We start from the raw sequence: 72,089 nt of genomic DNA, 5'->3' as shown, positions 1-72,089 counted from the left end.
AGTGTGTTCATATGGCGGCACATGGCACTGAGTGTGGATCTCAGGATGTGGCAAGAACAGCAGTCCGAGGAATGTTTTAAGTCCTGAAGATACCTGTAATACTGGGAGGATTCGAAACATGAGGGATGGAGCTTTAGTTGGAATCCATGTGGGGTAAGTCGGAGACGGAGACAGTCACTGAGGAAGGAAACAATGAAGGTGAACAGGACGAAAGAGACAAATGGAAATCCTGTCGGACAGAAGAGTAGTCCTTCTTCAAGGTGGGCATTCCTGGAAGAGAAGTGGCAGTGAATTAAACACTAAGATAAAAGCAAAATACTGCTGATGCTGGAAATCTGAAATAAAAACAGAAAATGCTGGAAAAACTCAACAGGCCTGACTGCATCTGTGGAGAGAGAAACAGAGTTAACATTTCTAGTCTGTATGACCCTTCTTCAGAGTCTTATTGTCCATGACATCTTTGTCAATCTCTCGTTAGCCCCCACCTATCACTGACCTTCTTTCCAGCTTCACCTGCTCCGCCCCCTTAAACAGTATAAATTTCATCACATTTCTACCTCTCTTTATCTCTGAAGAAGGGTCATACAGACTCAAAACGTTAACTCTGTTTCTTTCTCCACAGACAATGGTTTTGTGATTATCAACAGACTTTTGATTCCAAGTTTCACCATTGCCATGGTGGGATTCGAAGCCAGGTCCCTCTGGAATACTAGTCCAGTGACAATAACACTGTGCCCCCACCTCCCCATCTAGCAGAGTGGCTCAGCGGAAGCGTGCTGGGCCCATAACCCAGAGCTCGATGGATTGAAACCATCTTCTGCTATTTGCATTTTCATTAATGACTGTGGGATTCATTCTGTCTCTATCAGACTTTGATTCTGAACGTGTGCTCATGATTCCTCTGTGTCTGTAAGTCTGCGCTACTGTGTGAAAGTCTGATTCATTCTCTATTTCTACATCTCAGTCTGTTTGAAATTCATTCTGTATCTACTGGTCAGTTATACTGTGTGAGATGTGGGATTCATTCTGCATTTGTCTGTCTCTGGTGCTGTCTGTGTATTGGGCAGTTTGTCCATGCCTGGTAACGTATAGGGTTTGTCCAGTAGTTCACCATGTCCAGTTTTGTGTGTGAATGTGGGGTTTATTTTATTGTTCTCAATCTTTGATGTTGCTTATGACTCTGGGATTAATTCTGGATCTGTACTCAATAGTTATCTCAGGCATGGTGTTGTAAATGATTCACATCTTAATACCTGTCAGGAAGGAAACCTCTCATCCCAATCCTCACCCAATTTGGCTTATGTGTGATCTTAGAACCAATCACAATAATTAGGTTAACCCTGAACTGCAGTCTACAATGTGAAATAAATGGTTTTGCCGACCACTCTTGAGATACCTATTAAATACAGATATGGAAGTAAAGTACCCTCACATACAGCTCCCGAGTCACATGGATAGAGTATGAATCCCACTTACACACGCAGTTCCAGTAACCGAGTGATATACAATTAATCGCACAGTAATTCTCTGCCCCAGATGTAGACATATATTAAAATACATTATTCCAAATTCCCATTCAGTACCAGATTTTGACAAATACAGAATGAACCCTGCACGCACATACAGACACACACAAAGATAGTGACTGATACAGGATGTGACACAAATTCACATGCAGTACCAGGGAATAACAGTTAAATATTAAATCCCGCCATCAATTCCAGTACCGGAAAATAATGCACACAAAATGAATGTTACTGACATTCATTAACAGAGATTGTAAGATACAGAATGAATCCCATAGCCCTGTTCAGTTCCAGATACTGACAGATGCAGAATGAATTGCAACTACTCACACTGAAAAACACAATTAGTTCCACATTGACATGGAATATAAAACACTGGCAGATGTTGAATGAATCTCAAGCTGACAGTCAGTAACAGATACTGATGGAAAAAAAAAATCACTCACTCTTATTCAGAGTGGGAGACTAAAAGATAAATAAAAGGATATTCACACTCAGATAGAGTACCAGAGACTGACTTTCAGAACCCGAACCACTCACACATCATACCAAAGACTGAAATACACCAAATAAATCACTCACTAAGGGGCAATATCATAGCAAACAAAATAAGGTCAGAGGCCTGACCTTCTGCCTAACTAGATTTTCCTGCCTACACCCCATATCCATTGATTCACTGAATAACCTGTCTGCATCATCCTTAAATATATTCATGGATGAAGCATCCATATTTCACTAGGAGAAGTATTAATATTCACACGCTGAGAGTGCAGAATTTCTCCAAATTTCAGTCCAAAATGATCAACCCCTTATGCTGACATGGTGCCCACATGTTCTAGATTCAGGTGAATCGATAATGGAAAGTAGGGAAATGCTGGATGAAGTAAACAGGTATTTTGCTTCGTTCTTCACTGTAGAGGACACAAGTAACATCCCAGAAATAGCTGTAAATCAGGAAATGGAAGGGAGGGAGGAACGTGGGGAAAATTCCAATCACCAGGGAAGTGGTATTGAGCAAATAGTTGGGGCTGCAGGCTGACAAATCCCCAGGTCCAGATGTGCTTCACCCTAAGGTCTAGAAAGAAGTGGTTAGTGAGATTGTTGATGCACTGGTTTTAATTTCCCAAAGTTCCTTAGATTCAGGGAAGGTTCCATTAGATTTGAAAATAGCAAACATAACTCCTTCATTCAAAAAGGGAGGGACACAGAAAGCTGAAAACTATAGGCCAGGTAGCCTAACATCTGTCACAGGGAACATTTTAGAAGCTATTAAGGAAGTTATAGCAGGGCAATTAGAAAAATTCAAAGGTCAACATGGCTTTGTGAAAGGGAAATCATGTCCAACCAATTTATTGGAGATCTTTGAAGGAGTCACATGTGCTGTGGATGAAGGGGAACCAGTCCATGTACTGTACTTAGATTTCAAGAAGGTATTTGATGAAGTGCCACATCAAAGGTTATTGCATTAAATAAAAGCTCATGGTGAAGTGGGTAACATATTGGTATGGATAGAAGATTGGTTAGCTAACAGGGTGCAGAGAGTTGGCATAAATGGGTCTTTTTATGGTTGGCAGGATATGATGAGTGGTGTGTCACAGGGATCAGTGCTGGGACCCCAGCTTTTTACAGTTTAAAAAATGACCTGGATGAAGGGACCGGAGGAATGTTTGCTAAATTTGCTGATGAGACAAAGTTGGTAGAAAAGTAAATTGTGAAGAGGACATAAGGAGGCTACAAAGTGACATAGATAGATTTCGTGAGTGGGCAAAGATCTGGCAAATGGAGTATAAGGTCGGCAAATGTGAAATCGTTCCTTTTGGCCAGGAAGAATAAAAAATAAGCTTATTATCTAAATGGTGAGAGATTGCAGAGCTCTGAGATTCAGAGGGATCTGGGTGTCCTGGTGCATGAATCACAAAAGGTGAGTGTGCAGGTAGAGCAGGGAATTAGGAAAGCTAATACAATGTTATCATTTATTGTGAGGGAAATTGACTCCAAAAGTAGGGAGGCTGTGCTTGAGTTGTACACGGCATTGCTGAGACCTCTTCAGAAGTATTGTATACAGTACTGGTCTCCTTATTTAAAGAGAAATGTACATATGTTAGAAGCAGTTCAGAGAGGGTTTACTAGACTAATACCAGGAAAGGGGGCGGGGGGTGGTTGTCTTATGAGGAAAGGCAGGACAGGTTAGGCTTGTATCCACTGGAATTTAGAATAGTAATTGAAACCTTTCAGGTCCTGAGGGGTATTGACAGGGTGGATGTGGAGAGGATGTTTCCTCTTGTGGGAAAATCTAGAACTGCGGGTCACTGTTTAAAAATAAGGGGTCACTCATTTAAGACAGATATGAGGAGAATGTTTTCTCTCAGAGGGTTGAGAATCTTTGGAACTGTCTTCCTCAAACGGCAGTGAAAGCAGGGTCTTTGAATATTTTTAAGACGGAGCTGGATAGTTTCTTGATTAACAAGGGGGTGAATGGTTATTGGGGAAGGCAGGAATGTGGGGTTGAGGTTACATTCAGATCAGCCATGAGCTTACTGAATGGCGGAGCAGGCTCGAGGGGCCGGGTGGCCGACTCCTGCTCCGAATTCATATGTATGTCCGTATTCCATAGTCAGGACAAACAACCTCTCAGTGTCTAACCTGTCAAGCTCCATTGTAATCCTGCACGCGTGGATGAGATCACTTCCACTTCCAATAACCAGAGAATATGAAAACAATTTACACTGCTTTTCATCATTGGACAAACGTCTCATCACAGCGACCAATTATTTTATGACCTCCAATGTAAATATATCCTTCCTTAGATATGGAGACAAAAAACAGTGCCAAATGCTGCATGTGTGGTCTCAGCAAAACCGTATGGAAGTGTAGTAAGTCTTCCTTACTGTTGTACTCCAAACCCCTTCTCATAAAGTCTAACATGCTAGCTGCCTTCCACATTGATTTCTGGATGCTATCTTCCCATGATCCATATACAAGTTCACTCAAATCTCTCTGAACATCAGGATTTACAATTTCACCTGGAGAACAACAGACTGTCAGACACAGAAATAATACAATGCTCACAGGCAGTAATGGAGACTGACAGCTTGAGAATGGTTCTCATGTTGACAGTGTCACAGATTGGCAGATACAAAATGTATGAAATATTACCAAAGAGTGCCAAGGACTAACAGTTGGAAAATGACTGCCAAACTCACACAGATCACGTTTCAGAGTGAAACAAATTCAATGTCATGCTGACATAGGCCAGGAGAGACGAGAAACTGATGTACAGAATTAATGTAATCCTGACACAGGACTGGTGAGTGATAATTAAATAACCAATCACACACTCAGGTAAAGCACCAGAGTTGGATAAACCCAGTAAAGCCAGAGGGATAAACCCAGTAACTACAGACCAGTTAGTCTAATGCTGGTGGTGGGGAAAGGTTTAGAGAATTCAATAGATTATTGAATCAAGGACAAAATTCATTGTCACTTGGTAGAACATGGGTTGATAAATGACAGCCAGCACAGATTGGTAAACAGAAAATTATGACTGAAATACATAATGAAGTTATTTGATGAAGTTTCAGACAACATTGACCAGGGGACTGAGGTTGATGAAGTGTGTCCAGACTTGCAAAGGGGTTTGCAAAAATCCCACATCATAGATTTGTTAGTAAAATTCAAGCAGATGGAATACAGGGGCAGTGGCAGCATGGTTACAGAATTGAATAAGGGGAAGAAAGGATAAAGTGGTGGTGAGCGGTGTGTTTTTCAGGGTGGAGGGATACATACACAACTGATTCTCTGTCACGTCAGGCGGCTGTTCTATTCCCATTCCCAGAGCTCTTTTACATTTTAATAACTTCCAGACTATATCCAAGTTTGCTGATGACACTAGTTTAGGTGACATGATTAGTAGTGTAGGTGGGAGCAGCAAGTTTCAAAGCATCACTGACAGATTCAGTGAGTGAAAAAAACCGTGGCCGATGGTGTTCAACATGAGATCATCCATCTTGGAGCAAAGATCAGAGAATTTCCTAAACATCAGAAACGTGGGACTGTGGAGGAGCCGAGAGTGAGGGTGAGAGCTGAGTGAGGCTGGAGGGTGGATAAAGAGCAGCGGCAGAGCAGCCCGAGAGCAGCAGTGAGAGAGAGAGAAGGAGGGAAGAGTGACGGGGGGGGGAATAAAGAGCTGTGAGGGAGAGGTTGGAGCAAACCGGCCACGGTTAAAATAAATAGTCAGAGCATGATAAATAGGAGCTGGAAAATTAAACATTACAATCAGGGTAAGTATAACAGTAAGTGTAAGTATAATAAGAGTATTAGTGCAGAGCAGCTCGAGAGGCATTTAATAAAATTAATAATTTAAACAAGGTACTAATTAGATTCTAAAAGAGGGAATAGAGGTTTGTTTTCGATCATGGATAGGCAGCTGAGACCTGTTGTTTGCAGTTCCTGCCCCATGTGGGAACCTCAGGACACTTCATGTGTCTTGGGGGCCACATGTGCAGGAAGTGTCTCCAGCTGCTTGACAATGATGAAAACGTGGTTTAAAAATGCTGAGGACTGGTGCTTAATATTCACTGATACAAACTGTTCAGAAAATATAGAGAAGGGGAAAAAGGAAGTGGGTTAGCGGGACTGATTAAGGAAATCACTGTAATATTGGGAAGAGACAATGTCCTTGACCGGAAATGGGCAGAATTCATTTGTTAGAGCTGAGAAATAGTCAGGGGATGATCAGACTCATGGGGATATTAAATCGGCCTCCAAATAGTGAGAGAGAGATAGAGGGGCAAATCTGCAGGGAAATCACAGAGGTGTCTAAGAACATAGGAAGATATGAATTAGGAGCAGGAGGAGGCCACTTGGCCCCACGAGCCTGCTCCACTATTCAATGAGATTATGGCTGATCTGATTGTAACCTCAACTCCACATTCGTGCCTGCCCGTGATAAGATTTCACCACCCCCCCACACCCTTGCCTATCGAAAACCTATCAACCTCTGCCTTAAAAATATTCGAAGACTCTGCTTCCAGCACCATTGAGGACGAGAGTCCAAAAGACTGAAGACCCTGTCAGAGAAAAAAAATTCTCATCTGTCTCAAATGGGCAACCCCTTATTTTTAACCAGCGACAAGAGCTGTAGAGTGGTGATATCCAGGGGTTTCTGAAATGTGTTCAGGAGACCTTCCTCGACCAGAATGTTCTCAGTCCAGTTAGGAAGGAGGCATTGCTGGATCTGGTGCTGGGGAAGGAGGTGGGCCAAGGTTGGCCACGTGAACCAAGTGTCTGTGGGTGGACCCTTGGGTAAGAGTGATCATCGTATCACAAGCTTGAGATGAGCAAGGAGCAATCAAAAGTAGAACTTCTAAATTGGAAGAGGACTAACTTCAATGTGAGGAGAGGGGGTTTAGCCAGAGTAAAATGGAACCAAAGACTGACAGGGACATCTGTAACAGAGCAATGAGTGATCTTTCAGGAGGAGATGTTTCAGGTACAGACTAGGTACATTCCAATGAAGGGGGAAAGGGAGGGTAACCAAAACCAGAGCTCCTTCGATGAAGAAGAAGATAGAAAATATGATGAAACAATGAAAAGACTGTATGATGCATGTCAGATGAATTCTTCAAGCGAGAACTAGGTGACTTTTATTATACAAGACTGTGGAATTAACTCTCTACCTGTCTATCTCTGTTATTGTGGGTGAATCTAGAATTAACTAATTCCAAGTATCTGTCAATCTGTACATGAGTGCACAATTACCTCTCTATCCGTCAGTCTCTGTTACTGCATTTCTGGGTGGAATTACCTCCCTGTCCATCTTGTTAGTGTATGTTAGGGTGGAATTAATTCTGTCTCTGTTATTCTGTATGACTGTTTGTGAATGGGGCAGTAATTCTCTGTTTATCTCTATTATTGCATGTGAGAGTGGAATTAACTGTCAGTCTTTGTTACTGTATATGAGTGCAGCATTATCACTTTCTCAGTCTCTATTGCCGTAATTGAATAAGGAATTAACACTCTCTCAGTTTCTGTGACTGTGCATGAATGCACAATTAACTCTACATTAGTCTCCGTTACTTTATATCTGTGTGGAATTATTTCTCTATCTGTTGGTCTCTGTTACTGTATGACAGCCTGGGATTAACTCAATCATTTTGTCTCCATTACTGTGTGTCAGTGTGCCACAAACATTGTCAATCTGTTACTGTATGTGAGTGCAGAATTAATACTCTATCAATCAATGTTACACTATGTGTGTGTGGAAATCACTCTCTGTCAATCTATAATAATGTGTGTGTAATTAACTGTCTGTCTGTCAGTCTCTGTTACTCTCTGGCAGTGAGTCAATATCAGATTAGCAAACTGTAACCAGTAGAGTGTCACAGGGATCAGTGCTGGGTTCTCAGGTATTTACAATCTATATTAATGACTCAGATGAGTGGGGAGAGTATCGCCAAATTTTCAGACAATACATAAATAGGTGGAAAAGCAGATTGTGAGGGGGACACAATGAGTCTGCAAGAGGATATAGAAAGGTTAAATCAGTGGGCAAACATTTGGCAGATGAAATACAATGTGGGAAAATTTGATGGGAAGAATAGAAAAACAACACATTATTCAAATGATATATATATTAATGGCCTAGACTGTGGTGTGCAAGGCATGATTTCAAAATTTGCCGATGATACGAAGATTGGAAATATTGTCAACTGTGATTGGGATAGTCTTGAACTTCAAAAGGACATAGACATGTTGTCGGATTGGGCAGGCAAGTGGCAGCTGAAGTTCAATGCAGAGAAATGTCAGGTGATTCATTTTGGTAGGAAAAATATAATAAGACAGTATTAAATAAAGGGAGACCCTCTAAAGGAGGTGCAGGAACAGAGGGACCGCATTGTATATGTACATATGTCACTGAAGATGGTGGGGCATGTTGAGGGAGCAGGTAATAAAGCATATAGTTACTGAGGCTTTATTAAGAGGGGCACTGAGTACAAGATTCCATGATTCTGTGAAGAGTAAGGAGGTCATGTTGAACTTTTATAAGTGACTTTTTAGGCTTCATCTGGAGTACTGTGTCCAGTTCTGGGTGTCATACTTAAGGAAGGATGTTAAGGCATTGGAGAGAGTACACAGAAGATTCACAAGAATGATTCCAAGATAAAGAACTGTAGCAATGGGGACAGATTGGAGAGGTTGGGGCTGTTTTCCCTGGAGAAAAGGTGGCTTAAAGGAGACTTGAGGGATGTATTCAAGATCCTGAGGGGTATGGACAGAGTAAATAAATGACAAATTGTTCCCACTCAATATAACATCAAGAACCAAAAGGCACAGACTCAAAATAATTCCAAAAGGAGTAAATGTGATGTGAGATAGACTCAAAGTTTCATTTATAATTTAATTTTTTTTTCACCCAGAGGGTGGTTGGAGTCTGGAACAAACTTCCTCAAAAGGTGGTGGAGGCAGGTTTGCTTGAGATATTCAAAAGGGAATTGTATTGCTACCTGAAAGTAAAGAACGTGCAAGGTTACGTGGACAAGGGAGGAGAATGGCACTAGGTAGAATGCTCTTTCAGAGAGCCAATGCAGAGTTGATAAGCCGAATGGCCTCCTTCGATGCAGTGATACTGTGGAGAGAGACTGCAGAATGTTGCAGTACAGAGGGATCAAGATCTCCTTGTACATGAATCACAAGAAGTTAATGTGCAGCTGCAGCGAGTAATTAGGAAGGGAAATGGAATGTTGGCCTTTATTCCGGGGGGTGGGGGGGCTGGTGAGGGTGGTGGCAGTTGGGGGGATGCAGGGATGGTAAGGGCATATTCTGGGAGCATATGATGGTGGGTTGAGCGGGAGGGTTACAGCTTCATAAAAGTAGGAAAGTTTTGCTACAGCTACACAGCATTGGTGAGACTACACCGAGAGTCTTGTGTTATATTGTAGTCTCTTTATTTAAAGGGGGATATAATTGCATAGGGGGCAATTCACAGAGGTGCTAGAGTGACTCCTGAGATGATGGAGTTGTCTTTTGAGGAATGTTTAAGCAGGTTGGGCTGATCTGCATAGGAGATTCGAAGAATGAGAGGTGATCTCATTGAAATAAATAAGATTCTGAGGGGGTTTGACAGGGTAGATGTTGAGAGGAGTGTTTCCATTTGTGGGGAAAATAGAACCAGGGGCCACAGTTTAAAAATAAACATCTCCAATTTAAGAAGAAGGTGAGAAGGAATTTCTTCTCTCAGAGCGTCCTTAATCTTTGTAATTCTCCACCTCAGAGAGCAGTGGAGGCTGGCTCATTGCATATATTCACGCTGAGTTAGACAGATTTTTCATCAGCAGAAGAGTCAAGGGTTATAGGGCAGGTGGGAAAATGGGTTTGAGGCCACAATCAGATCAGCCATGGTCTTATTGAATGGCAAAGCTGGCCCGATGGGCTGAATGACCTCCTCCAGCTTCTCTTTCTTATATTTTTAATTTGTCAGTGTGGGATTGACCCTCTGTTTGTCACTGTCTTTAACTGTATTTCAGTGTGGAATTAATTCAGTCTGATCTGCATGTGAGTGTGGAATTGATTCTCTGTCCATCACACACTGAATGTGAGTGTGTAATTTAAATCTCTGTCAGTCTCTTTTACGGTTATGAGAGTGGAACTAACTCACAAACAGCCTGTGATACTGTATGTGAGTGTGGAATTCACTCTTTGTCAGCCTCTTGCTGTATGAGAATATGGAATTAACTCCTTATGTCAGTCTCTGTTACTGTATGTGAGTGTGGAATTAACTCTCTATCGGTCAGTCGCGGTTACTGTGAATGTGGAATTCTCTTTCCCAGTCTCTGTTGTGACATCTGAGAGTGGAACTAAGGACCTGTCAATTTCCATTAATATTTCAGTGAGGAATTAACTTACAACAACAGAGACTGAGTGAAAGTAAGAGAGTTAGTTTCACACTCTCATATTAGTCTGCCTGTGTGACTGTGTGTGAGTGAGGAATAAACAAACAATCTGTCAGGCTCTGTTACTGAGTGTGTGGAATTAACTCTCTATCAGTCAGTCTCTGTTATTGTGAGTGTGAATTCACAGAATCACAGAATTGTTACGCTATAGAAGGAGGCCATTTGGCCCATCATGTCTGCACCGGCTCTCTGAGCATTTTAATTTAGTGCCAATCTCCTGCCTTTTCCCCATAACCCTGCACATTGTTTCTGTTCAAATAATCATCCAATGCCCTCTTGAATGACTTAGTTGAACCGGCCCCAACCACACTTCCAGGCAGTGCATTCCAAAACCTAACTACTCGTTGTGTGAAAAAGTTTTTTCTCACTTCGCATTTGCTTCTTTTGCAAAACACTTTAAAACCATGCCCTCTGGTTCTCGATCCGTTTACGAACGGGAAGTTTCTCTCTATCTACTCGATCCACACACCTCATGATTTTGAAAACTTCTATCAAATCTCCTCTTAGCTTTCACCTCTCCAAGAAAAACAGTCCCAACTTCTCCAATCATTCCTCATAACTGAAGTGTCTCATCCCTGGAATCATTCTCATAAACCTCTTCTGCACTCTCCCCAATGCATTCAGATCCTTCCTATTGTGTTAAGCTTAACTTTCAATCTCTGTCACGTATGCACGCGCGGATTTAGCTTTCTATCCAATCATGTCGGTTACTGTACGTGAGTGTGAAATTAACTCTGTACGATAATCTGTTCCTGTAGGTGAATATAGAATTAACTCTGTCAGATTCTGTCACTGTATCAGAAGGTGGAATTAATTCTGTATTTATCAGTCTCGGTTACTGTATCGGGCCATGGAAAGAACTCCGTTTCAGGCTCTGCTACTTCGCGAAAGTTAATTCCACACTCATCATCTGCCAATCTGTGTTACTGAATATGAGTGAGATATTAACTCTCAGTCTCTGTTAAGAGAGTGAAGAATTAAATCTCTATCATTAAGTCTCTGCTATTGACTGTGGGTGTGGAATTCATACCTTACATGTCAAACTCTTTGCTGTCCATGAATGCAGATTTAATTCTGTACCTGTCAGTATCAATTTTGCTATGAGTGTGGTATTCACTCTCTGCCAGTCTCAGTTACTGTGAGTAAGTGTGAAATTAAATTTCTGATAGTCTTGGTTGCTGTGCGTGATTGTGGAATTGTCTTCCTGTCAATGTCTGTTACTGGATCTGAGTGTGAAATTAACTCTCTGTTAGAGTCTGTTACTGTCAGTGCGTTTGAATAAAAAGTCTAATAATTTGCATTACTGAATGTATGTGGAATTAATTTTCTGTCTGTCTCTGTTACTGCAAGTGTGGCAGAGCAGACAGGAAGACTTTTTATCCCATTGGTGGAAAGGTGGAGAGACAATGGGCACAGATTTAAGGTAACTGGCAAAATAAGCAATGGCAACATGAGGAAAAACCTTGTCATGCAGTGACCGGATAGGAGAAGTGCATGAGAATGTAGTAGAGTCAAGGAATTCAAGAGAGAATTGGATTATTATCCAAAAAGGAAAAACATGCAGGGCTATGTGGAAAAGGCGGTCAAGTGGCAAGAGGTGATTTGCTCCTTCAGAAGGCCAGCAAAGACATAATGGGCAGACTGGCCTCCGTCTGTGTTGTAATCATTCTATCATTCGATGAATTAACTCTGTCAATCTGTCTTACAATATATGAATGTGGGTGGAATTAACACCATCTGTCAGTCTCTGCTGTTACATATAAATGTGAAATATACTTCCTGTCAGTCTCTGTTACTGTACAAGAAACAGTAAATGACCTTTTATCAGAAATGCTTGGGCCCTACTGTTCTCAAAAGTGCTTGCGGTTAAACCCACCACCTTCTCCTCTCTCTACTCTCCAGTTCTAAGTCAGCCAACAAGAACATACCTTCAAAGTAAATGAGGAATGACTTCCACGTCCAATATCCATTCTGCTTCAAAAGTGTTCTTCATTTGTCAGTTTGAGTTTCTGACCTTGGTTTTGTTAACAACACCTGCAATAATTCACTGACAACATCATGTCGATAGTGGCAATCTGAAATAAAGAGAGAAAATGCTGGAAATACACAGCACATCAGACAGCAAATGTGCAGAAAGAAAAGTTCACATTTCGGGTTACTGACAACCTGCAATAAAACACTTACTAACATCTGCCCATGGTGACTGCAGTTCCCACAATTACCTGCATCCCAGAAACGGCTCTATTCAATGCTCTGACTTCCCCGGCATTGAGAGTGTGCATGCTCCCCAGGGCCGGCCCCAGGTCATTCTGAGGTCGAACATATCAGCCAATTTCACCAATATGCTTATGTCCTCTTGAAGTTTAACACTATCCTCCTCACAGTTCACAATACCTCCAAGTTTCATGTCATCTGCAACTTTTGAAATGGTGCCCCATACACCAAGGAGTAGGTCAACAATATTTTTCAGGAAGAGCAGGGGTCCGAACCCCGACCCCTGGATAACTCCACTATAAACTTTTTACAGTCTGAAAAACAACCATTCACCACTACCCTGTTTCCTGTCACTCAGCCAATCCCATATCCATGTTGCTCTGTCCCTTTTATTCCATGAGCTGTAACTTTGTTGACAAGTCTGTTGTGTGAGACTTTATCAAATGCCTTTTGGAAATCCATGTAAACCACATGAACAGCATCACCCTCCCCAACCCTCTCTGTTACCGCATCAAAGGCTCGGTGCAAACGGGAGAAGAAACCGGGAAGCGGCGGCTGGGAGGGGGGAGGCGCTGCACCATCGGTTTCATGGTGAAGTCCCCCGGATCCCGTCGCCGCACGTCCGCCGGACCCGGAGGCTCTGATTCGGACTCTGAGAATCGGTGTTACTGAGGTTGCGCTCGAACAAGCTCAGCTTTAGGGAGCTGTACCGCGCATGCTCGGCGTAGACAGGATTTCCGGTGGACATGGGTGCGCCGGCGCAGTACGGCCCTTCTGCTCGAGATAGGCCGTTTTACATCCCCCAGAGCATTCTGGGAACCGTTTAGCGCCATTTCATTCTAAACAGCGACTCGGGAGGAAACGTTTGTGTTAATCGTTTCTGTGCAAGCTCTATAGAAACAAATCAGTCCCAGTCCCCTTCTCCTTTACAATAGCTTTAAAATATTTTTCCTTCGGTATTTACTCGTTTCACTTTTGAAAGTTTATTTTGATTCGGCTTTCACCACCAATTACGGCAGAGGGTTTAAGACCGCAACAACTCTCTGCCTTACAAAGAAATGACAAGGGATGATCCATTAAATGTGAAAGATGGTGGGGAGGATGGTGAGGACAAGGGAAACCTATTGGTGTTCTGGGAGAGAGGGAAGTGATGAGAGCAGAGCTCGCGAAATGGAACAGAAATGCTTGAGGGCCCTGTCAATCACAGAGAGGAGAGATAACCAGTTGAGAAAAACGGAAGATAAATTAGCTGTGTTGGTATGAAATATTACCTGTCCTCACCAAAATACTCATTCCAGCTGAAACAGTGATTTATGTGTAATTTCTTTAACTTAGCACCCCGCATTCACTGCTCACAATGGTGGTCTCATCTATGTTAGGCAGTTTCAGTGATTGCTTTGATGAACATCTGCTCTATCAGCAAGTACGACTCTGAGTTTCCGATCTCCTATGATTTTAATTTTCCATCTTGTCCTCACACTGACCTTTCTGTCCTTGGCATCCTGCAGTTTTCTAATGAATCTCAATGTAAGCTCGACGAACCGTGTCTCATCTTTAAATTGAGAACTTTACAACGTTCCAGACTGAATACTAAGTACAATTTGAGAATGTAATCTCAATCCCCATTGTGTATCTTTTCCATTGGATATTTTGGTTGAATTCACATTTTTCTCTTGTTTTTGCTTTTGGATGGCAGCTGTTCATCATGCCCTAATTCACACCTCCTTTAGACACATCTTTGGTTTTGTTACTTGCCCATTTACCTTAACCTTGCATCATCGACTCTTTTGTCATTTAGCCTCTCCTGCAGTCCACCCTGATTTGGAAACCACAAGAGAAAAATGTTATATTAGATTTAGTAATAAGTAACGAGAGATAAGTAATTAATTTTCTGACAGTATATGAGCATCTAGCAATGAGTGACCACATAATGTTAGAGGCAGAGAAAGGTCACAAAAGTGTTACAATTTTCACCTTAAGCAAGGTCGTTAAGGGCAGAATGAGCAGGAAGCTGAACACATTAAATTCCGAACAGCTACTAACAGGATAAAGGAAACAATCAGAGGCTCTCAAAGGTGTTTTCTGTATAAAAGGTATCTGATGCAAGGCCCAAGGAAGGAAACTTCACTATCCCAGTTTTAAACCAGTAATTAAGCAGGAACGCTGATATCTATCTAAATATTGATTAACTGCCTTTGACATGATGCTGTCTTCACTATGATGATTCTCTCTTCCTCGATGGTACATGTTGCAGTGTAGGAAGCTGTTGTCCAAATTAGAATGGTGAATTACTGCTGCTTGTCATATAGGTCGGACAGACTGCATGTAATAAATATCAATTTCACTATATTTTCCCATCTCAGGAATTTCCTATTCAGGTAATGATGGGGTGAGAGTGAACGAGTGAAGAACATTCCGACTGTGCCAGCTCTTTGTGAGAAATGGGCTGGTCTCGGCTGGTGTGTGTTTGTAGCAATTGCAGCTAGCATCCTTGTGTGAATAAAAGCAATTTGAGATATTTGTTGCAGACTGAAGTGTTTACAGGAAGCGAGATGCCAATGCTAATCGCTACAAATCAGATAAGTTTGTGGGTAGCAGCAAAATGTTTATTTTAGTAAGTATATAAATAGCAGAGGATGGTTTCGATCCTTCAACCTTTGGGTTATGGGCCCAGCACGCTTCCGCTGCTCCACTCTGCTATATATTGTCAGTAGTTGATGAATGTTAGTTTTATGTATTAGGGAGCTAAATGGTCACTTGTTTAGTGCTTTTGAGCGAGAGAAGATGTGTTGGGTGGATCATCTTGGCTGCACAATTCCACTGCGTAACACCAGAAACAGACAGAGAAACACACACAGAAAGGCAGCTAGAGACTGTTAGGACACACAAGATGACAGAGAAAGACGCCGAGAAAATTAGCAAGACACTGAGGTGGAGCAACTAATAATTTCTGTAAACTGTTCCCAGATGCACAGACATGTCCCCTGTTTGTAATAATGGCTCCTGTTGTGTAACTCTGCATCGTGTAATGTAATTGTGCACCCTTTTGTGTAACTGTGCACCCTGTTGTGTAACTGTGTGCTCTGTTGTGTAACTCTGCATCGTGTAATGTAATTGTGCACCCTGTTGTGTAACTGTGAAATCTGTTGTGTGATTCTGCTCCCTGTTGTGTAACTGTGCACTCTGTTTTGTGCATGTGCACCCTTTTGTATAAAAGTGCTCTCTGTTGTGTAACTGTGCTCTTTGTTGCGAGACTCTGTTCTCTGTTGTTCAACTGTGCTCTCTGTTGTGTAGCTGTGCTCGTATAACTGTGCTCTCTGTTCTGTTACTCCGCCCACTATTGTGTAACTGCGACCTATGTTGTTTCACTGTGCTCTCTGTTGTGTAATTGTGCTATCTGTCGTGTAAATATGCTCCCTGCTGTGGTACTGTGCTTTCTGTTGTGTAGCTGTGTCATCTGTTTAATTGTGCCCTCTGTCGTCGAACTGTGCCCTTTGTTGTTTAACTGTGCCCTCTGTTGCGTAACTGTGCCTTTTGTTGTTTAACTGTACGCTCTGTTGTGGAACTGTGCCCTCTGATGTGCAACTGTATTCACGATTATGTAATTGTATATCTGTTGTATAACTGTGCCCTTTGTTATCTAACTTGGCTCCCTGTTGTGTAACAATGCTCTCCGTTGTGTGACTGTGCCCTCTCTTGTGTAACTGTGCTCTCTATTGTGTAACTGTGCTTTCTGCTGTTGGGAGATCTTCACCGTTGTGTAACGCGCTTCCCTGTCGTGCAAACATGTTCCCAGCTGCGTAAAAATGTTCTCTGTTGTTTCAAAGTGCTCCCTGTTGTGCAAAGATGTTCTCTGTTACTCAGTGAGGGTGTTTTCTATTGGGCAATTATTTTCTTTCAGGGGCCTTAATTTTCCCTGTCATGTTAATGTGTTCCATGTTGTGCTGAGATGTTCCCTCTTCTTGAGTGAAAATCTGGTTAATTCCCAACTGGAAAACAGTCGTCAATTCTCAGCTGTATCTGTTACCTTCTAGTGATGAATGTGATTGTGTGATACATCCTGAGAACTCTGTTATTGGACTTGAGCGAGATTTGTTCTGTATTTGTGAGAGCAGGGTTCCTTCTTTGTGGGTCAATGCCTGGTACTATATGTGAGGGTGAGGTTAATTCTGTATCAGGCACTGGTACTGAATGTGAATGTAGGGATCATTCTGTGTCTATGAGACCCCATTACTGCCAGGGGAAGTGGGATTATTTGTGTATCAGGCAGTGGTACTGACTGTGAATGTTGGAATCATTCTGTGTCTATTAGACACCGTTACTGCCATGGGAATTGGGGTTAATTCTGTATCGGAATGTCTCCATTATTTTTACTATTATTCAGACCTTCGGGTTAGAGGATGATTTGCATCCACTCTCTCTCTCTCTCTCTGAACAGAGTTAGTGTCTGATTGTACGACAGTGCTGCAGCACCCAGCTACTGCAGACCAAGGGCTTGGATCACTTTACAACAATTTCCTGCCATCCAGAAACAATCCACTGCTCCATGGATGGGACTGAGTGACAGAGCAGGGAGTTCTGTACAGTTCAAATTACTACTTCCCACACTCGGGATCCACTTATGTTTCTATTTGTTCACGGGCTGTAGGAGGCGCTGACAAGGCCAGAATTAGTTGCCGAGACCTTCAGACAAGACCCCGCTTGAGTTGCTGCTTTTAATTTTCTGTTTTTTCGTATTGACTATTAATTGAAACAAATGCGTTGGTCTATCTTGTATTTGCTACACCACTTCTCTTTGAATTATTATAAATACCTTTTTCTTCCTACAGGCAAAAGTTTGATAGCAGCTGAATCGAAATAGTGATTCGGTGACAAAAGGAGAAGTGCAGCCAGCTCCTTCTCACACAGTAAGTACAGTATCACTCACAGAGAGCAGAGACACCAGTTCCACAAGCACCAACAGCACAGTAAGATAAGAGCAACATAGTGCAGATGCTGGAAATCTGACAGAAAAATAGAAAATGCTGGAAAAACTCAGCAGGTCTAACCGCATCTATGGAGTGAAAGACAGAGTTAACGCTTAAGAGTCATAAAGACATGAAAGGTAAACTCTGTCTTTCTCTCCACAGATGTTGTCAGACCTCCTGGGTTTTTCCAGCATTTTCTGTTTTTGTTAGCACTAAGTTAGTCCGGCAGTGAGCTCAAGTCTCCGGAATGTATATTCGTTCAAAAGGAGCAGGAGAGTGCGTGAACCAGATGGGTTTTTATCAACATGACTTTCAAGGTTTTTTAAATTATATGTCACCAGCAGCTGTGGTGGGATTTGATCCCTCGCCTCCATAACATTATCCTGAGGGGGTCCTGATGTTTCTTGACACGGTAGGTGTGGAGAGGATGGTTCCTCTTGGAGGAGAATCTAGAACTCACGGTCACAGTTTAAAAATAAAGGGTCGTCCATTTAAGACAGAGATGAGGAGATTTTTTTTCTCGCTCAGGGTCTTGAGTCTTTGGAACTCTCTTCCTCAAAAGAGGGTGGAAGCGGATTCTCTGAATACTTATAAAGCAGGGGTAGACTCTTGAAAGCAAGTGGGTGAGAGGTTATCGAGGGTAGACAGGAAGGTGGAGCTGAGGTTACAATCAGATCAACCATGACCTTACTGAATGGTGGAGCAAACTCGAGGGGCCGAGAGGCCTATTCCTGCTCTTTATTCCTTCTGTTCTTATGTTCATTAAGCTGGAACTCCAGATTCCTGCTACGCCATCATCTCCACTAATAAAACTGCCACCGAATCCAAACTGCCGATGTTTAAAAAGTGCCCGTCCTATTTCTCATCTGGTGCCTGCAATAGCTGCTCCTTGTCTGACTCCCCACGTCCTGACTGTCCGGCTCTGTTCCCACTCCTCACTGTCCAATATCAACAAACCTGCGGAGCGAGAACTCAACCAGGATTATTCACAGTTGCTTTGTGGAGAAAAACCAGCAATGATTTTCAATAACAGCTTCTTGCCATTTTGACTTCCTCCTCCCAGGAGGCTGCTGTTTGTTCCATTCCCCCAGGACCGGGGTCTCTTCATTGGCGGCTCTTCCTGTCCCAGGTGGAGCTGGGGGAGAGCAGCGCCAATGCGCTCTTCCGCTCCCACCCATTGAGCTCTGGTGGGTCGGAATGACGCAGAATTCTACAACATTCCGTGAAACAATTTTGTTTTGAAACGTTCTCCGATTCACTTATATCCGCGATCAGCAAAAGATGTGGAGCTCCTGAGAAAGGGAACGATGAAAATTAGGACTCGACCCCTTATGAATTTCAGCTTGGGATCTTTCTGTGCAGCCTTTTTGCTGTTCAGGGGCCCGTCATCACAAAGCAATCCTGCAGAATCACTGGAGGAAGCCGGTAGTCGGGGTGTTTGCTAGGACCGTGCAGGAGTTAATATCTGTCAGGAACTCTAACAGATTCATTCAATCCGAGTGAAACACTCACTCACTGAGAGTGATACCCAATGGCCCTGAGCTGCAGGGAGTGCAACGGAGAACCGAGCGTTAAACATGGGCCACTGTTTCTCACTCACTGACACTGTCATACGGAAAGAGAGACATAGAGTCATGGAGACATTGCTGCTCAGAAGGAGGCCATACGGTCCATCCAGTCTGACTGTCTGTAGAATAATCCAGTCAGTCCCATTCTCCTGCTCCATTCCTGCAACTTTATTTCCCACAAGCGCCCACCCAATTTCCATTTGAAATCATTGAACATCTCCGTTTCCACAATGCCCAGAGGGATCAAGATCCAGCTCATTACCCAGAGTGTAACAAATTTCTTGCACACATCCCCCCTGTACATCTTGTCTTAAATTTTAAATCCATGCTGCCTAATCCTTCTTCTCTCAGCTAATGGGAACAGCTTTCCATTATCTACCTGATCAAAACCTGTTATAATCCTGTACACCTCTCCCAGACCTCCCCTCAATCTCGGTTGTTTCAAGGAGAGCAACTCCGGATTCGGCAAACAAACCTTGCAGCTGTAATCCCTCATGCCTGGAACTATTCTGGTAAATCTCCTTTGCACTCTCTCAAAGTCTCTCACATCCTTCCAAAAACGTGGTGACCAGACATGTAGGCAATATTCTAGTTGCAGCTTAACCAGAGCTTCATTAATGTTAAACATAACGTTCCTGCCTGTATGCTCAGTACCTCTGTTGATGAAACCAAAGATCCCATCTGCTTTCCTAACTACTCCCTCAAAATCTCCTGTCACCTTCAAAGATATAAAGACTCTTGGTCCCTCTGACCTTGCACAATTTTTAGAACTGGTCCATTATGTTCATACTGCCTCGTTTCTGTTAAAATACAGCATTATTCCTGCGTGTGGGATTAATGATGTGTCTCTGTTACAATATCATTAAGATCTGAGACTGCAGCTTCTGCCTCTCCATGAGAATCTTTCTGGATAACACCAGAATTTACAAGGATTTCTGCAACTGATGCATTGTCTGTGTCTCACCGCCCTCACTCACTCTGTCTCTGTCTATCCCTCCAACCCCTCTCTCTTGAACTCCACATGGAGGCGCGATACTGTTGTTTAGTGGCTGAGTGCGCACAGTCTATCTTCAAATCACAGAATCACACAATCACAGTGCAGAAGAGGCCCTTCGGCCCATCGATTCTGCAGCGACACGTGAGAAACGCCTGACCTACCTACCTAATCCCATTTACCAGCACGTGGCCCATAGCCTTGTATGTTATGACGTGCCAAGTGCTTACCCAGGTACTTTTTAACCAATGTGTGGCAACCCACCTCCACCACCCTCCCAGGCAGTGCATTGCAGACCGTCACCACCCTCTGGGTAAAAAAGTTTTTCCTCACATCCCCCCTAAACCTCCTGCCCCTCACCTTGTACTTATGCCCCCTTTTGACTGACCCTTCCTGAAAGGGGAAAAGCTGCTCCCTGTCTATGCCCCTCATAATCTTGTACACCTCGATCAGGTCGCACCTCCGTCTTCTCTGCTCCAACGAAAACAACCCAAGTCTATCCTACCTCTCTTCGTAACTGAAATGTTTCATCCCAGGCAACATCCTGGTGAATCTCCTCTGCACCCCCTCCAGTGTAATCACATCCTTCGTTTAATGTGGCGACCAGAACTGCACAGTGGTCTCACCAAGGTTCTATGTAACTCCAACATGACCTCCCTACTTTTGTAATCTATGCCTCGATTGATAAAGGCAAGTGTCCCATATGCCTTTTTCACCAACCCACGAACATGTCCCTCCACCTTCAGAGATCTCTGGACACACACGCCAAGGTCCCTTTGTTCCTCATAACTTCCTACTGCCATGCTACTCATTGCTACGTTGCTATGCTACGTTGTAAAATTACTCCATCCAAAGTGTATCACCTCGCACTTTTCAGGGTTAAATTCCATCTGCCACTTATCTGCCCATTTGACCATCCCATCTATATCTTCCTGTAGCCCAAGTCACTCAACCTCACTGTTAACCACCCGGCCAATCTTTGTGTCATCCGCAAACTTAGGAATCCTACCCCCCACATAGTCATCTAAGTCGTTTAAAATAAATGACAAACAATAGGGGACAGAGGACAGATCGGTGTGGTACGCCACTGGACACTGGCTTCCAGTCACTAAAGCATCCTTCTGTCATCACACTCTGCCTCCTACAACTAAGCCAATTTTGAATCCAACTTATCAAATTACCCTGTATCCCATGTGCATTTGCCTTCTTTATAAGTCTCCCACGTGGGATCTTGTCAAAGGCTTTGCTGAAAGCCATATAAACTACATCATCTGCACTACCCTCATCTACACACCTGGTCACCTCCTCAAAAATTTCAATCAAATTTGTTAGGCATGACCTTCCTCTGACAAAGCCATGCTGACTATCGCTGATCAAATCTTGCCTCTGCAAGTGGAAATAGATACTCTCCTTCAGAAATTTCTCCAATACTTTCCCTACCACTGACGTGATACTCACTGGCCTGTAGTTCCCTGGTTTATCTCTACAACCCTTCTTAAATAGTGGAACCACATTAGCTGTTCTCCAGTCCTCTGGTACCTTCCCCGTGGCCAGAGAGGAATTAAAATTTGGATCAGAGCCCCTGTGATCTCCTCCCTTGCCTCCTTCAGCAGTCTGGGATACAAATCATCCGAACCTGGAGACTTGTCCACTTTTAAACCTGCCAACACCACCAATACCTTGTCAATCACTATATCAATTTGCTTAAGTACCTCGCAGTCTTTCTCCCCGAGTTCGATACATTCATCCCCATTCTCTTGGGTGAAGACAGACGTGAAGTATTCATTCAAAACTCTAGCAATGTCCTCTGGCTCCACCCATGTAATGCCCACTTGATCCCATATACTATTTCCCTGGTTATCCTCTTCCCATTGATATACTGATTGAATATCTTGGGATTTTCCATTCTTTTACCAGCCAGAGCTCTCTCATATCCCCTCTTTGCTCTCCTAATTGCTTTCTTAAGCTCCACACTGCACTGTCTGTTCTCCACTAATGTCTCTGCTGATTTGCATTCCTTGTACCTGCTAAAAGCCTCTATTTTCTATCTCATCTTAACCTGAATATCTCTGGTTATCCATCGTTCTCTGGGCTTGTTACTACTTCCTATCACCCTAGAGGGAACATGTTGAACCTGGACCCACTCCGTTTCCTTTATGAACACCCCCCACTGTTCCACTGTAGATTTTCCCACAAGTGACTGTTCCCAGTCTATCTTGGCCAGATCTTGCCTTATTTTACTAAAATCCACTCTCCCCCAGTCCAAAACATTTTTTTGCAACTTTTCGATTTCTTTGTCCATAACAAATTTAAACTGTACTATGTTGTGGTCGCTATCACTAAAATGCTCGCCCAACACTACCTCAGCCACCTGTCCAGCTTCATTCGCCAGAATTAGGTCCAGCAATGCACCATCCCTTATTGGACCCTCTACATATTGACCTAAAACGTTCTCCTGTACACATTTCAAGGAATGCACTCCATCCGAGCCCTTAACACTCTGTCTATCCCAATTAATGTTGGGAAAGTTGAAATCACCTAATATAATCGCCCTATTGTCATTGTTTTTACCCTCCTCCAAAAATTGTGCACATATTTGCTCCTCAATTTCCCACTGACTATCTGGGGGTCTATAATAAACACCGAATAATGTGGTTGCCCCTTTATTATTCCTAAGCTCTACCCACAAAGTTTCATTCGATTCCCCCTCCAATGATCAAAAGTAAATTTGCCTGTGAACAAGATAATAATTTAAACCAGTTACGGGTTAACCCAGGCACAGCTGTGATTGGCTGCAGCATCCTGAATCTGGGGAACAGACACTGTGAGCAGCTCCAGTCTCAGAGGGTTTAACAGTTACTGAGCTGGGAAACTACAACTAATTCCCGAGAATCCACAGCTCAGGCCGAGAGGAGAGGAAAGCCTGTCCTGGGAGCTGTGAATCTGAGACACAGTTTGTCCTGTCAATGTGTAGATGTGAACAAAAATAAAAATACCTGGAAATACTCATCAGGTCTGGCAGCATCTGCAGAGACGAACACAGTTAATGTTTCGAGTCCATATGACTCTTCAACAGAACTAAGTAAAAACAGAAAAGAGGTGAAATATAAGCTGGTTTAAGGGAGAGGGGGTGTGGGACAGGTAGAGCTGGATAGAGGGTCATTGATAGCTACAGATAGCCAAAAAATGTCATAGACAAAAGGATAAAGAGGTGTTGAAGGTGGTGATATTATCTACGGAATGTGCTAATTAAGGGTAGAAAGCAGGACAAGCAAGGTACAGATAGCCCTAGTGGGGGTGGGGTGAAGGGAAGGGATCGAAATCGGCTAAAAGGTAGAGATAAAACAATGGACGGAAATACATTTAAAAATAATGGAAATAGGTGGGAAATGAAAAATCTATATAAATTATTGGGGAATAAAAAGGGGGATCGGAAAGAGGGTGGGGATGTAGCAGAGAGTTCATGATCTAAAATTGTTGCACTCAATATTCAGTCCAGAAGGCTGTAAAGTGCCTAGTCGGAAGATGAGGTGCTGTTCCTCCAGTTTGCATTGAGCTTCACTGGAACAATGCAGAGGCTAAGGACGGACATGTGGGCATGAGAGCAGGCTGGAGTGTTCAAATAGCAAGCGACAGGGAGGACTGGGTTATGCTTGCGGACAGACTGCAGGTGTTCCGCAAAACGGTTAACCAGTCTGCGTTTGGTCTCTCCAATGTAAAGGAAACCGCATTGGGAGCAACGAATGCAGTAGACTAATTTGAGGGAAGTGCAAGGGAAATGCTGCTTCACTTGAAAGGAGTGTATGGGGCCTTGGATGGTGAGGAGAGGGGAAGTAAAGGCGCACGTTTTGGACCTTCTGCGGTTGCATGGGAAAGCGCCGTGGGAGGGGGTTGAGGTTTAGGGGGTGATGGAGGAGTGGACCAGGGTGTCCGAGAGGGAACAATCCCTGCGGAATGCCGCCAGGGCGGGTGAAGGGAAGATGTGTTTGGTGGTGGCATCATGCTGGAGTTGGCGTAAATGGTGGAGGATGATCCTCTGAATGCAGAGGCTGGTGGGGTAATAAGTGAGGACAAGTGGGACCCTATCATAGTTCTGGGAGTGAGAGGAAGGTGTGAGGTCAGATGTGAGGGAGATGGGCCGGATACAGTTGAGGGCCCTGTCAACTATCGTGGATGGAAAACCTCGGTTAAGGAAGAAGGAAGTCATGTCAGAGGAACTGTTTTTGAAAGTGGACTCATCAGAACAGATGCGACGGAGGTGAAGGAACTGAGAGAAAGGGATGGAGTCCTTACAGGAAGCGGAGTGTGAGCAGCTGTAGTCAAGGTAGCTGTGGCAGTCGGTAGGTTTGTGATGAATATTGGCAGACAGTCTATCACCAGAAATTGAGACAGAGAGGTCATGGAAGGGAAAGGAAGTGTCAGAGATGGACCATGTGAAAATGATGGAGGGGTGGAGATTGGATGCAAAATTAATAAATTTTTCCAGGTCCCGATGAGAGCATGAAGCAGCACCGAAGTAATCTTCGATGTACCGGAGAAAGAGTTGTGGCAGGGGGCCGGAGTAGGACTGGAACAAGGAATGTTCCACATACCCCATAAAGAGACAGGCATAGCTGGGGCCCATGCGCGTACCCATAGCCACACATTTTATTTGGAGGAAGTGAGAGGAGTTTAAGGAGAAATTGTTCAGTGTGAGAACAAGTTCAGCCAGACGAGGAGAGTAGTGGTGGATGGGGATTGTTCGGGCCTCTGTTCGAGGAAGAAGCAGAGAGCCATCAGACCATCCTGGTGGGGGATGGAGGTGTAGAGGGATTGGACGTCCATGGTGAAGAGGAGGCGGTTGAGGCCAGGGGACTGGAAATTGTTGATATGATGAAGGGTGTCAGAGGAATCACGGATGTAGGTGGGAAGGGACTGGACAAGGGGGGAGAGAATGGAGTCAAGCTCGCAAGAAATGAGTTCCGTGGGGCAGGAACAGGCTGACAGTGACATTGTATCAGCGAGAGTGTGTTAAAGGGGCGGGCGGGTTAGACTAATGTCACTGAGTTTGTGTGTCCGGCCTCAGCGCCAGGTTTCCAAGTCCCTCTTGTGTAAAATCACAAGATTTCCCTGTAATTGGATCGCGCTGCTCCCCTGCTCAGCCCAGAACAGAGAATTTAAGGTAAAGTTTTCGATAATTTCAAGATTTCAGTGGAAACACAGAGAAGAAGTCAGCGCTCGGCTGAGAGGGCGCGATCAAAGCAGCAAAGAAACGGGTTTAAATCGAAATTGCTGCATTTAATTCGGATGGAACTTTCTCGACAACAAACATTCGGATTTTGTTAACAGAAAGAAGCGAGTGTGGCATTTTGAAATGTCCAATTTGAAGTGGAATTGGGGAGTTTATGAGGAGAGAGAAACACAGAGAGGCTGGAGGAGCCGGGAGCTGACAGCAGGTTGTCTCTGCCCCGTCCGCTCTCTGTGTTTAAGTTGCTCTGAGCCGCCACCACTGCTTTCATTTCTGATCCAGTTCTGACTGTCAGAGAGATTTTACACACAGTCTCGGATATGACTGATACTGCAGCCGCCGAAACGGCTCCTCCAGCCGCCGCAGCTCAAGTCAAATCTCCCAAGAGGAAGAAGGCGGCTTCCCGATCGAAGGCAGCCGGTCCCAAGTTAGGCGAACAGATCCTCAAGATTGTGGCGGGTTGCAGCGATCGCAAGGGGATGTCCCTGGCCGCGATAAAGAAAGCTTTGTCTGGCAGCGGTGTCGATGTGGGGAAGCTCGGCTCCCAGATCAGGCTAAGTATCAGGAGGAAGGTGGAGAGCGGCTCCCTGGTGCAGGTAAAGGGACAGGGCGCCTCCGGTTCCTTCAAAATCCCTAAGAAGGAATCCCAGGGGAAAATGGGAAAGAAGGAGAAGAAAACAACAGCCAAGAAATCTTTAGTGAAGAAACCAGCGGCCAAGAAGGTGAAAACAAAGAAACCAGCAGCTAAGAAATCTCCAGCCAGGAAAGTAGTAGCCAAGAAATCCCCAGCGAAGAAAGCAACAGTCAAGAAAACAAGCAGCAAGAAGGCGGCAACTCCAAAAAAGGCGGTGAAGAAAGTAGCGCTGAAGAAAAAATCTCCCGCCAAGAAGGTGACGGGAGGAAAGGCTTTAAAAAAAGTGGATAAATCGAAGGCCAAGCCCAAAGTGAAAGCAGCAAAGGCTAAGAAAGCAGCGCCAGGAAAGAAATGAAAACAGCCGAGCAAATTGTAAACCTCAACACAAAGGCTCTTCTCAGAGCCGCCCACGTCTCTCAGGAAAGAGCTGATCCCCGTATCAAATGTCCCTGTCCCGGCGCTGGGAGCAGGTTTCACACTGAAATGATTTATATTAAATTGAAATTTCCCGGTATCTCACTGACATGCACTATACCCATCCCCTCCCCCACTCTGTAATAAAACAGAGCGGTGTCCGTGCCCCGTTGTAACTGGGGATTTGTTCATCTGCTCTGTCAGTTTCTGCTCAGTTCCCTTTTCGCAGATTCAGGGTGAGAGTGTGTAAGACAGTAACCCGGGCGGAGAAACCCCGCGTTACAACTCAAAGCCCAACACATGAGTTTGTCTAGTTCAGCTGGAGTGAGGTGTCGGTAAACTGCTCAACCCGCCTGGAGGGGAGGTGTGTGGGGATAGACCGGAAGCTGGGAGTGAAGTGAAAACAGACGGATTTGACGGGGTATAGTGTATGTACTTGGGCGGGAGTAGTACTGAATTTTCTTTGTAAAGCTCTTTATTTAAAAGCTGCGGGTTTCTAGCACCTTTGAACATGAAGCTCCAATCTATAAGTTTTGTGCCGAGCGCTGTGTTAACTTCCACTGTCGACAATTAAATAAAATGTCGGTTCGAGCAGGCAGGGGGCGGAGCTGGATTATCAAAGACGCTTCTCTGTTCTGTGTGTCACTCAGTCTCCTCACTGCCCCGCCTCTCACTGTCTGCTCCTTTCTCAGTTAGGTCGGGGCGGGCTATATAAAAGAGGAACGTGAAGCTGCTCTTCTCTCATATTCAGCGGTGATCTGAGTGAAGAATCATCATGTCTGGCAGAGGGAAAGGAGGCAAAGGACTGGGTAAAGGCGGAGCAAAGCGGCACCGCAAAGTGCTTCGTGATAATATCCAGGGCATCACCAAACCAGCAATCCGCCGCCTGGCTCGCCGTGGCGGTGTCAAGCGGATCTCGGGTTTGATCTATGAGGAGACTCGCGGGGTGCTGAAGGTTTTCCTGGAGAATGTGATCAGGGATGCGGTCACCTACACTGAACACGCCAAGCGCAAGACGGTCACTGCCATGGATGTGGTGTACGCTCTGAAACGCCAGGGCCGCACTCTCTATGGTTTCGGCGGCTGAACAACTCGACCCTTTCTACCAAACACACAACAAAGGCTCTTTTCAGAGCCACCCAAAACGTCACATTAAGAGCATTGACCTGGGAACGGGAGAGAGAAATTTGAAGATGAATCAAACACGTCCTCTTTCGGTCATTAGTTCATTTGTTAAGGTTGTTGATGTATTAAGTGGAGAGTGGAGCGGTGTATTACCTCCTTAGACCCCACTCTCCCACTCCAATATAGTGGAAAAATGACTCACCCCATTTTCTCTGCAATATCTATTGAAACGTGACATGAATAAAACCCACACAGTTCATGTGTGAGACCCGGAATTCACAGTGATTTCGCCCATCAATAGCTTTCTGCCCGCCTATTATAAAGAGATCAGGTATGAAATCCGAATTTAAAGCGGGTTGTAAGGCATTTCAGGCGTTTTCACACTAGTGTCTTGTGAAGCGAAGCTAGTACTTTTAACAAAAGTGCTGGAAAAACTCAGCAGGTCTGGCAGCATCTGTGTGGGGACAGAGTTACCTTTCGAATGGGCATGACGCTTCTTCAGAGCCAGAATGAAATGAGTTCAGGCAGTGAGCAGCCCTTTCACAGACTCTGTGAGTGGCTCTGAAAAGAGCCTTTGGGTTATTAGGTTAAAGAATGGCCGCTTCACTTGGTTTTCGAGCCCGCAGCGGCGCTGGTTTTCTTGGGCAGCAGCACGGCCTGGATATTAGGCAGCACACCGCCCTGAGCGATGGTCACCCCTCCCAGCAGCTTGTTGAGCTCCTCGTCGTTGCGGACGGCCAGCTGCAGGTGTCTGGGGATGATGCGGGTCTTCTTGTTGTCCCGGGCCGCGTTACCGGCCAGCTCGAGGATTTCAGCCGTCAGATACTCGAGCACAGCAGCCAGATAGACCGGGGCTCCGGCACCCACACGCTCAGCATAGTTGCCCTTTCTCAGGAGCCTGTGAACACGGCCCACCGGGAACTGCAGTCCAGCCCGGGAGGAGCGAGATCTGGCCTTGGAGCGAGCTTTACCGCCGGTCTTTCCTCTTCCAGACATTTCACAAACTCACAAACACTTTAATAGAGAATGAGGAAATCCTCTCACATTCGCTTCTCTTATAGCTTCGGGAGGAATGGTGCTGCGGGCATTGCTGATTGGTCACTTTGTGCTGCGTCTCATAATGTTGTTCATATCACCAGTCAGATATCTACTGAACTCACCAATCCGGAGACTCCACGGAGTGAGGGCGGAAAATACCGGCTCCAAATTATCAGATTCCAACCGTTTTTTTTTTTCAAATTTTAAAGCCCGCCAAACGGAAGGCAACAAATTAAAATAGAAAATTGTACTAATTGGCAATGATTACTTCATTTTTAAAGTGCAGAAATGCAAGAATCTCTCTTTCCCAAATGTACAGTTTATCTTTATCTGTCGGTTTCTGATTTTCGGTCTCTGTTTATCTGTATCTGAAAACAAACCGGAAATAACCGCGCCAAATTTACAGAATCCAAACTGTTTTTTCATTCAACATCGAAAAGACCGCCGATATATTTATAAAACAAGAAATAGATTTCATATGGAAAGTCACGTTAATATTTGACTCGGTCTGACAACAAAGCTTTAAAATTATCCCGTTCCTAATGGGAATATTTCACATTTTATCCCGAGTTCCAGGTTCGATTTTGGAATCCGGGATCCATTCGGGGTTAATTTCGATTCTTTCCTAACACACAACAAAGGCTCTTTTCAGAGCCACCCACCGCCTCACAGAGAGAGCAGAGACCTGGGAACGGGAGCTGGGATGGGCTGTGATCGGGAATGTTAGTGCCTGATTTGTTCTGACGGGGAATGTACTGAGAATCTCAGTTTGCTCGTTGTTTATTTACCCGGATGGCACATTCTGCACTGACACTGAAAAGTCTCTCCACTGCTTCATGTTTACGAAAGGTTTTGTTCTAGATGAATTAAGAGTCGGACAGTAATGACTCCATTATTACTAATAATAGAGTATTAGTAATCCGGCGGTTCCTCTGACATCAGCCGTTTAATCCGTCAGTGGAGTTGAGGTTACAATCAGATCAGCCATGATCTCACTGAATGGCGGAGCAGCCTCGACGGGCTGAGTGGCCTCCTCCTGCTCCTAATCCCAATATTCGCACGGATGTTCGTCAAGACTCAGACCGGGAATAGGGGGAGATTCCAGCCGCTCCCTTTCCCCGCTCTTTATCGGCACGAACAGCTCAAAATGAGGACAATGGGAAGGGGTCTGATGCCCCCAGCACCGTTTCTATTATATTACCCATTCCAGCCCTATAAGCGAGCGGGGATTTTTAGGGTTGGTTGTGCTGTATGGAGCAATGGACAGTCCTTCAATTTTGCCTGGGAAATTCAGCACTGACTTTACACAGTTCAAACAACAGGATGGTGTTTCTGTCCAAAAAGGAGCAGATTCACCAGGATGATGCCGGGTTTAAAAATTGCCGGGTCAGGTTGAATGAACTGGAATTTCATTGGGATTGGGAAATAGTGAGAGTGAAAAATGGTATTTTTAATTTTACAATAAGTGAAGAACGAAGTCTATTGTCGAGACGGGAAACAGCTGCAAAGAAGGCGGAATTTTTGAAACGGACAATTAAAAACACTCGACCAATGGGGACCTGAGTTGCCAGGGATTAAGTCATTGGTTAGATTTTGGATAAAACTGCCTGGGCGTAAGGCTGCAGCCAATTACTGTTCGGGGCGGTTCCTCACAGAGTTTAAAAAGGCGGATTGTAGAGCAGATTGTCTTAATAGTTCTTGTATCTCAGACTGTGGCGAATCTGTTCAGACCAAGCAGACAGCGCGCAAATCGACCGGAGGGAAAGCTCCCCGCAAACAGCTGGCTACCAAAGCGGCCCGGAAGAGCGCTCCAGCCACGGGCGGAGTGAAGAAGCCTCATCGCTACAGACCCGGCACTGTGGCTCTGAGGGAGATCCGCCGCTACCAGAAATCCACCGAGCTGCTCATCCGCAAACTGCCCTTCCAGCGCCTGGTGCTTGAGATCGCTCAGGACTTCAAGACAGACCTGCGCTTCCAGAGCTCGGCCGTCATGGCCCTGCAGGAGGCCAGCGAGGCTTACCTGGTGGGGCTCTTTGAGGACACCAACCTGTGTGCCATCCACGCCAAGCGAGTCACCATCATGCCCAAAGACATCCAGCTGGCCCGCCGCATCCGCGGGGAACGCGCCTAAAACCCGGCTTCAGCACCAAGTACAACAACGGCTCTTTTAAGAGCCACTAAGTCGACACATGAAAGAGCTGCGATCTCCTGTTAAACACCAGCTCTTACTCGGCTCGATGACAATTTATTCTCCCTTGCACCAGTTCCTTTGTCTTATCGACATCGCTCTTGTAGAATTGCGAGATTACAATTTGTAGCGCAGATTAGAACTGCCGAAAGGTTCTGGGATTTTTTTTTCTCATTGAATTGCGGCATTTACAATGCTGCATAAGTAAATCCCGTGCACAGGGTGAGGTGCGATTTGGAAGTTAATACCCATTGTCATTATAAGGCAACACTGTGAACACGAAGCGAGTGTCCAAGATTAACCCTCCAGTACTCAGATACAGTTGATAGTTGTCATTGGTCACAGTTATACAGCAAAGAATCAGACCGCTCGTGTTGGTAGCGGACTGGCAATCCTTAATTAATCCTTGCCTCTCCAAGTGGAAATTAATTCTGTCCTTCAGAAACTTTTTCAAAAGTTTCCCCGCCACTGATGTTAGATTCACTGGCCTATAGTTCTCCGGTTTATCCCTACAATCCTTCTTGAATAATGGTGCCCATTTACTGTCCACTAGTCCGTTCACCTCTCCTGTGGTCAGAGAAGATTTGAAAATTAATATCAGGGTCCCTGCAATCTCCTCCCTTGCCTCTCACAGCAGCCTGGGATACATCTCATCTGCCCTTATATGATGTTATTGCACTAGAGTGGTCGTAACATTATACAGCAAAGAAACAGGCCCGTCTGCCCATCCTATCCCTGCCGGCCATCAAGCGCCTATCTATTCTAATCCTTTTCTCCGGCACTTGGCCCCTATCCCTGTCTGCTCTGGTGTTTCGAGTGTTTATCTAAGTACTTCTCAAACCCACTGAGAGTTTCGGCTTCGCTATTATATAGTGGTGCACAATCACTTACAATTTCGGAATGCAGCGGACATATAATAGTTCACCCTTTCACTGATCCTGTGAGCGGCTCTGAAAAGAGCCTTTGGGTTATTAGATTAAAGAATTGCCGCTTCACTTGGTCTTCGAGCCCGCTGCGGCGCTGGTTTTCTTGGGCAGCAGCACGGCCTGGATATTAGGCAGCACCCCGCCCTGAGCGATGGTCACCCCTCCCAGCAGCTTGTTGAGCTCCTCGTCGTTGCGGACGGCCAGCTGCAGGTGTCTGGGGATGATGCGGGTCTTCTTGTTGTCCCGGGCCGCGTTACCGGCCAGCTCGAGGATTTCAGCCGTCAGATACTCGAGCACAGCAGCCAGATAGACCGGGGCTCCGGCACCCACACGCTCAGCATAGTTGCCCTTTCTCAGGTGCCTGTGAACACGGCCCACCGGGAACTGCAGTCCAGCCCGGGAGGTGCGAGACTTGGCCTTGGAGCGAACTTTACCGCCGGTCTTTCCTCTTCCAGACTTTTTTATTTGCAAAAGTATACTTTATTCATAAAATATCTTCAACAACATTCCAAACCATTTCAAAATCACCATCTTAAAAGTACAATCAGGTTCAACTTTTACAACATGTATCACGAAATGCATCAATACAATAAATGAATATTACAATCATTTGCAGACATTTATTTTGAGCTGTACAGCCCGAGGGGCTCTACACGGTTCCCAGTCCCTCGGTGCACTGTGGCAGAAAGGTCTTAGACAGGAACCCTTCCCCATTGCACCTTTGTGGCGGCTGCCCCAAGCTTCAGTGCTTCCAGACTTTTTTTTTTGCAAAAATATACTTTATTCATAAAATATCTTCAATCACATTCCAAACCATTTCAAAAAAACCATTACAAGGGTACAATCCAGGTTAAACTTTTACAAAATGTATCACCAGGTGCATCAGTACAAACAATATTACAATCATTTACAGCCTTTCATTTTGAGCTGTACAGCCCGAGGGGCTCTAAACAGTTCCCAGTCTCTCGGTGCGCTGTGGCAGAAAGGTCTTAGACAGCGACCCTTCCCCATTGCGCCTTTGCGGCAGCTGCCCCAAGCTTTAGTGCGTCCCTCAGCACGTAGTCCTGGACTTTGGATTGTGCTAGTCCGCAACAATCGGTCGGGGACAACTCTTTGTGCTGGAAGACCAACAAGTTTCGGGCAGACCAAAGCGCGTCTTTCACCGAGTTGATGATCCTCCAGCTGCAGTTGATGTTTGTCTCGGTGTGTGTCCCTGGGAACAGCCCGTAGAGTGCTTCCAGACATTCCCACAATCTCACAAACACTTTCACAGTGAAAGAGGAAATCCTCTCACATTCGCTTCCCTTATAGCTTCGGGAGGAATGGTGCTGCGGGCATTGCTGATTGGACACTTTGTGCGACATCTCATAGTGTTGTTCATATCACCAATCAGATATCTACTGAACTCACCAATCCAGAGACTCCACGGAGTGAGGGCGGAAATTACCGGCGCCAAATTATCCGATTCCAACTGTTTTTTTTTCCAAATGCTTAAAGCCCGCCAAAATGTAATGCAACGAATAAAGGAGAGTATCGCACTAACTGGAAATAGGCAATTGAATATTAAGAATACGAATGTTCGATGTACTTAATCTCGCTCTCTCTTTCCCTAGTCTAGTTTGTCGGTATCTGTCCGTTTCTGATTATCAGTCTGTGTTTATCTGTATATAAAACAAGCCGAAAATAACGGCGCCAAGATTACAGAATCCAAGCAATAGTTTTTATTCGACATCGAAAAGACCACCGATATATTTATAAAACAAGAAATCTATTTCATAAAGAGAAAAAAATCTTTAGTAGCTAACTCGGTCTGACGACAAAGTTTTTAAAATATCCGTCCCTGATGGGACTATTTCACATTTTATCCCAAGTTCCAGATTCACTTTTAAATTCAATTCGCGGTTAATTTCGGTCCTATTATAAATCCGCTAACTAGCGGTCTTAAAGCCTCTCCACATCGTTCTACAAACGGACGGTATAGTGTAGATATTCGTGAGTCAAAAGTGAATATTATTGGTGTAAATTTGCCAGCGTTGAGACTGAAGCTTGCTACACATCTGAGGCTGATAGGAAATGAACTGATCGATTATTGAGACCAAACTTGACCAAAATTGGAAACGGATGCATTTGCGTTCTATTCTCTCTCTCTCCAAAGCCAGGGAAAGAGGCCGAATATAAACCCGTCTGAGAACAAAGCGAAGAGGGTCAGCGGCCAGTCATTATTTAATGGAGAATTATAAACAAGACTCAATGATTGACCAGGCGATAAAGCTACATTACCTAGAATATCTGTATTGAAGGCTGATTAAAATAACAGTTCGAAACTTATCACATTCGAAACATGACAAATTAAAAAATAGAGATGATATAGCTTTTTCAAGGAGATTGTGGGTGGCTCTTAAAAGAGCCGTTGTGTTTTTAATGTTTTTCAGTCCGTTGTGGGGTTTTACTTGGAGCTGGTGTACTTGGTGACCGCCTTTGTCCCTTCCGACACGGCGTGCTTAGCCAGTTCCCCGGGCAGCAGCAGGCGCACGGCGGTCTGGATCTCCCGGGAGCTGATGGTGCTGCGCTTGTTGTAATGGGCCAGGCGGGAAGCCTCACCCGCGATGCGCTCGAAAATATCGTTCACGAACGAGTTCATGATGCTCATGGCCTTGGAGGAGATGCCGGTGTCGGGGTGAACCTGCTTCATCACTTTGTAGATGTAGATGGAGTAACTTTCTTTCCTGGATCTTTTCCTCTTCTTGCCGCCCTTCGCGGGCAACTTCTTCTGCGCTTTCTTCGCGCCCTTCTTGGAAACCTGCGCTTTCTTCTCATCAACCATGATCACAATCAGCTTCACACAGAATAACTCAAAGCGCGGTCGAAACTCGTCTTTTATAGACTAAACCAGAGGCCTATGCTAATGAAGGATGGGTGAATGTCGTGTTCCCGATTGGCTATTTCACAATGAGGTCAATTCGTAATGTTGTACATCTTTCTGATTAGTTTGTTTAAAAACACAATCACATTTATTGGTCCTTCAAGCCACAAAACCTCTCAGCAGTCAAACCTTCCTTTCCCGTTGACCGCCCCATCCGCCCAAATCCCAGACTTCTTCACTCCCTCTGCCGCACCAGCACATTCTCTCTGCTGGGAATACCACATCACTCGATAATCCTGCTGATGCTGTTCATACATTTTCCCTTCCTCATCAGGACCAACTGCTCTTCTTTATTTCCGCCCATCAGCAGGACAGAGCAGTCCCGAATATTAGAGGTCAGACAGGGGCTCATGCGGCCTTTGCTGTGCATGTGAGGTGGAAATAAGTTTGATAAGCAGCAGCCACAAGTCCCACATGTGACATTGATATCGCGGCAATAACAGCATTCAATATTTCTGGCTCAAAACTATTCAGGAAAGCCCACTCACCAAAAAGAAACAGCACGGAGGGTGAAGAGGGGATTGCATTGATGAAATAAACTATTATAATGCTGGAGAGGGATGATGTTACTGAGGGGGGTCAAACACATAATCTATTTGGTTATATTTAGGGAACAAAGCAAGAGCTAGTCCACAACAGGATCCAAACATTCTGTTAAAAATAACTTCTCTATAGGCTACGCTATTGTGGTTTTCATTCTGTGACTATCAGTTTGTGCTTTTTCAGTGAGGATTATAATCTCTACCTCTCGGTCTATGATCAGTGATATTGAGATTTAATTCATAACTTGCTATCTCTAAAAAATGTTTGTTTATTTTCCTCTATATTATTCCGTTTTCAAGTGAGTGTTGCATTTACAATGTGCCTGTCAGTCCCGGGATATTCTTCCGCATTTCATTCACCACACGCTGTTATGATTTAAAAATATTTTTATAATTCTTTTTCTCTCTGTACATCTCTAGTCTTTGGTATGCCTGTGTGTTTTTTTCTCTGCAGATGTTAATATCTGCCATGTGAGTGGGTTTTTAATCTGTCATGTCAATCTTTGGTATAGTGTGTGGCATTTTCCCATCCCTGTCATTTTATTACTTGGAGTGTGTCTCTACAACTGTTTCTGAAGGCCTCAGTTAGTTATTTTGGTCTGATCCCCATCGAGGTTGATAACCTTCATAATATCTTTGAATTCCCAGTGACCATCTCAAAGGATCACACAAGAGGGCTTTACAATATAAGACTTGTACATTAACAAACTGAAATCAATATTCATTAAACATCACTTAGTCAGTAATAAATACACAGAGATACAGAAAATATCCCCCTCCCACTTAACTTCCTAACGTGACTGAAAATCAAATGCCAGTGTATGGTCTGTACTGAATACCGGATAAGCTCGGTGAGTGATCAATGGACTATCTGTCAGTTCCTGATATTTTAATATGGATTTTAATCTGTACAAGACATTTTCTTGGTTAATATGAGGATATTATTCCCTAACCCTCTGTTTCTGGCATCAAGGATGTTTAAAAACTCTGTAGCTCTCAGCCTGTGGTATGTCTTGTGGCTTTACACTGGATATGTTACTTGCTGTAATGCAAGTGTTGTTTTTACTCTGTATATGTCAGTGTGTGAAAGATCTGGGTTGTACTCTGTACCTGTCAGTTTCTGGTATGTGAGAGCTGGATAATATTGTACCGAATATGACAGGCATGTGAATATGTGTTTTTCCCTGACACTGTCAGTTTCTGTCACATTTGTGTTGGCTTTAATTTGTAACAGGGAGTTTCTGATAAGTGAGTGTGAGTTTGGATCTGTACCTTCCCGTTTCTGGTGTGTCATGTGTCCTTGGTTTTCACTCTGTGCCTGCTCAACACTGTTATGAGAACCTGGGTTTTATTGCACATGTCACTTTCAGATGAATGATTGTGAATGATAATCTGTACCACTTAGTTTGCTATAGGCACATTGACTATTTACTTTTTGCCAATTTCTGTTAGGTGAGTGCTTCATTTCCTCTGTCCCTGTCACTTACTGCTGCACTAACTGGAGGTTTTGCATTTGATCTATCAATTGCTGATATGTGAATGTGGGTTTTCCTTTGTACTTGGCACTTTCTAACATGGAAGAAGGGACTTAACTCTGCAACAGTTAATTTCTGGCATGTGGATTTGGGATCACTGTTGAAACTATCAGAGACTGATAAGTTATTTTGGATTTGCACTTTACATGTTAGTCTGTAATATGTGGATCTGGATTCTGCTGAGTACCTGTCAGGTACAGATATTTAAGTATACGTTTCACTCTGCACAAGTCAGTTTATAGTCTGGAAGAAAGATCATTCTTCTATACCTTTTATATTCTGGCAAGTTTATTTGGCGTCATTCTGTATCTGTCAGTTTATTTTTGGTTTCACTCTGTACCTGCCTGTTTCTGATTTGATTCTGTACCTGTCAGTTTTACTATACAAGTATGTATTATTCTGTACCTGTTTTTGGCCCCAATAATAGATTGTGGATTTTAATCCCTATTTCCCTGACTCTGGGATGTGGCTGTAAATGTAAATATTACTTGGTACTTGATTTGTGAAAGTGTGTTTTTTTACTTTCCCTGCCTGTTCCTCACATTTGAATGTGGATCTTACCATGTACCTCTCAGTTATTGGAATGTGAGTAAGGGTAATTATACTTTATCTTAATCTATGACAAGTAAGTTTGCTCTTTTTTTTCTGTCAATCTGATCATCATTCAGTGATGGTTAGTTTATGATAAATGTGTACAAGGTACATTTTATAACCAGTTACAATATTACTGTGGCTTCAAAAACAGGTCAGAGCCTGTCTGCAGCTAGTGATTGACCTCCTAGTCCCCCAAAGCCTTTCCACGACCTAAAAATCACAATTCAGATCAGAGATGGAATATTCTGCACTGGCTTGGATAAGTGCACCTCCAACAACATGAAAGAATCTTGAAAACATCCATAAAGCTGTGGATTTGACTTTCACACCATTCACCAGCTTAAGCATTTACTCCCTCAACCACTGGTGAACAGTGTGTACCATCTATGAGACACACTGCAACAACTTGGTAAAGTAGAGTCCAGGACTCAGGCTGTAACTCTCAATCTGTTGTGCAGAATGAGATTAATGGTGTGTGTCTCAGATTTGGGTGCTTTATATGAAAGAAATTTGAATTGTGTATTTGGCTGTCTATGGTCAGTGTGAATGTGTGAGATGAATTGTGCACCTGTCAGAACAGAACATGATTTTGTGATTCATGGACTATGTCAGTCTCCACTACTGTATGTTAATATGGGGCCAATTCTGCCCCTGCCAGTGTCTGGAAGTGGACGTGAGTTTGACCTTGGTTCTGCAAACATCAGTCTTTGAGTGTCTGATTCATACTGTATATATCAGTCTCTGGTGCTGCCTCTGTATGTTGTTTTTCTTTTGCACCTGTCAGTCTGTGGTGCTGTTTGGGACTGCAGGATTAATTCTATTAATGTCATTTTCTGATACTGTGTGTGTGGAATACATTGTGTATCATCATTTCTCTTACTAATTGAGAAAGTGTGTTTCCCTCTGTGCTTTCACTATTCTGTGTACTGTGATTGTGTTGCATTAATTCTATATTTCTGGCATCTTGTATAGTATGTGAATGTGTGTTTTTGTTCCCTGTATCACTCAGTCTCAGTCTCTGTTACTGCTTGCAAGGGTGCAATTGATTCTACTTGTTACTCTCTGTGAGATTGAGATCCCTTCTGAATCTGTCAACATCTGGAACTAAATGTGAGCTTGAAGTTGATACTGATCCTGTCAAACACTTTGAGTGAGCTTTTTTCTGTGCCAACCTGCGGCAATATTTTGTGACTGTTGGATTGACTCTATGTTTTTCAGGCTTTTTTCTTATGTTTTTGTGTATGCCTGTGGTTTGAGCTCTACATTTCAATTGCTGGTACCCTGTATGAAGTAGGATCAATTCAGTACTTTTCAGTTTCTGGTACATTATGTGAGCGTGGACATTCTTCCAATGTGAGTGTGGATTAACTCCCTTTTCATTAGCAACTTGCTGACAGTGAGTATGTGATTTATTCAAGCTCTCTCTGTCTCTACTATTGTATGCGAATGTACTACTCTCTTTATGTTTTTCAGTGCCTGGTGCAGTGCATGATTTCAATGTTAACTTGTACCAGTCAGTATCTGGTACTTAATGTGATTGTGGGATTCTTTCTGTAGTTTCTAATCTCCACTACTACTTGTTCATGGGATTATTCTTCTATCATTCGGTTTCAGATAGTGTAAATGACTGTGGTATTTATTATATGGTTTTTCAGTCCCGGTTATTTCTATGTGAGTCATAGCTCCATTCTGGATCATTCAGCCTCTGGTACAGCATGTGGATGTAAGAATCATTCTGTATTTGTCATTCTCTGACATGTTTTGCAATTCCTTTATTTTCATCAATCTGTTGGGAGTAGGTTTTTGAGGCGTTAGTTTAACCTCTGTGATTCTCTGGTTATCAGTGTAAGTGTAGGATACATTCTGTTTCTATGTGCCTCTGGTGTTGTATGTAAGTGTCTGACAATTCTGTGCCTGGACTATACATGCACCTCAGGTATCATGTTGGAAACTATTTGTTTAACACGCTCTTAATGTATCAATGTATGTTTACCTTGACATTTAATTTATTAAATGGAATTGATATATTTTATAGCCATAGGTTATATTCAGTAGCTGTGTGGGAGTTGTCAAATGGTATTCAATTTGTAGCTCTGTGAAAACAATTGTGAATGGTGACATCCGCTTCAATTGGATAAATAGCCTGGTATGTAATTCCTGCAGCTTGTAGCAAAGGAACTGCTGTTTGAACTTCTTAATCATGGTGAGATTTTTTGGGTTGGTATGCAATATGTAGCCCTGTCTAAATTATGAGGCAATTAATTGCAAATTATTCATTATGTTACAGTCAGTTAGTTGTTGTCTTTTCTAGCTAAGGTTTTTTTTATTTAATTTGTTACCAAGGTGACTCAGTGTATTTACATCTGCTGGTGGGCGTGTATTTTTTTAATCCTGTGGTTGATGTTAGCTGGGTTGGATGGGAATGAAAAGGAATTCAGCTTTGTCTGCTCTGTTGAATCTGGGATTGAAAAGTTGTCTCTTACCTTGGGAACAGTGTGGGACTGAACACTCATTTTCTTTGTGAGAGTGGATCTAATGAGCTGTCTGTGTCTTGTGCATTGTGAGTGATATTGTACCTGCTTCGTGTTGGAACTGGCTTGGTGACATTTCCCTTATGTCAAGGAATAATCTGGTTCCTCCAAATATTTGGCTGCAAGAAGCAAAATAACTCATTTAACCGAAGAATAGATTAAATAAAAGATGCAAAAGTTATCAATGTAACCTTTCAAATAATAATCATTAGGAACCATCGGATAATTAAACCTTTTAGCACAACCAATGTCTGACTCCACTGCAGTAAGACACCAATCTGCTTCTGCTGACCGGGTGTTTTGAACGATTTTACAACAATTTTGTGACATTCAGAAACAGCCCAATCCATGCACTGTTCCCTGAGTTGAGTTGTCCGATGGAGCTTTTACTCTGGTCATGTTTCTAATTCCCGCTCCCATTTGAACTAAGTATCCAACCGCAAACAAGCAGCCGCTGTTTTAAATGTGTCCTTCACACGTCTCACCTGATACCTGCAATAGATTTTGTTTGTACAACTTTTCTCATCATTTTTGTGCAGTTATTTTTTTCCACTGTTCATTGTTCAATAACAACAAACAGTGGGAGACGGGAACTAAACGAGGAACCTTGACTGCGGTTTGGGGAGAGAGAACAGCAATGAGCTTCAATAGCGAGTTCTTGCCATTCTGTCTCCCTGGCCCTGTTCAGACACTGGCTGAGAATTGCCTCTCCCTTCTCCCCGCTCACTCCATGTTCCGGGACCAGATCCTGTCCCACTGGGCCGATTGCAAACAGACCCCGACTCCCCCGAACGTGCCCGGCAGTCAATCCCAATCTCTGAGCATCTCTGCGGACGCGGTCCCAAACCGATGTGCTGCTGGAAGCAGATGCTGTTTGTTCACTTACCCGCGGAGCCGCGATGTCTCCGGTCGCTGCTGAATGAAACCATCTTACACTCACTGAGTGAATGACGGTCAGGGACTGGGTTGGGGGAGGGGTGCGCATGCGCTCTTTGCCTTATGACGACTCAGTGGGGGCGGGGGTGTTGGTTATTCTGCGCATGCGCAGATCTCTGCAACAATCCAGCGGCCTGAAATTAACGGGAACTTTCCCCATTTCAACCTCATCAAAGAAAGAAGGATGTTTCCGAACCTGGAGTGGGCGTTGGGCAGTTGTGGGCGTGGAGCCAATAGCGTGGGAGCTATATCGTGGGGCCTATATGCTACAATCAAAACCATCCTCCCCTGCCCTCCCCATTCTCCACACTGAATCGCCTCCGCGACCCCTGCTCCCCCGCCAATATCCCCTCCCCTTTTCACCGCGCCTTTCTATGCAAATGCAGGGAACACAACATCAGCTTTTTACCTCCTCAAAACCCAAATACCTCTTCCAAGTGAAACAATGATGCACTTGTTGTAATTTTCAGTTTAATGTAGTGTGTTTGCAGGTGATGGTGTTCCCATGCGTCTGCTGCCCTTGTCCTTCTCGCCAGCAGGAGTCGCGGGTTTGGACTGAGCTGTGGAAGGATAATTAATGTTGGGAGTGGGAATTATACCCACGACTCGAGAGAAAATGGGGACCGAAAGATCGCTTAAACCACTCGAACATCCTAACTCACTTGAGCCACAAATGGTTTGAATTCTATTTTCATCTTCATTGTATTTAAAACTCGATGTGATTTTCCTTTTTTCAGCACCTGTCAGGTTCCTGTATCTGAATCCCATCCTTCCCCAAGCCGCCGGGGGATGAGGAGCTTCTCATTGCTGCATTGCTCTGTTTGCTCAAATCAACAAAAACCCAATTCCCACCCGACCTGTTCCTCACACGAAGGTGATGAGAGTGTAAGATCTGAGCGGCGTGAAGTATCCAATTGGAGAGTTACATCCTGGCGACAGGAATCTCTCTCCACAGCTGCTTTCGGAGCTGCTGAATATTCCCCGCATTTCCTGTTTCTAATTTTGTGCCTTCATTACAGGAGTTATATTTTACTGACAACCCAAAACTTGTCTCTCGGGGCAGCTCCAGCCATCGCTTTTCTGTGATCTTCTCACACACAAGTTCGCGCTTCACTTTCCAACTCACATGTTTTAAAGTCGGCTGTTTTCACACTCATCATCCTGCGCCATGGATTTCAAACCCGCCGCCCACTGACGTCTCAAGCAGTCCAAGCGTTTCTGAGGAATGCGCAAAGGCAAGCGGATCACAGAGTCTGTGAGAGAATCTGAGGCTTTAATCCACATTCACATACAGTGGCACTGAGTGATGATGAGTTAATAACACACACACACACCCCTACAGAAACGCATACACAGCGCCAATGAGAGATTCGGAATGATGAGATTTAGAAACTCCATTACAATGCCATAGAATAAAACGCACAGAATAACTGCCAGACTCATTTACAGTACCGGAAGCTGACTGTCAGAACAAATTAATTCTACACGTACAGTTTGCCTGACAGGCTCAACAAGTGACCCAACCCTCATAGAGAATCTGAAACAAGTTGCAGACTGAATAATGCGAAATAATTTGGTATCAGAGATACAGAAAGAAGTAATATCACTGGACGAATAATCCAGCGATCCCAGGCACATGCACTGAGAATATGTGTACAAATCCCACCACAGCTGCTGGAGAATTTGAATTCTGAGTATCTCAGTAATACAGGCCATGAAACCATCGTCGATTGTCACAAAAAAAAATCTGGTTCACTGATATCCTTTTGGGAAGGAAAGTTGCCATCCTTACCGGGCCAACATGTGACTCTGGACCCACAGCAACTTGGTTACATTTTATCTGCCCTCTGATAGCACTATGGGTGTTGAGACACCACATGGATTGTGGATCAAGAAGACAGCTCACCACCACGTTCTCAACGGCATTGAGGGATGGTGAAGGACTTCTGGCCTCGCCTCGCGATGACCACATCCCATGAATGAATAAAAAAAAATCCAGCCAATCAGTAAAAGACTCGTTTATGCAAACCCCTGTTTTCTGCCAGCTATCAAATCTTCCATCAATGGTAACATTTTATCCCCTACACCATGAGCTACCCCCCTCCCAACACACACACACAATAGCATTTGATGAGGCACCTTGTTAAATGCCTTCTGGAAATACAAGTTCAGTACTTCTACAAGTTCCTGTTCATCCACCGCACATGTTCCTCCTTCAACGGACGCTAATAAATTGGTTAAATATGATTTCCCTTTCAGAAAACAATGTTGACACTCTCTTATTAACTTTAAAAAGAGTATTTGATGAACGGGTCCATGACATTGTTGGTACGACTGAGCATCGCGCAGTACTTGTGGAGACAAGGTCCCATCTTCAAATTGTGTTACGTGGAACAGACGCATTGTTAAATGGGATAAATTTTGAACAGATCTAGGACATCAAAACGGGTAATCCGTGAGTTACTAAGGTCCATCAGCAGCAGCACAATTGTATTCGACCATAATTGCTCAAACCATGGCCTGGTATATCACCCACACTAACATGCCCATCAAGCGGGGCAATCAACCTCTATACCGAGGGTTTGCCTAAAAGTAAGAAGATACCAGAGACATTTAGCTTCTGAATTAGTCCCAATTTCCCTAACAGTAATGGTGGCTGATAGATACAGAATGATTCCCACTTTGACATTCAGTGCCACTGACTGATTCAGAATTTATCCCAACGCTTAGTGTGGGATCCACCAGGGCCATTCAGCTCCTGACTGCACTGCAACCTTGGCTGAAACAGGGACAAAAGAGCTGAACTCAGCGGGCGAAGTGACAGTGACTGCCCTTGACATCAAGGCAGCATCTGACAGGGAACATCATGACTCCAGGAAGGAAATATTTTCTCACAGAAAAAAATCTTCACAGAGCAGAGAATATCTTTACACAACAGGAAACACCTTTACCGAACAGAGAAAATATTTGCACAAGGCAGATCATACTTACACAGGCGGGGTCACATTTGCACAACAGGGATGCATTTTACACAAACACAGTGAAGATGTGTCAGCGGAAGGATCACAGTTCCAAGACAGGAAGAACAGTTGCAAAGCATGAGCCCATTTACACAACAGGGAATACATTTAAAAACAGGGTCTATCTTTATGAAACAAAAAATCACCTTTTCATGAATGATCAGTTTCTCCTTCTCAGTATCTTGCTGGTTTGCTCGGTACCTTTTCCTGTCAGCCATTGTGTGTGTTCTGATAATTTCTTGCTATTTTTGTGCGTGTCTTTCTCTGCGTGTTGCATTCGAGGTGGTGTAAGTGGATTTGTGGAGCCAGGGTGAACTTCCCAATAGTTGTGCTCTTGTTTAAAAAGTACTGAGGAAGTGAATAGGTGTTTGGCTATCAAACAACAGTAATAGGCAGTAGAAACTTGTGCGTCGGAGGAGGCTGGCTTTGCAGAAGCGTGCTGACCTCCTAACCCAGTGATCGATGGATTGAAACCATAGTCAGTTTATTTATTATTCTCATTAACACCAAAAATAAACATTTGGCTGCGACATAAAATGACATTGAATTTGCTTCACAGTAAATTTACATCAGCTTCTTGCTTCCAGTAAACACTTCAAACTGTAACCAATCTCTCAAATCGTTTTATTTCCCACAGGAGGGAGCAGAAGTGCTGCAAAAATACACCAGCCGAGGATTTCCCCTTTCTCTCAGCCCATTTCAGGCCGTGGTCCGAATGGCCTTCCCTTGCTCTCTATCACTCTATGATTATCTGAGTAACAAAAAATAATCTTAACTGGAAACGATATAATGAAGTTTATGTATATGAGCTTCAGTATGTCCGATCTACAGGACAACCTGCAATAATTCCCATATGTCTTTGGACAGCAGCGTCTGGCTTGAGACATGGACCATCGAGAAGGGCAATAGTATCAGCATAGCGGAAACAGACACGTCAAAGACACAGTTAATCATTATTTGAACATATATGATCGTTCATTCTTAATTGCTTATTTAAAATATGGAATTCCATCCCCAATATCACCATGAACTGGTAAGGTTTCGTCGCTTCAGGTTTGCATTACAGACACATGGAACACAATACTTTTGTAAGTGTCTCTAGTCAATGAACTGATGATGCACGGAGTTCTCAGATTTTACTCATTGATCTTCGCAAGAGTTGATCGAGTTTTGATGGTTACTTGTTCACTGGTGTTGATTTACTCGAATTCCTCACCTGATTTCTCTGCTGTCCAATGAAGCTCACTCAGCAGAGTTTTCAATAATAATTTGATTTTTCCTCACAAGATTTCAAACACTGCATTTTTGGACAAATTGTTAAAAAAAATTTGCACACAGCCAGGGTCCAGGAACAGCAATGTGATAAAGACAAGATAATCTGTTTTGAAGCGATGTTGATTGAGGGGCAAATGTTGTCTCCGACACCATGGAATAGCACCCCACCCCTGTCCGAAATTGTTCATGGTATATTTTACTTGAGAAGGCAGATGGCACCTCAGTTCACCATATCATCTAAAAGCTGGCACCACTGATCACGCATTCACTCTGCACTGCGCTAGAGTGTCAGCCTGAATTTGTGCTCAGGATTCTGGTGTGAGTTTTGAACTCACAACCTCCTGATCGTAAAATGCAAGACAACAACTGACTGGATGATAATCCACAGCATAGCAATGGCGAAAGAAGGCATTTCACTCCAAGGACCGGTAGAAGTAGATTGTTAATTGAAGAAATGTCACAGACAATGAGAGCTAGATACCCACAGTTGAAAGAGACGGGCTTGTTATCACAGCAGGGGAGAGAGTGTAACAAGAATTTCGATTCCCAGTGCTTCTTGTCATCACCCCTGTAAAAGCTAAATGCTTTGCACACTACCCGCCAGACTAAATAACGAGATAAAAACAAAAAGCTAAACTAGAATATAATTTAATCATTGTAAAATTTTCAATCAGATCAATCCTTAAACATTGATATTCAAGGTATTACAGAGAAATTCGAGACAATCTGTCTGCCCTCATAACTTGGGTCTGATATCACAATGGGAATTTCAGATTTCATTTCTACATAACGCCGTCCCATACAGAAACAGGATTTAAATTCACGCGTGGGATGCACAATGGATTAGCAGCCTTAAACTCTGGACCAACTCGTCACATGCATTATTAACGACGTCATGTAGTTTTAGCATCCATGAACTGTTGAACTAAATGATCCTCTTTGGCACAGGTCCTGAATATTCAGTCAGATGTTCAAAAATGGAAATGCAGTTTCGGTCAGCAGACAAAATTCCCATCGCTGATGTGAATGGACTAATGTGAAACACTTCAACACTATGCTCAACATGTCTCTGCTCAGTGTGAAAACCTACTGCGGAAAGACTGAAACAGACAAACATTTTGCAGCAAAAACAAACCCTTCCCAGAGATTCCTCACAGAGGAATCCATCGACCATCGAACACACTCTTCCTGACCGACATTGACTGATCATTGAGACACATGTATAGCCTCCTGTCTGGCTTCATTCCGTGAGGGTATAGAAAGTATGTTGTTTCAGTTCCCTGGAACAGATTAACGAGAAGTTCTTGTGTTTCACTGAGATATCCTGGTTTGATTTTCTTTTAAAGTCACAGGGTGTTTGAACATTCAACAGGTCTGTCAATCACTGGACTGATGAAAGGTTCAATCAATGAGATATGCCGTCTCCTTTTTCCATCTTATTTCCTGGGATGTGAGCATCGATCGCAAGGCCAGCATGTGTATCCCATCTCCAATTGCCCTTGAACTGTGTGGCTTGCTCAGCGGGTTGTTTGGAGTCACCTGGCGGCCCGACCAGGTAATGATCGCAGATATCAGTGAACCAGCTTGCTTTTACGACAATCGATGATTGATCGTTGGGATTAGAGCTTAAATTCCACCAGCAGCCATGGTGGGAAACGAACCCATGTCTCCCGGAAGTTTCACTTTACACTTGCCTTCTGTGGATTATTAGCCCAGAGACGTTATCACTGCGCGACTGCCTCTGCAACCTGGCCTCGCAAATTTAACATCAGTGATTTCAGACACACCTTAAGCAAAATCACCGCACTTGCGAAGAAGCAGTTGATAAAGTAACGACGAGGGTGGGATTTGAACCCACGCGTGCAAAGCACAATGGATTAGCAGTCCATCGCCTTAACCTCTCGGCCACCTCGTCACGAAACTCGAATTTATTAAACTTCCTTCTATACTTTTTGCATTCATTAACTGTTGAAATAAATGCTCCTCTTTTGTACAGGTCCTGAATATTCAGCCACATCTCTAATTATGGAAATGTAGTTTGTCAATAGAACAAATTTCCATCACATCAGATCAGGAACTGTGGTAAATGGAATGATGTGAATAACTTCAATATTTCAACATGATATTCAACATGTTTCTACACAGAGTGAAAATCCACCGCGGAAAGTCCGGGACATACATTAATTTGGAAGCAAAAAGAAACTCTTCCTGGCTCACTGCAAGCACCGGAACACAGCCGAAATGCGGTAAGTTAAAATGAAACTGTGGGCCGTAGAATTCTGCCGTTCTGTTTGACCTTTCAGTCAAGGCTGTAACTGATTAAAATCAGCCTCGGACTGAACCCACAAGGGGAGAGTTGCCTTATTTGACGAATTAGGAGAAACGTTCTCGATGCTTTGTATTCATTTTCTTCGCTTGTGTTGAAGTGATTTATTCTCTGCAATAAATTCCCGGATGTTCAAACCTGGTCCTGATTTCCCCAAATGGCACCACCTCGAGCACACCAATGCATGTATTAAAATGCTGGGGGGGCTCGTCCAGGAATTGATCCCGAGAACTCTTACATGTTAAATCAACGCGGCTCTTAAAGCGAGAATCATACCCCTAGACCAAAGAGCCAGCTTTCACTTGGAAAGTATTAAACATGTTCTTTCATTGCCACCCACAGGTTATCAACAAAAAGCGAAATGCTGTAAATCTTTTGGAATGTCTTAGAAACCCCGGGTACGACTCCAAACAGTGGAGAGTTTCCCTCCTTATGTAAATTGATTTTAGTTTTGTTGGGTTTCTCAATGCCACACTCTGCCAAATGCTCCTGTATAGTCAACTGCAGTCTCTTGCACATCACGTCTCGAGTTCAGCCCTTTTGTCCATATTTGGATCAAGGCTACAATGAGATCGGGAGCTGAGTGGCCCTGGCGGAAACAACATTGAACTTCAGTGAGCAGGTTTATTGGTGAGTTAGCGCCACATGATCGCTTTGTCGAAGCGAGAGCAATGTGGTTGACTCTTAAATGCCCTCTGAAATGGCCTACCAAGCCTCTCAGTTGTAATAACCGCTACAAATTCACAAAAAAGGAATGAAACTGGACGGACCACGCGGAATCGAACTCGGCACCGGCAATCTCAGCCCTATCCACCCTGCAAAGTCCCCCTTACTAACTCCTGGGGGCTAGTGCCGAAATTGGGATAGCTGCCTCACAGCCTAGGCAAGCAACAGCCAGACATAGTGATCCTCACGGGATCATAACTTACAGATAATTTCCCAGACACGACCATCACCATCCCTGGGTATGTCCTGTCCCACAGGCAGGACAGACCCAACAGAGATGGTGGCACAGTGACATACAGTCGGCAGGCTGTTGTCCTGGGATTCTTCAACATCGACTCCAGGACCCATGAAGTCTCATGGCATCAGGTCAAAAATGGGCAAGGAAACCTGCTGATTACCAAGTACCGCCCTTGCTCAGCTATTGAATCCGTGTTCCTCCATGTTGAACACCACTTGGAGGAAACACTGAGGGTGGCAAGGGCACAGAATGTCCTCTGAGTGGGGGGGGGCTTTAATGTGCAAATCCAAAAGTGGCTCGGTAGCACCATTACTGATCAAGCTGAGCGAGGCCTAAATGACATTGCTGCGAGATTGGGTCTGCGGCAGGTACTGAGGGAACCAACAAGAGGGAAAATCATACTTGACCTCATCCTCACCAATCTGCCTGCCGCAGATGCATCTGTCCACGACATTTCGGTCGGCATGACCACTGCACAGATGTTGTGCAGACAAAGTCCCGCCTTCACGTTGGGGACAGTCTCCATCGTGTTCTGTGGCACTACCACCGTGCTAAACGGGATAGGTTGTGAACAGATTTAGCAACACAAGGTTGGTCATCCATGAGACCCTGTGAGCGATCACCAGCAGCAGAATTGCACTCGAACACAATATGAAAAATCATGGGCTGGCATATCCCCCACTTTATCATTACCACCAAGCCAGGATATCTACCCTGGTTCAATGATGAGTGAGGAGGGCATGTCAGGAGCTGCACCAGGCTTACCTAAAACTGAGCTGTCAACCTGGTGAAGCTATAATACAAGACTATTTGCGTGCCAAACAGCATTAACAGCAAGTGATAGAGCTAAGTGATCTAGCGGAACTGATCTAAGCTCTGCAGTACTGTCACATCCAGTCACGAATGCTGGAGAACAATTAAACAAATCACTGGAGGAGGGGAATATCCCCATCCACAATATTGGAGGAACCCAGAACATCAGTGCAAAAGATAACATTCGCTACAATCTCCAGCCAGAAGTGCCGAGTGGATGATTCATCTTGACCCCGTCCAGAGGTCCCAAGCATCCCAGATGCCAGTCTTCAGCCAGTTCAATTCACTCCATGATTCTTTACTTCACTTCTTGATATCAAGAAACAGCTGGAGGCACGAGATAGTGCAATGGCAATGGGCCCTGACAATATTCTGGCAATAGTATTGAATGCTTGAACCCCAGAACTTGCCGTACCCCTAGCCAAGCTATTCCATTGCAATTGCCACACTGGCACCTACCCGGCTATGTGGAAAACTGCCCAGGTATTTCCTGTACACAAAAAGCAGGACAAATACAACCTGACCAAGTACCTCCCCACCAGTCAACTCTCGATCATCAGTTATGTAATGGAAGGGGTCATCAATAGTAATATCAAGCGGCACCTGCTTAGCAATAACCTACTCACTGACGCCCAGTTTGGATTCTGCCAGAGCCACCAAGCTCCTGGCTTCGTTACAGCCTTTGATAAAACATAGACAAAAGAGCTGAACTCCCGAGCTGAGGTGAGAGTGACTGCCCTCGGCAGCAAGGCCGTATTTGACCGAGTGTGGCATCAAGGAGCCCTCGGAAAACTGGAGTCAAAGGGGATCAGGGAGAAAACTCCACTGGTTGCATTCATAACTAATGCAAAGGAAGATGGTTGTAGTTGTTGACAGTCAGTCATCTCAGCTCCAGGACGTCACTGCAGGAGTTACTCAGGGTAATGTTCTCGGCCCAACCATCTTCAGTTGCTTCATCAATGACCTTCCTTCTAACATAAGGTCAGAAGTGGAGATGTTCGCTGGATCGGGTGCTGGAAAGTGGGTTTTGACTGAGAAATTAGAATTTTTCATCTTTTTTTCTGTCCAGGCAAGATGTGCTGAATGGCCTCTTTCTGCGCAGTAACTTTTCTCTGGTTCTATCTGCCGCTTATCCGCCCATTCCACCAACCTGCCTATGTCTTTTAGAAGTTCTACTGAATTTCTATAGCTCTTTTCGCAACCACAGGACATTCAAAATATTTTACAGACAATGAGGACTTTTAAAATATGGTCACTGTTCAAATTGCTGAAGTTTTGAACCGTCTGTTTGACAATGTCAGAAATTCCCATTTCATTGGTGTAAATCATTGGTGTAGATCTTTGACGCAACAGATAGCATTAGACTTGCAATCGGTCTAAACAGAGGCATTTAAAAGATGGGGGTTCGAATGCTTTAGATAAGCATTGAAGAAAGTCAGCAAGAGGTTAATCAATATTCTCAGAAAATAGAAACTGCCGTCCCGAACTTCCTTCTATACAGGTCACTCCCCACTTTCCCACCTAAACCACTGAGCAGACGAAAATTCATCACCATCTCAGGACAAAAGAAAAATATTTGAAAGATGCTGATCAGAGTCAGTCTGCTCAGCCCTCAGACAGACTTCAACTGGACATATACAGCCTCCTCGGTAACTGCTCAGTCATCTTTCAAGACTGTTTCTGGCAGACAGCACTAAACACGGATGATGTGAACCTGCACCACTGAATACCAAGACCAACGCGGTTATCACAGCTGTAATGAACAACGCCTGTTGCAGCTTTAGTTCAGGCAGTGGGAGAATATCACAGGCGCTCTGTCAGGATGCATGTTCCCTCAGACAGGTTTCCAGCTGGCAACATGGAATGAGCGGCTGTGTGAACATTAGTGGTTCAGGGGGAGATTTCTCACTGGCTGGACTGGAGTTCCAGTTCCATTCCCAGACATGCCCCTTTCGCTTTCAGATTCCAACTCTGACCTCTTGATCCTTTAAACTTTTCATTTTTTCATCATTGGCGGCCACGTCTTCAGCTGTCTGAGCCATTAGCTTTACAATTCCTTCTAGAAACATCCTCACTCCACTCTCCCCCTTAACACCCTCTTTAAGTCTGTCAATTTTACGAAGGTTTCATTCAGTTGTCCAAATATGTGACTTGGTGGCGAGTGTTGCTTGATAAAGCTCCATTGAAGCGCTTTGGGGAGTTTTATTAAATCACGGCGCTGTTGCTGAAATCACTCGAATTTGGATAACTTCGCATTCGGCTTCAATCTTCTTAAAGATTCGCGTGTATTGTCTCCACTTGCTTTGCATCGAAAAAAACATCTGCCATGAGGTGTTCAAAATGATGACCAGTTTGGTAGAGTAAATAAGGAGAAACTGTTTCCACTAACAGAAGGGTCGCTAACCAAAGGACACAGTTTGAAGCTGATTGGGAAAAGAACCAGGAGCGGGATGAGGAGAATATATTTTACAGAGTGGGTTGTTGTGAAATGGAAGCTACCTGGGAGGGTGGTGGAAGCAGATTCATGATTAACTTTTAAAGAAAATTGGAGAAAAAAAGTCTTGAAGGAAGGAAAGACAGGACAATGGGGACAGGGCACGGATCTAAGAGTAATTATATCACACAACCAAATACCCACCACAGGCGGGATGAGCTCTTTCTGTCCTTAATAAAAACAAAAAACTACTGCGGATGCTGGAAATCCAAAACAAAACAGAATTACCTGGAAAAACTCAGCAGGTCTGGCAGCATTGAGGGAGAAGAAAAGAGTCGATGTTTCGAGTCCTCATGACCCTTCAGCAGAACTGAGTATAGTTAGGAGAGGGGTGAAATATAATCTGGTTTAAGGTGGGGGGGGGGGGGGGGGGGAAAGGGGTGGGGGGGTGGAGGGGAAGGGGGGGGAAGAGAAGTTGAGGGGGGGAGGTGTTTGTAAGGACAAGCAAGCAGTGATAGGAGCAGATAATCAAAAGATGTCACAGACAAAAGGATCAAAGAGGTGTTGAAGGTGGTGATACATTACATGGACTGCAGCGACTAAAAAAGGCAGCTCACCACCAGCTTCTTAAGGGCAACTAGGGAGGGGGAAGAAATGCTGGCCCAGCCAGCGTTCTGTCCTTTCTGTCCTTTATCATTCTATGTTTCATGGATTGAAATCAGTCCTACATTCTGTAGAGCAGGAAGGGTGTGAGAAGCTGGCATGGGAATTGATCCCGTGGGCACACAATGGAAGCCGTAAAATGTTGTCTTTTGTCAGGGAATCGAAGCTGTGTAAATATGACTCTGTCTGTTTAAAAGTGGTTTGTTACCAGTTCCAGATAATTCACGCTGTCCTTAAAAGGGATGTGTTATCAGTCAAGGAGCAGACTATAATATAAAAACGGAAAATGCTGGAAATATTCAGCAGCATCTGTGGAGTTAAAACGAATTAATGTTTAAGGTTGATGACACTTCATCTGAACTGAGGAAAGATAGAAATGTAAGAGGTTTTGAGCAAGTGAACGAGTCCCGGTTTTGGGAATAGGTTGAAGAGAAGCGAAGATCTGTAATGGTGTGGGAGCCCAGGGAGATTAAATTTAAAAAAGGTTTCACAGTGCCAAAGCCAAAGGGAGATTTACTGGAACAGGCAAAGAAAAAAAAGGTGGGTCCAGATGAGGTGAGAATGGCTAGAGAGCAGGCTTCCAAGTGCAATGTATGTATTTTTATTCATACACAAGATGAGGTTTTCGCTGGCTGGGCCAGCATTTCTTCCCCCTCCCTAGTTGCCCTTAAGAAGCTGGTAGTGAGCTGCCTTTTTTAGTCGCTGCAGTCCATGTAATGTAGGGACACTCACAGTGCTGTTAGGAAGGGAGTCCCAGGATTTTGACCCAGCGACGGAACGTCGATGTATTTCCAAATCAGGATGGTGAGTGAAGTAGCTTGGATGGAAATTTCTAGGTGTTCCCACCTATCTACTGCCCTTGTCCTTCTAGGTCGTAGCAGGTGCTTTGTTGAATTCCTACAGTTCATTTTGTAGATGCTACACACTGCTGCTACTGTGCACTGATGGTGGAGGGAGTGAATGTTTGTGGATGTGGTGCCAATCAAGTGGATGGTGTCCAGCTTCTTGAGTGTTGAAGGAGTTGCACTTTCCAATGCAAGTGCAGAGTATTCCATCCTTGTAGATTCCTAGCCTCTAACCTGCTCTTGTAGCCCTCCCAAATGTATGCCATTGTGCTACCTCTGCTCGGTCTATTCTGCCGGTGGGACAGGACATACCCATTGATGGTGATGGTGGAGACTGGGACATTATCTGCAAGCTATGAGTCCGTGACGATGTCAGACACGCTGTTGCTAAACTAATCTATCACACAGCTCCCCCACTGTTAGTAAGGAGGACTTCCCAGGGTCGGACAGAGAGCTGTGATTGCCATTGTCGAGATCGATGGTGGGTTTCGTTTCTTTCTTCTTCTCTTTGTAAGACCTTGTTACAACTGAGTGGAGAAGGTGTTTGAAGAGTCAACCACATTGCTGGGGGTCTGGGATCACATGCAGCCGGACCAGGTCATTAGATTTCCTTGCCCTAGCGAACAACAGACATTTATTTCATGGTCATCATTAGGCTTTGCATTTTTGAATTCTACTGAATCCAAATTCCATTGTATGCCGTGGCAGGATTCGAAACCGGCATTATTCTGGAATATCAGTACAGCAGCAATTCCACTACGCTACTGCCTCACCAAAGTAAGGAGGTTAAATCAGAAACTAAAATTGGAAAAAAAACCTGAAAGAAACAAATGAAACAAGAGGGAGGCTGAGTTTACAATCTAAAATTATTGAACTCGATGTTGAGGCCAGAAATGCGTAGGGTGAGGTGTTCTTCCTCGAGCTTATATTATTCTTCACCCTGGAACACTGCAGCAGACCAAGGACAGAAAGGTCAGAGTGGGAGCAAGGTGGAGAATTGAAATGACAAGTGACAGGAAGCTCAGAGTCAGGCTTGCGGATTGAACGGAGATTCCTCAAAGCGCTCACTCCCCTGAAGCAGATGAGAACATATTGCGGCAGCAAATGCAGCACATTAAACTGAAAGAAGAACAAGTGCATCACTGTTTCACTTGGAAGGAGTATTTGAGGCCTTGGATATTGAGGTACAAAGGCAAGTGTTGTGCGTCGTGCACTTGCATAGAAAGGTGCCGTAGAAAGGGGAGGGGATATTGACTGGTGATTGGCTTCCTTGCTGTTTGTCAGCTGAATGATTGAAAGAGAAGGAAATGGTCATATCACAGACCTGAATTGCTAGTTCTGTTTTTCTCTCCACAGATGCTGTTTAATTGTTGTGTATTTCCAACATTTTCTGTTTGTTATTATTTCTGATTTTCAGCATTCGCACAATTTTGCTCTGGTATCAGTGAACTTTCTGAGCTGTGTTCCGGTGGCCAAGAGTTTTTGTTTTATTCTTTCACAGGATGTGGGCGTCGATGGCTCGGTCAGCATTTATTACCCCAACCGAAATTGCCCTTGAGAAGCTGGCGATGAGCTGCCTTATTGAACCGCTGCAGTCCATGTGGTGTAGGTACACCCACAGAGGGATTTCCAGGATTTTGCCCCAGCGACAGTGAAGGGACAGCGATACTGTTCCAAGTCAGGATGGTTAGTGGCTCAGAGGGGAGCTTGCTGCTGGGGGTGTTCTCATGCATCTGCTGCCCTTTTCCTTCCAGCTGGTGGAGGTCCCGGGTTTGAAAGGTGCTGAGAGAAAAATTATTGTCAGGAGTGGGATTCGAACCCACGCCTCCAGAGGAGACTGCGACCTGAACGCAGCGCCTTAGACCGCTCGGCCATCCTGACTGCGGTAATACAGCAGATGGGCCACTAATCCATTGCGCTCTCCCCACAGCTGCTTTGGACCTGCTAAATGTTCCCAGCATTTACTGTTCCTGATTTTGCACCTTCATTATGGGAGTTTTTTTTTTTACTGACAGCCCAAAACTTGTCTCTAGGGGCAGCTCCAGACACCGCTTTTCTGTGAGCTTTAAAGTCGGCTGTTTGCGCACTCATCACTCTGCGCCATGGCTTCCATCCTCCGCGCCCCCCACCCCACCGCTTCCCCCAAACAGCATCAGCACTATCCACCCCCACCCTCCCCACTCGGCCTGGCTGCGGTGTCTGGAACATGCTCCCCCGGCGTCACGAGCCAGCGGTTGCTGTGCTGCTTCCTCCCCATTTCCATAAAGTGTGGTTGTTGAGAGCGAGTTACTGGATCTGTGCTCATCTTGGCTGTTCTGAACCACAGTGAGTCGAGCCTAAACTGGCAACAGGTCCCGAGGGGTCGATCGTCACTTGTTGGCATTTGATGGAGTGATCTTCGGAATTCGACTGGCCGAGATCAGCCTTTAAGCCTGAGGTCTGTCAAACACTTAAAAAAGGGGAGGTTCCATACAACGGAAAATACTCTTTCATAAATGGTCAATCTCTCCATTTTAGTACCTTGCTGGTTTGCGTAACTTTTTCCTGTCTGTCACTGCGTGTGTCCTGATAGTCTCTAACTGCTTTTCTGTGTCTTTCTCTGCTGCATTCGGAGTTGTGTGAAGCGCAATTGCGTAGCCAGGGTGAGCTTCCCAACACGTGTGCTCTTGATTTAAAAAAAGTACCGAGTAAGTGAATATTTTCCTGTCTAACATGCAACACTACGAGGCAGGAAGGAATCCGTTTTTGTAGGAAAGTAGCGCTGCGAAAGCGTGCTGGACCCATAACCCATGGATCGAGACCTTTTTCTGCTAGTTTTGTTCTCATTCACACCAAAAGGAAACAACTGGCTACGATCGAAAAAAAAAAAGCTTAATTTTCCTTTACAGTAAATTTGCATTAGCTTCTTACTTCCAGTAAACAATTCAATCTGCAACCAACCTCTCTAATCGCTTTTATTCACACACGGACACAAGCAGTAAGTGCTGAAAAAATTCACCAGCCGAGGATTTCCCCGTTCTTCGGCCCATTTCAGCCCATGGTCCGAGTGGCCTTCCCTTGTTCTCAGTCACTCCATGATGACTTGAATAGAAAAAGAAAATGAGACAAATCTCTTCTGCGGAAGCATTTGGTGCAGTTTCTCGTATTAGCTGCTGTAGGTCCGATCCATACGACACCCTGCAGTAATTCATCATGCTAATTTGAACAACAGCGTCCTCCCTGCTACATGGACCATCGAGAAGGACAAGAGTGTCAGCAGAGCGGAAACAGCATCACGTCAAAGACACAGTAAATCATTATTTGGACAGATATGATTATTCATTCTTAATCCATTGTTCAGAATATGGAATTCCATCCCCAATATCACCATGAACTGGGAAGGTTTCGTTCCTTCAGGTTTGCATTAGAGTCGCATTGTGCAAAACACTCTGTGAGCGTCTCTGGTCAATGAACTGATGATGCGCGGACCTTTTAGTCATTGATCATCGCAAGAGTTGATCCAGTTTTGACGGTGACTTGTTCTCTGGTGTCGATTTACTCGAATTTCTCACCTGATTTCTCTGCTGTCCAATGAAGCTCTCTTGGCAGAATTTTGAATATTCGCTTGACTTTTCCTCACAGCATTCCAATCCCAACCCTTTTGAACAATTTGTTAAAGGATTTGCACACAGCCAGTTTCCAGGAACAGCAATGTGATAAAGACTATGGAATATGTTTTGAAGTGATGTTAATGGAGGGACAGATGGCTCCGACACCATGTAATAACTCCACCACCGCCCCCCCCTCTCCATAACTGTGCAGGGTATAATTTACCTGAGAAGGCAGGTGGCACCTCAGTTTACCATATCATCTAAAAGCTGGCACCACTAACAGTGAAGCATTCACTGATTACTGCACTCGAGGGTCAGTCTGAATTTGTGCTCAGGATTCTGGAGTGAGTTTTGAACTCGCAGACCCCTGATTGTAAAAAGCAAGAGAACAACTGACTGAATCATAACTCACAGCAAAGTAAAAAATGGAGAAGAGATTGCCCTCTGTAAGGAAAAGCAGAAATAGATTGTTAATTGAAGAGGTGTTACAGAAAATGAGACACAGACACCCACAGTTGAAAGAGATGGGGGAGAGAGTGTAGCTGGAATTTCAATTCCCAGTGTAGATAATAGAAAATATTATCTTTGGATCAAATATCGGATCTGATAAGGGGTCAGATGTTGACTGGACTTAATGATAACACTTGTCTCAGCCGGATTCAGGCAGGGAGGGAGTGATGATCTCTGATTACCACATGTTCCCAGGAATGAATGAGGCAGCATTACAATACTGAGAAACTCAAAGTGACAAAGGAAGGATAACTCTTCAATCGACTCTCCCTGAGGGAAATAAAACAACATCTGCTGTGGTGTGTGAGTATTTTTGGTGTCCATATTACATCTCCACTGACTGGAAGAGTTTATGATTTATTATCACAGGTCGCGTGATTTCGTAAAGATAGAGCCACGACTTCAGTGTTTCCAGCTGCTTGAGCTTCTATAAGAGGAAAGTATGTATCGCAATATTGTGTAATACCCCACAGAGGGGTGATTAAGATACTTCACTATATCCAGCTACAAACCACAGTGGAAACCGAAACCCCATCTTCCCCTCTCGGACGGATGTGAACAATCCAACCAGACTAGTTACAACAAAAGAAGTGGATTCTTACCCGGAGCCCTGGGATCAATATTAATCCATCGGAATCTCTGAAACAGATTATATAGCCATTGATCAGGTTGCTGTGGTGGCATGTTGCTGTGCACATTGAAGCAGCAATCTCACTTACCAAGACACACCTCCGCTCCCGCACCATTGGCCGTGAGGTTTTCGGTGTGCCTGAGGTTGAAAAATGTGGTGGAAAAATTCCAGTTCCTCCTATCACTGCCTCTCTTCTTCAAGCTCCGTCCCTCTCTTCCTCCCTAGTTCTCTCCCTCGCTTCCTACTAAGCTGTTCCCCCCTCCCCCCTCCCTCCTTGGATCTCCCTCCCTGACTCCCCACAACTCCCTCTCCCGCCCCGCCCGCACCCCTCTCTCTTTCAAATCTTATTTCCTTTCTCTGGGACCTGTCTTCTCCCCAGGCTGCCGCTGGCCCCGGGCTCGGGGACTTTCAGGCCGGCCAGGGCTCTTTAACCGGCTCCATTCACAGGAAAAGCGACTTCAGTTTCCACAAAAACATCTTTACCCCCAAAACTGAAATTCAGGTCAACGTGAACGTGAAGATTGCGGACTGCGATTTCCTCTCCTGCTGTTTAATACAAATCGCTATGTGTGTGTACAGTGAGCAGAAAGAAATTGCTGTTGTTTGTAAACATTTCTTACTGAAATCACTGTCATTCTGCTTTAACAGGACGAATTTGAATCTCTTGATATATTGGAAAAATAATAACGCGTGATTGTAGCTTACATAATAAAATATTAACACCGCGCTCTCACCCAGTAACTGACTGAAACGACTGTATAGACGGAGGCGGTTGTGGTTTTAAACTCCACGATGGACAGTTTGTGTTTTAATTCTGATACTGGGCAACAGAGCAATTGCAGAAACAATAGACACACCACATCCCTGAAACATTGATATAAAACTGTGCAAAATAAAAACTGAGTGTGTATTTCGCAAGCAGCTGGAAAAGATGACTTTCATCATGCTTTTGAAACGCATCATTTCGTCAATATCCCCAAACAATGATTATTTTCCACATCTAAAATTCAGGATTTCAGTAAAACCCTGTGATCTGAACACAGAATCTTCTACTCTACAGTCAAAAGCGCTACAGTTTTACCCACCAGCCCAGCCACAAGGACGGGTTGAATCATAATCTGATTGAGGCCACGGATGATCGAGTTTTGTTTTGTTTTGTTTTAATTGGTGAGATGCTGCAAACTGTGGAGGAGCCGAGGCCCAAATACAAAGAGTGAAAGTGAGCGGAGAAGTTGATAAAATAATGATACTGGATTTGTGAGAGACCATTGAAGAATGATCCAGCGCGGACTCGGTTATTCACGTCAAAAATATAAATAAAATGCTGGAAACACTCAGCCCATCAGGTAACATCTGTGGAGAGAATAAAACAAAGTCAACGCTTGAAATTTGTGACCTTTACTCCGAACTTTTGGATTCGATAAACAGCAATTCGATGTCACATATCAACAATTCGCTGTTTGAGCAGCAACATTCAGAATAATTTCCCGGCCCCGCTCTCTGGAATCAGGTCTGGCAGTATCTCTCGCGAAGAATCAAACATTAACTCTGTCCCTCTCTCCACTGATGCTGCCAGACCTGGAACAGGGCGAACGTTTCGATTCCAATGTGACTTCTTCGCCAGTTCCGGGAGGCTCTGTTTCACTCGCCGCAGATGCTGCCGGAGCTGCCGAGTTATTTTCAACAGCTTCTTTGTTTTTATTTCAGAATGTCAACAAAGCCGGGCCATTCAGGAGAGACTTTAAAAATATTGTTTCACGCAAAGATAGAGGTGAGAAACTGTCTTCCCTAATAAGCAGTAAATGCGGCCTCAATGAATAATTTCAAATCCGTGAGTGATAGGTTTTTGCGAGGCAACAGTAGAATAGGATATGGAATCAAGGCAGCTGGATGGAGCTAAGGCAGAGATCAGCCATTGTCTAACTGAGTGGTGGAACAGGAAGGAGGGGCTGAATGACCTTCTCCTGTCCCCCCACAGAGACCCGGAACTATTGGCTCAGACACTCTCTGTCTCCATGGATTCCCGTCATTCTAGACTCGGGCACTCGCGTCAGGATCACACTTCACAGATAATCACCTGCATGATCGGATTCTCCCGCCTTTATTGCTATATTTTCAGCTGCAGTACTTTTAAAACTCCTGTTTCATAATTAGAGTGAATTTTACTGTTTTTATAAAACGAACAACTTTGAACTTGCGCCTAGCACAGGGATCCAGGCAGGGATGGAAAGTCCAACTTAGAGTGAGTGAAGAAGAGTCTCTGAGGTTGAAAAGTGCGCCGATGTCTTCAGCATCTCAGGAGGGCTGGTCCGGGAATTAAACCTGACAACTCGAGCAAACTAATTTAAAGAACACCCCTAAATGAGAATAATATCACTAAAGACTGGAACAACGAGGCAGCCAGGGACGCTACATCAACCAAAGATAACTTTCATTGTCTCCCAAATCCTTTTAACCAACCTGTCACATCACAATTGTTAAGTCAGAAAATGTAAAAGTTACACCACAGCTCAGGTAGTAACAAAGAATGTGAAACTGGGTCCATGTCTCACATCAATGACCTTTCACCCGAACTGTGAAAAGTTAGTTTTGTAATTAGTTGTAAGCCTGTTTGTGGGAAAAAAAATTAAAAGCGACAGCCTGTGATATGTTGGAAATCGGTTAAAAAAATGAGAAAATAGTTTATGCTGCATGGCCAGAGAGAGGGAAACATAAGCTCTTAGATTTTCAACAGCACAAAATGAGGCCCGTGGTGCCCCTGAAAACTCTCTGTAAGATCAATGGAACAAGTAAAGAAACAAAGGATGTTTCTGGAGGAGGAGTGAATGGCAGATTGATGAACAACTGCCATCCGAAAATAACAACACGTGGAAAAGGAATCTCGAAATAACCTCTGTAAACAGGAAAAGCGAAGTCAAAATGGGGCGCGGGAGGGAGGGAGAATGGGTGGGTGGGTTGGGGACACTTTTCCAGAGCGATATTGTTGATCTCAATGATCTCACTGGAAAGCTGGAAAGTGTCTAATTGAAAGATGAGGCGCTGTTCTTCGAGCGTACCTGAGCTTCATAGGAACATTGCAGGAGGCCGAGAGCCGAGTGATCTGCGGAAGAGCCAGGCCGCCAGTCATTTTGTTTCACCAGCTTGACTGTGTGGATGAGTTGGATCGAGTTCCTGCTGATTTACCGGCGGAACTTGGGTATCAATTCTGTCACGAGAAACTGACACCCCGACACCTTCTGTCCAAAGACACTCCAACTCCAACATTTACTGTCCTACTGTGTCCCTGAGTCACATTCTGCTGAGTCATTCCTGCTCAAATCCCTGATTGTTAATTCCCTCTGAACCGGATTGCTCAAACACAAGAAAAGGCTCAAACGCGTCTCAGTGTAAATACCACAATACAGTTAAAGTGTGGATAAAATCAAATTAAACTGCGGGACTCCAGTTCTGTCGGTTTCTATGTTCATTCAGGCACGATTGAAACCGACTGATTTCAGCATCAGGATCAATCCAGATTCCCGTTACATGGACAAACCTTCTTTAACATTTGTGTTCATTTTCTTCACGTGTGTTGCAGTGATATACTGCCTGCAATGATTTCTCGGGCTCTAAAACATGCTCCTAATTTCAATAAATGTCACCATCTCGAACGCAAAGACGTTTGAAAAACCTCTTGGACAACGCACCCTGATCCGGCCAAAACAAAATCAAACTGTAGGACTCTCAGGCTGTGTTTAAACTTAAGAAAGTCTCTAGGACTGAGGTAATGGCAATCAGCACGTAAATGCATTGAATGGGTACATTAATGCTGATAAACTTCCAGCAAACTCTGGTGAACTCACTTCGGTGACTCTTCATGCTCTATCCGGACCTGGAAAAATATATCAAATTTGCTTCCAATTTCCACCCCTCCATCACCGTCACTTCGTCCACCTCCAATACTTCCCTTCCCTACCTTGAAATCTCTGTCTCCATTTCTGGTAATAGACTGTCCACCAATATTCAATACAAGCTCAGCGACCCCCACAGCTACCTCAACTACAGCTCCTCACACCCCGCTTCCTGTAAGGGCTCTATCCCATTCTCTCAGTTCCTTCACCGCCTTCACATGTGTCCCGATGATGCAACTTTCCAAAACCGCGCTTCTGACATGACTTCCTTCTTCCTTAACCCAGGTTTCCCACCCACTGTGTTTGGCAGTGCCCTCAACCATGTCCCTCCCATTTCCCGCGCCTCTCTCCTCACACCTTCCTCTCCCTCGCACAACCACGATAGGGTCCCCCTTGTCCTCACTTTCCACCCCACCAACCTCCATATTCAAAGGATCATCCTCCGCCATTTCGTCCAACTCAATCATGATGCCACCACCTTCCCCTCATCCTCCCCGACCACCACCCCCCCAACCCGCCAGCACCCCAGAGGGACCGTTCCCTCAGGGACAACCTGGATCACTCCTCCATCACTCCCAACACCTCATCCCTATCCCATGGCACCATCCCATGCAATCGAAGACAGTGCAACAATTGCCCCTTTACCTCCTCCCTCCTCACCATCGAATGGCCAGAACACTCCTTTCAGGTGAAGCAGGGCTTCACTTGCACCTCTTCCAATTTGGTCGACTGCATTTGTTGCTCCCAATGCGGCCTCGTCTACACTTGGGACATCAAACCCAAACGGTGTCACTGCTTTGTGGAACACCTTTTGTCTGTCTGCAAGCATGACCCAGACATGTCTGTCGCTTGCCATTTCAACACACCACCCTGCTCTCATGCCCACATGTCCCTCCTTGTCCTGCTGCAATTTTTCAGTGAAGCCCAATGCAAACTGGAGGAACAGCAACTCATCTTGAGATTAGGCAGTTTACAGCGTTCTGGACTTAACTTGAGTTCAACAACTTCAGACCAGGAACTCTCTCCTCAATCCGCACCCCCTTTTTAGTCCCCTTTTTTACTAAATTATTTTTAAAAACTTTTTATCCACTTAGTTTTATTTTTATTCATTTATCCACAGTTTAATACGCTTTTTACCCCCCTTCTGTCCCATTTTCTAATTTTTTTGTTCTTCACCACCGCCCCCATCCCCACCCCATCCCCCAAAGGGTCACCTGTTACGTGTTCCATGTTGTTCTTTCACACAATGCTACCCTTGTTTCCCATGATCACATTCTGCTTCCTTTCCTTTACACCACTATCAACATCTTTTTTCTTAGCCCTTATCACTGCCATTAAAACTCCCTTCATCCTTTAATTCGTGGCACCCTTGTCAATCTGTCATTTGTCCCCACTATCGCTGACCTTCTATCCAGCTTCACTTCCTCCGCACTCCACCCCCCCACTCCCCACCCCCACTCTGCCCCCAACCACCTGATACAATATAAATGTCATCACGTTTGCGCTTCTCTTCAGCTGTGAAGAAGTGTCACACGGTCCTGAAACGTTATCTCTGTTTCTCTCCCCACTGATGCTGCTAGACCTGCTGAGATTTTCCAGCATTTTCTGTTTTTGTTTCAGTTTTGCAGCAGCTGCAGTATTTTGCTTTAATCTACGGCATTTAACAAATCGACTCATGTACTTTGGCATCCATGAGCTGTTGGCGCATGCCCTGAATATTCAGTCTGGTGTTTAATGATGGAAATATAGTTTCAACACCATGTCCAAAATGTCTATGCGCAGTGTGAAAACCCACCTCTGAAGGACTGGAACAGACAATCATTTGGTAACAAAAACAAACCCCTTCCGGCTTCACAGAGGAATCGATGCAATAGGAAAACAAACTTCATGAACGACATTTGAAATTTAACCATATCAGAAATTGCTCTAATATTCAGTTGGTCTGTCCGCCACTGGACTGATGAAAGATCAACTCCTGTGTCCAATCGGTAAGATATGCAGCCACCGAGAAAGAGGTTTAACAGAGAGGGAAAAGCCCGGTTGATTGGATTTGGTTATTGTTAACAAAATCATCATCGGACTGATTTTTCATGGTTAATATTCCCCAAAACTGATGGAAGAATTTGCAGCTGGGGAAATATAGAGAATGCAGGGTTACAGGATTCTTTGTGTATCAGCAGCAGTTACTGGTAACTGACTGGTGGATGGGGTTCTAGTGTTCAACAGGAAATCGTTAATCGTGAGAGGAAAATGTTCTCAATAAAGGAATGAGCCTCGTTTCAGTTCCCACCAGGTTTAGTTTTTCGTTATGAAGATGGGGAGGAGAAATTAACTTTGACTGTCAAAAAAAAAGAGAGTGGGTGATGATTTGTTTAGTCCAGGAAGATGTGAATATAGGAACGGACGGAGACTGTCCTCCACTCAATCCTGTTCAGCTCGTGACTGGTCTGTATTTGAACTTCATCCATCCACCGTGTTTTTGTAACCCTTAAAATACTTACTGAACAAACAAAAACTATCAGATGCAGTTTCTAAATGTTCAGTTTGACCTCCAGGTTCAAAAGCATTTTGCGGGAGAGGGTTGCAGATTTGCACGATCCTTTGTGTGAAGATCTTCCTGATATCACCCTTGATCGGCTTAGCTCAAATTTTATGTTAGGCCCACTTGTCTTGTAGAAATGGTGATCGTAAACTAAGCCCCTATTGCTTGTTTTCTCTCCTCACCATTCCCCTGAATTTTTCTGCTCTCTGTAACTCTCGTTGGCCCTTGAGCTCCCTCCAGGAGCTTCTTAGTTCCAGAAATTAAATCACCACTCAGTCCCTTCATTTAAACCAATGACTGATTCTTTAAGGAAGTTCTTCATCCCGATTTATCAAGTAATTTGATGGAACATGCGAACAAAGTGCAGGGGTCGGCCAAGAAGTTTTCCGATGTTGCAGGGATGGGGTCAGACTGAGAAACCATGCCTGACGGTCGGGAATACAGGGCGACGAGGCCGCGACAGATTGAGACAGATTAGACAGTGAGGAACAGTTTCTCTTTGTGCAAGGCACCGGCTTTAAACCAATCAATGGGAACATGAGGATTCATTTTCCATGGTGGGTGGTAAGGATTGGGAATGCCCTGTCTGGGACAAGTGGGAGAGGCAGGTTAAAATCGGTGCTTTCAGAGTGGAACTGGACAACTGCCTGAAGAGAAACATTTACATGGCTATGGAGACAGGGCTGGGGACTGGGGTAGCTGAGTTCCTGTTGAAGAATCTCAGGACAGACAACAGGCCGAATGGTCTCCTTCTCTGCTGTAATTTTTCCACTTGTACGGGTGTGAGGTTCACTCTATCGGGGATCTGTCAGTTTCTGATGATGTGCCCGTGTGTATGAATCATTCTGTATCGCTCGGTCTCTTGTACACCGTGAGAGTGTGCGATTCAATGTGTATCAGTCAGTCACTGATGTCAGGCCTGAGTTAATGATTCATTCTGGATCTCTCTGTCTTTTACTCGCAGTTTGAGTGTGGGATTCATTACATGTCTGTCAGTCCCTGAGACACTTTGCAAATCTGGATACATTCAACCCAGAACATACCTCACTGAAAGTGGGCCATTTGTTCTAACAGGTAAACTGCCCGACAAGATCCTCCGCCTAGAATACTTCATGTAACATTCTCTGTTTATCCCTGAAATTCATTTTCCCTCCTATACTTATCTAGACTTCCTTTAAATGCAGTTTATCTAATCGTCTCAGTTGCTTCAGGCGATAGTTGTCCTGTAACTGCTGCCGATTCAATGGGAATAAATTAATTAATCATGTTTTCTAAATTGTATTTCATATTTGCATTTCTTTGTCTGCCCCATCACATCACATCACAAATTCCTCACATTGACCTGTTCCCGCGACACCGACAATGTGAATTTCTACCGCTGCGTTGCGGCCAGTAGATGGCAGCACATTCTGATTTAATGAAGTTGACAGATCAGAGACAATAGAGAATATTTGTTCACATTATTTGGAAAGGGACAGTTTTAGAAATACTACGAGAGTGGAGATGACCTTTTCTTATATGTATTTTGTAACAAGCAATAGTTATCGTCTGTTCCTCGATACGATGATGACATCCACTCAGGGCCGTGAGTTTCTGCCATGGGTCTTCATGTGAGTGAACAGGTCAATTCTTGGTTCACAGATCTTTGGACACATGGGACAGGATGTCCCAAGAGGTAGTGAGATCCGGAGTGCAGGATTTGCTTCCTGTCACTTCTCCTCAGCCGCCGTTCTGCCTCATCATTGAGACCTTGTGACTCAGAGTGTGCTGCAGATTGTGGGATAAGTTTTGGTCATTTTAAATAATGAGAAGCAAGCTCCTCGCAGTCATTAATATGAATGCTGCAGCGCTTGAATGAACGTTTCAGAGAATCTTTAAAGCGTTTTCTTTGTCCTCCCCTGGAATGTTGGCCATCTGAGAGTTGAGAAAACAGGACCTGGAGGGTGCAACACTTTTCGACCATCCGGACACAGCGTGCAGTCCATCCAAGTTAATGTTTCAGGAGTTTGGCCTGAATGATTGATGAGCTGCCTTCAAGAACGCCACTCCAGTTTGTTCGGCAGCGCTCCCATGGAATCTGGAGAGTGCCGCGGAGACATTGCGGATGGAATTTATCCAACACTCTTATGAGTCGCCGATGCACAGTTAAGTAATTATAATGTTGTATTCGACCCGTCAGCCGTTGTCTTGTGTGTGAGAGCGAGATACAGGCTTATCGTCCCTTCTCTACTCCATTATTGTTGCATTCAGCCTCCCAAAATCTTTCATAAGTTTAAAGACCTGTATGAGACCACCCCTCAGCTTTCCTTTTTCAAGGAATATGGGCGCTTTTTGCAAGCGCAGCATTTGTTGAGCATCTCACATTATCCTCGAAGTGACGAGTGAAGCAAATTACTGTGGATCTGGAGTCACATGTACGGCAGGCAAGGGAAGGGCGGATGATTTATTTCCGTAAAGGGCATTCGTGAACCGGGTGGGTTTTTACTGCAATCGATGATAGTTTCATAGCCGCCATTACTGAGCCTAGGTTTCAATTCCAAATTTAGGAAATATTTTAATTTAAATCTGCTCTGGTGGGATTTAGACCCGTGCCCACAGAGATTAACCTGGCCCTCTGTATTGTTAGTCCAGTGACAGCAGATTCAGCTAATTCAGATTCATGCGAACATTGGAAATATCTCAAAGCATTTTATTAAACCGATTGATGCAAAGATTTTTGTTCCAGTTGGACAAATCAATAACTTAACGAACATGATCAGATATTGTGGGTCTGTTAGGAACTACACAAAATACAAAGTTGAGTTTGAAATTAATGCACAAATTAACAAAAGCAGAGAGTGTGAGAAAGAGCCCTGAAATGTTTGGAAGGTAACGCAGAAACTTCAGCTGACGAATGAGGCCGCGGTTTTCAGTAAGTTTGACAGATTGCTGTATAAAACGACCGCGGCAGGACTCGAACCTGCAATCTTCTGATAACCTCAGCCAACACCACCGAAGTCAGACGCCTTATCCATTAGGCTACGCGGCCAGCTCTCGCACTACATCTCGTGGCCTCCCCTCTACCGTTGCTAAATTGCCGAAAATAAACCACAGAACTTTCCTTTCATATAAACCATTACCAAAGGAAGCCGTTCTTCCCGAATTAATGAGCAATTTTATCTATGTTTCCAACATGTTAAGACGATAGTGTCAGAGAGAGAAACTTCTGCCAATTTCGGCATTGGGGGAGTGGGAGGGGTGTGGGGGCGTTGGGGCGCAGTCAAAAAACATGATGTTTCCTGAGTGAAATTAGGAAACATCTCTCCCAGCAAAGGGGACTGGAATTTCAGAGATCCCGTCGGGAAACAGCACTTTAATTTTAAATCTCAGTTTGATAGAATTGTATACATCAAATATATGATGGATCAGTAAGAAAATGGGTATTTCTCTGTATCGGAAATATGTTCTTTGAAACATTATTGAAGACATTGAGTTATGCATTCACTGCAATCGAACCCAGGTCTCTATGACGATAAATAAGAATTTCACTCCTGAATCACCAGATATGCTGAAATCAATTTATTTACCGAACTACAAGATCACTGCCCTAAAACAGAAAGCAAACTGAAAGTAACCTGACCTCGAAGAAAATGAAATAATTTAGGGACTGTGATGCTGTAACAAAATAGGCAACTTGTATGTAGGCGTCGAGAATCTAATCCGAGTTTCCCACGCCCTAGTGACGCATTATGCTCCTGAACCAGCAATGCACAGGTTTGGACGGATTTCATAACTTTCAAACTATTTCCTAATCTGATTATCAAAGTATCACTTCCCTTATCATTGATCTACAGTCCCTCATTGTTCAAATCCCACGTCTGGCTTTCGGTATTTTTAATCACTCCACAGACAGAACTGTCAAGAGGGTTTAGAGAAAGTAAATAAAGATGAACTGTTCCCACTGGCGCAAGGGTCAGTAACCAAACAGGGCAGATTTTATTTCATTCAAAAAGGATCCAAAGACAACGTGGGGAAAAGATTTTCTCGTATTAAATTGTAAGTATTTGGGTGGGCTGCCTAATCGGCAGGGAAACCCACGACTGTTACCATCTAGATGGACATTAATTCGGGAAGAACGGCTTCCTTTGGTAATAGTTTAAATGATGGGGCTGTTCTGTGGTTTATTTTCTGGAATTTAGCTGCGGTAGAGGGGAGGCCACGAGGCAGAGGGTCAGAGAGCTTCAAAACGTTGCAGGAGAATGATGACATGTTAAGACGATAGTGTCAGAGAGAGAAACTTCTGCGAATTTCGGAATTGGGGGAGGGGGAGGGGTGTGGGGGCGTTGGGGCGCCGTCGAAAAACATGACATTTCCGGAGTGAAATTAGGAAACATCTCTCTCAACAAAGGGTCCTGGAATTTCAGAGATCCAATCGGGAAACAACACATTAATTTTAAATCTCAGTTTGATAGATTTGTATTAATCAAATATATGATGGTTCAGTGATAAAATGGTTATTTATCTGTATCTGAAATTTGCTCCTTGAAATATTATTGAAGACATTGAGTTATGCATTCACTGCAATCAAACCTAGGTTTGGGATAAATTAACTTTTACACTTCTCTTATTAGGATAAATTAACCGTCCGATTACATGAGCAACAGTTTCTTCATTTACTCCACGTGTTTTACAGAGATAATTTCGCTGTAGTTACTTCTCAGGTATTGAAACCTCGCCCCGGTTTAAATAAAATCCGCCTTTTCGCTCGCAAAGAAATTTGGATTTTAAGTGGTGAAACACGAGGGATCGTCGGGGATTTGAACCCGAGATGCATAATCATTTAATGAAAACCCCGAAGCGAGAATCATACCTCTAGACCAATGAGCCTTCCACAAGTAAGCGAGATAACCGCTATGTGCATTCATTGTCCTCCAGAGTGCGTCAACCCTCCTTTTGGGTTTCTGTCGTAACACCAGAAAACAATTAAGAATTACACCTCATGGCAGGCAGCAGCGTGGTCAGTGAAAGGGTGTTCACGTTTCAGGTCGATGACATTTCATCAGAACTCAGCAATGCTAGAATTGTGATCAGTTTTACACTGTAACTCCTGACACCGAGCTGGAACAGGAACTCGGCACCCACTCAATCTGCCGGTGCGTGCGCCCTTCCTCCCACCGCTGACGTCCTCGTTGTTCAGCCATTGACGGTCGCCCACTTGCTGCCTCCCACTCACTCCCCTGCTCCCGAATGCCAGGTGCACAGACCCCAGACCCTCGCCGCCTCGCTTACTGCGCTACACGCCAACCCTTATACCGCACCGCTCGATACCCGACTACCAAGCCGCTCACCTCCCACTCGGCACCTCCCTCCTGACCCCTGTCGCCGCCCATCTCACCACAAGAACTGAGGAGATGGTGACAAGCAGAACAGCAAGTGAGGCGGTGAGGGGTAGGGAGCAGGCCGGAGAGCGGGAGCTTACTGAGGCGCCGAGCAGTGCGGCATGCGAGACGGTGAGCAGGACAGGGACAGCAGAGCCGAGAGAGGCACACAAGAACAAGAACACGAAAATCAGGAGCAGCAAGAGGCCATTCAGCCCCTCGAAGCTGCTCCAGCATGGCTGATCTGAATGTGGCCGCAACTCCACTTTCCTTTCTGCCCCCCATAATTCTTTACTCATTCCTTTGTCAAAAATATCTCCAACTCAGCCGTGAACATTTTCAATAACCCAGCCTCCACTGCTCTCTGGGGAAGAGAAATCCACAGATTAATGTCCCACTGAGAGAGATAGAAACAAAACAAATTACCTTCTGTCAGTCTGAAATGGGAGAGGCCGATATTTTTAAACTGAGTCACCTGATTGTAGAGTCCCCCACAAAAGGAAACATAGTCTCAGCAGCCACCCTGTCAAGTCCCCTCAGGATTTTACATCTTTCAGTAAGATCACCTCCCATTCTTCAAAACTCCAATGGGTATAGGTCCAACCTCCTCAACCTTTCCTCATAAGGAAACCCTTCCATTCCAGGAATCAGTCGACTGAATCTCCTCTGACCTGCTGTAATGCAATTATATCCTTTCTAAACTAAGGAGGCTAAAACTGTACACAGTCTGTACACAGAAACTGCTTCACCATCTCACCCAGTCAGTCATGTATTCGCTCACCCACAGTCAATGACTCGATATTTAAACTACCAGAATAAGGCAGCTAATGCTGTAAACAGGGGCCACGTCCTTTCGTTCCATGACTCTGCCGCTGGGTTGAGATGGGGGAGTTAGATGGGAGCGGGACTGTTCATTTCTCTGACATCAGGACGGCAAGATCCTTGGAGAAATGTGCAGGAACATCGGGGAGGCAAAACCTTTATGTGAGGTGGTAATTGTTGCTGACCGGGAAATGCGGATTATTGTGTCCTGTGTAAGTTGAGCGGAGTTGATTCAGTGGCGCTTGTTTTCACCGTCCAGCCCGCCCGTTTCCATATTCGACACATTATCCTCGACATTTCCACCACAGCCAGCATGATATGACCACCAAAAACACCCTCCCTTCTCCTCCACAATCACCATTCCAAAGCGACCATTCACTCGACGACAGCTGGTGCTCCCCCAGTACACCTTCCCTTTTCTAGGGCACAATCCCAGGAAATTGCATGAATTGAATCTCTTCTTTTACCTCTTCCATTCTCAACATTCAAGGCCCCACACACTCCTTCCAAGTGTAACAGTGATACACTTGTCCTGCTTTCAATTTAATATAATGTATTTGGTGTTCACAATATGGCCTCCGCTACTTGATTATGCCCCACAGACTGAGTGACTGCTTTGACACCACCTCCTTTCAGTCCGCAAGCCTGACTCCGACTTTCCTGTCACTCGTAATTTCAATTCGCCACCTTGCTCCCACTCTGACCTTTCTGTCCTTAGTCTGCTGCACCGTTCCAATGAAGATTAACGTAAACCAGAGGAAGAACACGGTCATCTTTCAACTCGGCACCCTACAGATTTCAGGACTCACACTGAGTTCAATATTTTTAGATTATAAACTCTATCTCCATCTTGTTTCATGTGTTTTTTGCTGTTTCGTCTTTTCCCTCATTCTCTATTCTTTCTCATTGCAATTGGACGGCTGCTATCCAGCCATTCACACCTCATCTGAGCCAATCGTTCGTTTCTTTGTCTGTTCCCTTTGGCTTTTGCCCCGTGATACTTTTTTTCTGTAATTTCATCTCTCCGGGCGCCTACACCATCACAGACCTGCGCTTTTCTTCAACCTCTTCCCAGCCCCCGAATCATTCACTTCTTCAAAACCTATTACATTTCTCTCTTTCCTCAGTTCTGCTGGAGTATCGTTAACTTGAAACATTAATCCGTTTTCCAATTACAGTTGTTGCTGAGTGTTTCCAGCATTTCCGGTTTTTATATCATAGTAAGCTCCTTGCCTGATAACACAACCCGTTAAATTCAATAATCTGGAACTGGTAACAAACCACATTTAAACAGACATAGTCATACCTGCATTTCAGTTTGTATTTCCTGAAAGAAGACAATATTTTACCGTTTCCATTCCGCTCCCAAGGGATCAATTCTCATGCCAGCTTCTCACACCCTTCATGCCCCAAAGGATGTAGGACTGATTTCTATCCATGAATCATAGAAGGATACAGGACAGACAGAGGTCATTCCGCCTGTGCTGGGTCTTTGGTTGAGCGATATGATTGCTCCCACATCCAAGTCTCTCCCCATATTCCTGTATTGCTTTTCCTTTCAGATATTTCTCCAA

General features: G+C 44.3%; 2 protein-coding genes, 1 long non-coding RNA gene and 3 other non-coding genes across 6 annotated transcripts; 1 reads left to right on the top strand and 5 right to left on the bottom strand.

Annotated features, from left to right (window-relative positions):
- Window positions 1–25,767: 25,767 nt before the first annotated feature.
- Window positions 25,768–26,436, top strand: LOC144670222 (histone H1-like). Its single transcript, XM_078532709.1, has one exon. The coding sequence runs from the start codon at window positions 25,768–25,770 to the stop codon at window positions 26,434–26,436; it is 669 nt and encodes a 222-aa protein (XP_078388835.1).
- A 7,689-nt stretch (window positions 26,437–34,125) lies between these two features.
- On the bottom strand, window positions 34,126–34,596 carry LOC144670431 (histone H2B type 1-M-like). The gene has a single exon (XM_078532917.1). It carries the CDS (start codon window positions 34,594–34,596, stop codon window positions 34,219–34,221), a length of 378 nt encoding a protein of 125 aa, XP_078389043.1. The 3' UTR covers window positions 34,126–34,218.
- A 2,828-nt stretch (window positions 34,597–37,424) lies between these two features.
- Window positions 37,425–40,881, bottom strand: LOC144670327 (uncharacterized). Its single transcript, XR_013573859.1, has 2 exons — window positions 40,784–40,881; window positions 37,425–37,576 (listed from the first exon to the last, which is right to left on the bottom strand). It is a non-coding gene; the product is annotated as an uncharacterized LOC144670327 (long non-coding RNA).
- Window positions 40,882–46,961: 6,080 nt separating this feature from the next.
- On the bottom strand, window positions 46,962–47,043 carry trnas-gcu (transfer RNA serine (anticodon GCU)). The gene has a single exon. It is a non-coding gene; the product is annotated as a tRNA-Ser (tRNA).
- A 7,928-nt stretch (window positions 47,044–54,971) lies between these two features.
- trnal-cag (transfer RNA leucine (anticodon CAG)) lies at window positions 54,972–55,054 on the bottom strand. Its single transcript has one exon. It is a non-coding gene; the product is annotated as a tRNA-Leu (tRNA).
- Window positions 55,055–67,274: 12,220 nt separating this feature from the next.
- Window positions 67,275–67,364, bottom strand: trnar-ucg (transfer RNA arginine (anticodon UCG)). Its single transcript is given in 2 exon segments — window positions 67,275–67,310; window positions 67,328–67,364. It is a non-coding gene; the product is annotated as a tRNA-Arg (tRNA).
- Window positions 67,365–72,089: the final 4,725 nt, after the last annotated feature.

This window comes from Cetorhinus maximus, chromosome 31, assembly GCF_964194155.1.
Source record: "Cetorhinus maximus chromosome 31, sCetMax3.hap1.1, whole genome shotgun sequence".
Lineage (NCBI taxonomy): Eukaryota > Metazoa > Chordata > Chondrichthyes > Lamniformes > Cetorhinidae > Cetorhinus > Cetorhinus maximus.
Note: the sequence above shows the minus strand (reverse complement) of the source record. Positions and strands in the feature narration are given on the sequence as shown.

Bases quoted from the DNA above. Each gene is read 5' to 3' on its own strand.
- LOC144670431 (XM_078532917.1), bottom strand. From the start codon at position 34,596: ATGGTTGATGAGAAGAAAGCGCAGGTTTCCAAGAAGGGCGCGAAGAAA.
- LOC144670222 (XM_078532709.1), top strand. From the start codon at position 25,768: ATGACTGATACTGCAGCCGCCGAAACGGCTCCTCCAGCCGCCGCAGCT.